Source organism: Cannabis sativa, chromosome X, assembly GCF_029168945.1.
Source record: "Cannabis sativa cultivar Pink pepper isolate KNU-18-1 chromosome X, ASM2916894v1, whole genome shotgun sequence".
NCBI lineage: Eukaryota > Viridiplantae > Streptophyta > Magnoliopsida > Rosales > Cannabaceae > Cannabis > Cannabis sativa.
In genome coordinates this window covers 18649253-18719408 of record NC_083610.1, presented here as the reverse complement: position 1 = coordinate 18719408, position 70156 = coordinate 18649253, and the positions used below count along the sequence as shown (strand labels likewise).

Genomic DNA, 70156 nt, shown 5'->3' with positions numbered 1-70156 from the left:
ATTTTTTTTAATAAAGTCATTAATAAACCTATGGAAGAGAATTGGAAAATGAGGTAAAGAACCATGCTAAACAAAAAGTAAGGTAAAACAAAGAGTAAAACAACTATAAAACAACTATGTCCCTGTAAGATTCTACATAATATTTTTTTTTTTGAATAAGATACATAATATTAAAAAAAAAGAAGAAGAAGTAGGCGCATGTATATACAAAATACGATGACTAACATACAAAAAATAAATAAAATATTGGTCCTCTACCAATTATTCTCAGGAAATATAGACATAAATAAAATCCAAAGAGCTTACAATTTATAAAGGCATACAAATTTCAGTTCTCATTCATATTCCTATCAACAATCCACTTGAAAATCTTAGTGTAGATTAGCATTTAACTGGTACTCATCAATAAATGTTCTTAATCAAATTCCAAATTGCAGAGAAAATTGCTTATAATCAAGTTCTTCACTTTACAATTATATACACTCAAAGATCTAAATTTCAATATTTACTATTGAATTAAGTTATTCACTTTAAAATTATTGATACTCAAAGATCTAAATTTTAATAAGTTCTACATTCCTTATGAACACCAAGTCTCCAATCTTCAAAATTTTAAACTATACTAAAACACACTCAAATCATATTCTATCTGGTAAATCTCTAATAAGACCAATTTATAATCTAAACATTACTCTCTGAAGAAACAGATGAAAACCCACTTGGCAATTGAATTAAAAGTGACAAATTTTACATCAAAGTGATCTTTTAAAGACGTTCATCTTAGAAGATGACATGGATAATGTTGGAATGACTTATTGACTAAAGACTATTATGATTGGCTTTGCTATCTCCAGATGACTATTATGTTGGTCGACACTGTGCTTAAGATTGTTGGAAAAGATAATGAGAAATTTTTAAGGAGACTTAGAGATAGAACTGAAAGGTCCCTATTTAGTATTTACATTTTTTTTAAAATTTTTTGAAAGACCAATACATTTTGTTTATTTCACTTTCAATTTTTTATTTATTATTATTCAAAAAAATTATTAATTTATTTTTGTAGAGCTGGAATTGATATTCTCAAAATCGAAATTCGGTATGAGAATTTGAATATTGAAAGAGATGTGTATATTGGAAGCAAAGCACTTCCTACTCTGCTTTATTCTATCTTAAACACTCTGGAGGTATATAATTATTTCATTTTTGTATTAATTTTATGAAAATAGTTCTTTTTCGTTTGGATGTTTTTTATTTTTATTATTATTTTTAATTAGATTTACTAATTTCTGTGATTTGTTTGATTATGTGTGTGTTTTTCTCTTTCCTTTTTTTGTTTGAGAGTGCAGAGTATTCTTGGATCTATTGGGTTATTTCCATCAAAAAAGACAAAAATTCAGATACTTAAAAAATAAAAATGTCAGTGAAAGAGTCAAACCTTCCAAGTAAGGGTGTAAGCGTATATTACTTAAATAATAATAACAAACATTACAATATGAAAAAAAAAAAACCTCATGGCTCCAATAAAACTCAAATCTCCAGAGAACGTAGCAGTACACTGCCAACGCCATGAGCATACACAAGATTGTTTGCTCAAATCTCCTCTCTGTATCAAATCTACGGTTGTTTTCTTTTTTAAATGGGTTGTGATTCTCGAATATTTAATATCAGTTCAAATATCAATTCAAATATTAATGGGATTTGTTTTATTATTATTTTATTATATATAAATAATATTTTATTATTTTATTAAATAAAAATAAAAAGTCACCCATGAATTTCTCATAAACTAAGAATTTCAGTTATATAGGCACACTTTATATAGAATAGATATATTTTTTTTTGCAGCAGATTGAAATAGAATATTGAAAGAAAAATAAACAATATAAATGAATTAAGAAAGCATGCATTAGGGGTGTGCAGAAAGTCATCTGATCCAATCCCAACCGATCGATCCAATCCTAACCGATCCAATAGAATCGGATATCCAATCATAATTGGATCGGATCGGATGCAAATTTTAAAAATCCAATTGGATCGGATCGGATGTTGGATGAGACATCTGATCCAATGGATAACCGAAACGATCCAATCCAATATCATCCAATGTCCATCCAATCATATTTAATATTTATAATTTTATATATTTAATTATTTTTTTAAAAAAAATATATATATTAATTATTAATAGGTTTATTAAGACTTTTGTTTATTAAGTTAGATTTGTGTTATATTTTTATTATGGGATCATGAGAATTAGGTTGGATTTGGATTAAACTATTGTTTATTATTGGATTATTAGGTTTTAAATTATATTTTTTCATATATTTTTTCTTTTTAATGAAATCAGCCTAAATAGTGGCTAAAATGGATTGGATTCATCCATTGGATCCATCCAATCCAATCCAATAAAAAACCAGTTAAAGCATCCAATGGATGGAACCGATCCAATCCAATACATCCATTGGATCGGATCGGATCGGATGACTCAATTCAATTGGATTGGATCGGATGGCAAAATCCAATATCCAATAAATAATTGGATTGGATCGGATGGGTCCAAATCCATTGGATGTGATCCAATAAACACCCCTAGCATGCATGCAATTTCTTAGTGTTAATTATTACTACAAAATTAAAACAAAAACAAAATATACGTAGACAAACTTATTCTTTTGGTCATATTAGAATTATTCAAGAAAAGATATAACAGGAATGATAATAAAGTGAGTATAATTTGGAAAGGAAAGATATTAAATACATATAATAAAGGAAATGTATATATAATTTATAAATTATATGTATTTTTATTTATAAATACATGATCCAATATTATTAACCATTATAGAACCAGCACCAAGGAAAATATTCTCGATAGGGACTACGACATAGATTTATGGCAGTATGAGAACCTCCATCATCACTCTCCATTAAAACACCCTCTGATCTCCCATCAACGCTGCAAATCATCATCCACACTGCTAAAATTACAATAATAAACACCCAATTATTGTTCTTCATCATTATGTGGTTTAATTTGTATGTGTATGTGTATGTGTAAATACACACAGTTGCCTTTTTATTAGTTATATGATTTTGTTGAGGTTTCTATAAATATATATGTGCACAGATCAGAATGTGAGATGTGCATGTATGGATGAATTTTGTTGAATACCAACCTGGGTTATGTAATGTTTTAGGTAGGTGGTTAATTAATTACTAGCTATTGTTGTTGTATTCTTGTTATTAAATCGTTTATTACACTCTGTATTCCTTTGACATCTAATTTTGGTTTTCATAAGACTAAGACATAATAAAGTGCTTAATAATAGATATAAATTATGTAATTGCACTAATTAATATGTTCTTTTTTTTTATCTGAAATGATTAATATATTCTTGTGCGTTCGATTAATTGTTGATATTAGGTGTCGAGACGTATAGTTGGTTTTATTTGAGATTTTATTTTTTTTTATAAATTTTTCTATGTTTGTTGTTTAAGTAATATTTTTTTTTTTAAGGAAAAATATCTTTGCTCAAATTTTTATTTAAATGTTTTCAAAGTAAAAAATTGTAATAATCAAGCATAATATTAAATTGTTAGTTTTTTCTTTGTAGATTTTATTAGCTTAGTATTGTAATGTAATTATAAATGAAAAAAAAAATTGTAGATAGTGGTATGATCATAATTATAAAGGCAAATTGTAGGTCAATATATTTAGTAAATAAAATATAGTTGTGTCTATAGATGAATGTTATGTATATTGTTATTAATAATGAAGGGTATGTTTATTTCAATATATGCAAACTCATATAATAGTTATCTTTAATATGAAAAAATAATATAAGATAAGTTATAACAATATATGACTTTAATATTTGGGAACATTTATTTTTTTTAATTCTAGATAATTCGAAGGAACAATATATGCATTTTGTAAATTTGAAAAGGAACATTATGTGGCGAAAAATAAATGAGAAGTGTCATCTATTTAATGGACTTAACAAAACTTCCGATCCTAGTATCATAAATTTGAGATTATGTAAACATATGGCTTATGGTATGTTTGATATTTTACTTATTCTAGTGCAAGCAACTTACTTTAGTAAGATGCTAAAACATTTTTTTAATGGCTAATTATAAAAGAAGTCTTTTGGCTCTTAGATATAGAGTTTATTTATCTAAGAAACAATTATAATCATTCAAGAAAAGATAAAGGCCAAAGAAAGAATTTTTTAAGCATCAACAATGAGAGGTCTCATGTATGCTCTGGTATGCATTAGACTAGACATATTTGAGTGAAAGTTATTAGTAGGTATCAGTTTAATCCATGAAACAATAAAATAAATCTTAAGATTAAGGGGACCTATATGTTAGTCTATAAGGGTGATGTTTTCGAAACCCTTTAGGCTACAATGACTCAGATTTCTAGATATGCATTAAAGCTAAAAAGTCTAAATCTAAGATGGTAATTACTCTAGGAGTAGAGCAGTAATCTAAACCAGACAAAATTATTCATTTAGACCCTATAGATGGTCTCGAAATTCCCAACAAATTTATGCGATGTTAAAAAGGTAATAATTTAATTATTTTATATAATAAATGTTAATATAATTTTCAAAACAATGCATATGAGATTTTAAGGGCATCAAATACGTTTATTGGGACGTATCCAGAAATATTGATAGAAAATTGTCCAAAACAATCTAAAAACTAAAAATGTAGTTTTTATGTGTTGAAATACATCAGTGATATCGTCACATGTGCAAATCATAACAGTTTAACAAAACAGATGGTCTAATTAGTAAGAAAAATTTTTGACAACTTTTTTTTAATATAACCAACTTGAAGACAATTCCTAATATGAACGGATACTATAAATGTAAACAGTTTTGTCATAGCACTTTTAGATCGGATTATAATTAAATTTTATTTTGACAAACAATTAATTCATGGTCCTATTTGTACCATTTTAGAAAATACAAGATCTATTTTGTCATTTAACATCAAAATAGAGGGTCCAATTAGTAACTTTTACAAAAGACAGGGTCCAAAATAATATTTACCCTTTTTAAAAGTATAGAATTATTTTTTAGAACAACTAGTCAACATTTGACCATGTTTTTTAGAATAGTTTTCAAAAAACAAAGTTATAAAAAACAAGAATTTTTATTTTAAAAAATAATTAATTTCTCATCAATATTCTTTTTTACTTTATCTTACATTATTTTTTTCTCTCCTCACTTTCTCTTTTTACTCTCCTCACTCAGTATCTTTCATATCATTTTTTCAGGTCAAGGTCGGGGTCCAGGATCTGGGGTCAGGTTTGGATTTATGTCTGGGTTTGGAGTCCATGTCCAAGTCCAGTTTTGTGTCTGGGTTTAGAGTCTGGATCGGGGTCCGAGTCTGAATTAAAACCTTGATCTTGGTTGAGGTCTAAGGTCTGAGGCCAGTTTTAGGGTTCAAGTCTAGAGTTAGGGTTGGGTTCCGGGTAGGGGTAGAGGTCAGGGTCAGCCTTGAGGTCGTGGCCAGATTAAAGTCACTGGTTGGGGTCAGGTCGAGTTTTAGTTTCTATCGAGCTCTCACAGTATTGAAGTATTTTTTTAAAAAAATAAATAAATAAATAAAATCTAAAAATTAATTTTAAGAAACATCAACCAAATACGTTTTGTGTTTTGAAAACTTAAAAAAAAAAAATAGATTAATTTTTTAAAATATAATTTTGAAAACAAAACACAATACCAGTCATACTTTGAGTTATTCATATTTGAATTCTAACATCATCATTTTATTTTTATTTCATATTTAGATGTTTATATATGTTATGTTTGGTAATATATTAAAAAATGTTCAAAGTTATTGAAAAAGTGAGACATTAAAATTCTAACAAATTAGTAAGTGTGGAAATACATAATTAAAAAAAAAAAACACCATTTCATGATTTATAATTTTATATTATGCACTCATTTATTAATAAACTTATTAAAACTATTTATTTTATGATTTTCTTACAGTATTAATATTAAGAACTTAAATAATTAAATATTAATCTATTTTATCTTTTACTATATAATGCCCCTCGGTTGCATTATACCTAGTGTAAAATAAAGAATAAATAATTTTAACCATTTATTTTGAATAATATAAATGAGAAATTGTTAAAGTGGTTTATAAGTATATTATTTTGTTTTTCATTTTTGGAAAGAGGAATTCATAACTTATATTAATCAATAATCTTCTGAGCCTCAAAAGCAATTATGAGACAGGTCGATCATCATAATTAAAACTAAACTATTCCTCTCACTAATAAGAATAAAATAATGAGATAAATTTATTTGACAAAATTACAATACTATGGCATTATAAGGCAGTCACTCTCAAAAGGAGTAAATATATGTATATACGTAATTAAAACACAATGCCATTCTTTTAGAGTACATAAAAATATGGAATAATTACATAAGACACTATTTTTGTAAAATATTTACATTTTTACGTTCAAAGAATATTTTTTTACATTTTTACAGTTTTCCAAAAAATAACACGAAAACAATATAAAATCAACAAGAAAACAACATAAAAGTAACATGAAAATAACATCAAAATAACAACAAAAAATAACATACATATAACAAAAAATTAACAACAAATAAACAAAATTTCAACATAAAAAGACCGTATTTTATGTAAATAAAATCAAAAAAATCGTAAAAATGTTTAAAATTCCGTAAAACCGTATTTTTATTATTTTTTTATTGTTTTTGTGCATTTGTAAAATTAACCCTAAAAACATTTATGTACATGTACCAAAACTTATACACCATTATTGCATATATACCCAAAATCACTACTAAACTTCACTCATACATACTATACTTTATTTTTGCTCATTGACGTACAAGCTTTGCTACATCTATAAATGCTTCATCGATAATCAATTAAAGCCTCAACGCTATAAATATCTTTATACTAGTTTTTATTTGTGATACTCATACATTAATATAGGTAACTCTATAGTATAATATTTCGGTAAATTTTTTATTTGTTTTGGTATTTAGAAAAATATTTTAATTTTTTTTAATGTTCATGTATATTATGATTATTAAAAATTATGTTGTAAATCTTTAATTTTGAATAAATTACAATATTAAAAGTAAAGATCAAAACGTTTATACCCCACATACGTATAAAAAAACAAACACATATAATAAAATATTTTAATTTTATTTTTAACACTGTAAATAAAAAAAATAAATTAAAAAACTTTCTTAAATATTAGAGACAGGAACACTCATAAAGTTACATAATAGGGTATGCAGAAAATCATCCAATTCAATTACAACTGACCGATCTAATAGAATCGAATATTTAATCATATAATTGGATCGAATCGGATGTAAATTTTAAAAATCTAATCGAATCGGATCAATTGTTGAATGGAAATTCTGATCTAATAGATAACCGAACCGAACCAATCCAATGATCATCTAATGGCCGTCCAATTATATTTATATAATTTTAAAATACAATTATAATTTTATATATTTAATATATTTTATTTAAAAAAAAATATATTAATTGATCTAATATATATTTAACACATGAGATTAAAGAAAAAAAAATAAATTTAAAATATTAATTATTATCTTCTTAAACACTAATAAAATTAGTAGAATTACCCCATATACTATTTTTTTAGCTTTTTTTTTTTCAAATTTACGGTTTGAGTTTCTAAAGTGGTTGCAGCGCTAGTTACAATAAGATTTTTTATACGATTTTTTGTTGCAATTTAAGTTGCAGTGCTAGTTGCAATATGGATTTCTATGTAGAATTTCGTAAAATTACAAAAAAAAAATGGTTTGAAGTGTAAAAATGAAAAAACCCTATAAAATTATCAATGCGTATTGAATAAGTTTTATTTTTTGACAGTTTGTTATGGAATCATGAAAATTAGGTTGGATTAAACTAATATTTATTATGTATGTTACATTATTAGGTTTTAAATTATCTTATATATATTTAATAAAATCAACTTAAATTGTAGTTAAAATGGATTGGATGGATCCAATCTAATTTAATAAAAAACTAGTAAATTGCATTCAATGGTTGGAACCGATCAAATTCAATACATCTATTGAATTGGATCAGATCGGATCGAATCGGATGACCTAATTCAATTGAATTGGATCGGATGCCAAAATTTAATATCCAATAAATAATTATATTGAATCGGTTGAATCCAAATTCATTAGATTTGATATGCATATAACGTAATAAAAATGATAGAATTCAAGACAAATTATATAATTATTATATCTATATATATTACATACATGCAGCAGTGGGAAAAAAATTCAATGGACACTCAAGGACCCATTTTTTTTAATTTTTATTTTTGTAGTGTTGCTGTTCTTTAGTTTAGGGGGAAAGTCAAAGAAATGAATCGAGTAGTGGTAGAATTTAACTTGGTAGGACTAAAGACCATGATTGAGTCTCAAAAAGCTCTTTTAAAAAAACAGATACACACAATTTGCTTAAAAAAATAAAACAAATACACAAGAGTGTATGACCAAATAAAACATTTACTACTGCGTGTACAGACCCAAGTGCAGGGTGCACACGCCACTATTTATATCCCCTTAGATTTCATTATGACCTCATCCAGAATCTATGTTCTTATCCCACAAGCCAATTTTCCTCATTTATTATTAGCCACTTTCCATACTTTATTATAATTATTCATATCTCTCTTCTTCTTCATACTCCTTTTAATGTTTTCATCTACATATCCTCCTCTACCATTAGCCTAATTATATAGTAAAAAAACAACTAAAAATTTTAACTAGCTCATTTTAATCACAACAGAGTCATGTTAAAGCATTGCACAGATATCTAAATTGCTCTACCGCACTGAAATCCATACACAAGAAATAACATTAGGCCAAGGCTGAAAAAGCCATATACATAGGTAATAGGTTATAGGTGATGTACATACTTAAAAATAACATATATATATTGGCTCTGTATTCTTTGACAAGCCAATAGAATCTTTCCTATGAAACTTTTTACGCCAACTTGCACGCCTACTCTGCTAGCAAAAAACATATATCTCAATATACATAAATTGTTGTGTGTAGGAGTGTTGAAAATGAGCTAATGCTGATCTTTAGATCTATTGATATAGTTCAACTCTGCTTTACTTTTTTACTTTAGCCGTTGAGGCTTGAAGACACTTTGCTATTAAGAGGGTTTGAAATTCTTGAGTCCTTATATGTGAAACCTCTATTAATTATGTCGAAGAAAAAGGAAAAAAGCAGATTCTTTGCTACACATAGGGAATCATATCTAACTAGGGAGAGAGAGAGAGAGAGCCCTTAATTCACTCACACACACTCTCTCTCTCGAAAATACATGCCACTACTCAAAAGCTTATGGCTCAACACGCAAAGCCTACGTGCACTCTTGCATTATTCTCTTCACCCTTGTTGGACTAATGTTCCCCTTAAAAAATAAATATAAATGTATACTTACCAAAGAACAAAAGGACAACCCCATATGATCATCGATTGATGGGGTCCCACCACAGTACATGATCTAAGACTCTACTCTTGTGTGATTACATCAGAGAGAGAGAGAGAGTTTAGATCCTTGATCCAACGGTCATTATTACACTGACCTCATTTGTGAATTACACAAGGCAATGAGGCATAGACAAGACCCTATTAAATTGAGGAGGTTTGAAAATATTTATATTAGCGTACAAAACATATGATGGCATGGAATGGCTTGGCAGACATTTTTTTCTTCTTTCTCTCAACTAATGTCTTGAATTTACTTCACCACCTTACTCTTTACTACGATCATTAAAGAAAAAGTAACCTTATTTCAAATTTTACTTTATAGCCTTTACTTGGATTGGGCTATAAATAGATGAAGCTAGCTTTACTGGCTCTTCCATCTCAACAAAGCAAAAACAACAGAGTAGTAGTAGTGAAGAAAAAAGAGTGTTAAGCTTATATATAATAATATATCATAAAAGCATTTTAAGCTGGTGAGTTGCTCCTTGTTGGAGAAGCAGGGCACGTGCAATAGTAATTAATTTAGTAATTACCATTGAATTGATTGTGTTGCACGCGCTCCACTTCTCCACCATGGGCCTCTCACCATTCCATTTCCTCTCTAATTCTAAAGACATTCATCTCTGTAAGTATCATGAATTTTATGTTGATTTTTTCTTTTTGGGTATTGCTAATTTATGTTCTTCTATGACATTTATACGTACATTATTATAATAAGAGTTAAAATTGTAGTATTGTGTATTATGAAAAAGTGAAGGAGTTGTTTCAAGAAGGGGAACATAGTCAGGGCTCAGAAGAATATGTATGGAGAGATCATACAATTGAGATTTGAGAGAAGCTTCTCCTTCACCTGGTTTCGTGTACCTTTTTCTTATGCCTTGTTTATTTTATGATGTAATCACACACCAAAAGTGAAAATATGTACTGCCCATCCCCTGCCTTTATTTTATATTACATATAAATATATATATATATATATAAATAAAAATGTACTTTTCTTTATCTTCATTCAACTAAGTTTGTCCAAAAGTAATAATAACAATTGTGGGTTAGGTCCTTTCTTCTAATATCTCAAACACAGTTTTCTTCTTTATTATTATTATTTTTTTTTAATAAATTTCAAAACACAAATTAAGTTGGCTACAAAGTTCTTTCGATGGCATTTCTAGATTAATCTTTGGTTTTTTTTTTTTGGCTTTGTTGCAGAGACCAAATTAAATTGTGTAAGAAAAAAAAAATGCTTAATTATTTACTTAAAACTTAAAAGTACTGTTTGGGACAAAATTAAGACAATTATAAAATGTTGCACTAAATTTTAAAGCTAAAAAATGTATACGTAGTTCCAATAATTGAGAAAGAAAAAAAAAAGCAAGCATTCAAATCCTTATTAAAATATGAAAAATGATTGGCACATACTTAAATTACATAATTTTTACACATATTCATGTGTAATTAATCAAACTGCACAATTAAAAGTGAAGTGATTCCACTTAAAAATTAAATGATTAATTTGTTTTAAAAAAATGGTTAATATTTACAATTTGAGTATATTAAATTATGTGGCTCACATTTTAGCCAATCAAGTTTTGTTATCCAAAGTTAGCGCTATGTGGATTGGAGTTTCACCCCTTGTGTTCGTCATGCTCTTCGAGCTGAGGAGCCATTTCCTTTGTAATCGTTTGAGTTTATAAATGAATTCCTTTTAAAAAAAAAAAAAATGTGGGAACCAACTCAACATATCTTCTTCTTCTTTTTTTTTTTTTTTTTTTTGAAACGGACCAACTCAACATATCTAAAAATAATATCTTTTTATTGTTTTTTTTATTTAAATCTCTTTTGTATTAAATGTAATTATATACAGAAAAGTATTGTTTCTCCTTAATAAAAAAAAATTGCAATTTAAATTTAAATTTATTGTGCATATCTAAGAAAATATATTTTTAATATTTTTTTAAAAAATAAAATAAATATCTACAATTATAATAACCCAAATATCTTTCTATTATTATTTTTCTTTTATATTAAATGTGACTATATAATAAAAAGTGTTATTTTTTAAAAAAATACTGCAATTCAAATTTAAACTCACTACACATATCTAAAAAAAAATTCTATTATTGTTTTAAAAAAAAAACAATAAAACTTTTTGTTATATTATCCACGAGTCCATGAAGATTTGAAAAGAAGACTGCAAGCCTCCACCACTATTGAGTACCGAAAGCTTGAGGAGTAAATAATATATGTGTTTTCAGAAGGGTGGCACGTGGCATTTCTAAAGTATGATTGATTCGGGATGACCTGGATAAAAGCCCTTCCACGAAGATAGGCCCAGTCCAGAAGGTTGATGGGCCCGAGCCCATCTAAAGCCTAGAAGGCTCACTTCCGAAGGGGAGGCTCATCCAGATAACTTCCCAAAATGAAGTAAACCAAGCCCTCCGAATGAACACTAGGATGCATCCGAAAAGGGTATTTCAAGAGGCGCCACTAGAAGCCCTTTGTAGGGTGAAGTGACTACCCTTTGACACTTGGTCCCACTATATCAAATCTTGTGTTTTATGTCAGAACATTGTAGTGCGGGCACCACCAAAGGAAAAACCTCCTTTTTGTCCAATGACACGTATCTAACACCACAATACACAGGTGCGACACCTATAGGACATTTGTCCTAAACCGCGTGGTCCCCAGCTGTACAGATACCTTCGCCCCACGAACCAGAGTCAGCAGGCTTAAGAGTCGTGCATTTCATGTATTTACCCCAATAATAGGTCCAGTTTGCACAAAACCCTAGTGGGTCATGTGTATTCCCGGATCCGAATACTAGCCTATAAATATCCCTTTATACCTTCATGCAAGGGGGACAAATAATTCACTTCACATCTTCTTAAGTTTTCTTGTTCTCTAAGCAACAAAAAAACCTAAGTGAGAAAATATAACAAGAAGTTAGGGTTCTTGAACTTATAAGATCTCATTGTAATACATCAAAGCCATTCAGCCTAATACATTAACTCGTGGACTAAGGTTAATTAACACCCGAACCACGTAAAAAAAATCTCATCTCCATTCTATATTTACTTATTAACTTCTTAAGCTCTTATTTAAATTAGTTTTCGAAAATTTCAGTATCCACTAATATATACTAAAGGAAGCTTCTATGGTGTACTTCCAATGCACCCTTATATATTTTGGCGTACAAGAGAATTCTTTAGTCTATTTTTTTTCATGGTTTTGTATGTTTTAGTTATTTAAGACATCTTGTAAATTTTGAGAAATTTAGAAAAATTGAACGAACCGGAAATAAGTTTTAGACGGTTTGTTGTACTCATACCTCTTTTATTTTATACGAGTGTGAAATAGACATTTTGAACAATGCTTTCTATATTGTAAATTAAGAATTTATTAAAATTTTACAAGATGTCTTAAATAATTACAACATATATGATCATGAGAAAAATGAATTAAAAAATTATATTGAATGCCAAAATAGATTGGGGTGCATTAGTGCACCATTTCTTTAATATATATTAGTATGCAAAATATATTAATTTTGGGAAGCTTCTACAGAAAAGGGTGCACTAATATACCTATACTGTTTTAGTATTCAAGATAAAAATTAAGTATAATTTTTTTTTATAGTGTTGTATGTTGTAGTTAACACACTCTACAAAATTTTGAAAAATTCAAAATAATTTACAATATAAAAGTAAAAGAATAGTCAAATAATCTATTTTACTAACGTATAAAATAAATGAGACATGCTTGCAATTAGGGATGCACATTTCCCCTATCGGGATGAGGTCCCGCAAGGACCCGCCCCGTCTAAATGGGAAACAGTATGCGAACGAGAATTACTTTTTGTCCCCGAATGTTAAACGGGGCGGGAACGGGGATCATACTCTTTGCCCGAAAGGGACCCGTTTAGTATTTTATATTATATTTCTAGTATATTTTATATTGTTATATTTTGATATAATATTTTTGATTGATTAAATAAATGTTACAAAAGTTACAAGTTTGTTACTAAAGAGATAATATTTAATCTAGTGGGGGATTGTTATATTATTTATCAATAATATAATGTGTAGATTAAATACATGTAACAAACTAATATGTAACATATGACATTATATATTATGTGTCATCATTTTGTAATATTTGGAGGAGTTGTTACTATGAGTAACTTCCACCATTATCACCAACTTTAAGAGTGTAAAAGGTGTTTCACATCTTTATTTGAAATTCTTAATGGTATAGGAGTTATGGTGTGCATGAGTTACATCTCTATAGGAGTTATGGTGTGCATGAGTTACATCTCTTTATTGAGTCCATAACATCCATGGAGGTTATGACTTATGAATTTTGAATTTCAAATGGTGATATCCTAAACACTATATAAAAGAGGTCTATGGTGCTCATTTGGGAGTAAGAGATGTCAAGTTTTCTATCAAGAAAGCACATTGCTAGAAAACCCTAAAAGACTTGATAATTCCCAAAGTTATTTCTTAGAGAGTTCCCTTAGTGCTTAGAGATAGGGGAAATAAGCTTTTGGACAAAGGTATAATACCTTGTTCAAGTCGTGATCCCCACTAATTTATTGTGAGTGAGTGTTTATAAATATATTATTCTCTTGTTATATATATACATATATTATATTACATGTGTTGTAATCTTCTCTTCTACTTTTCATATATATAATATATAGTGTATATATATATGTATTGTAACATATATTTAATCAATCTCTTATTTTAGTCCCTTATATTATTTTACAATAGAGTTGTAATAAATCTTGATTTTTTTTCATTGTTATAAAATCTCTAATATATATTTTATAATTTAAGTTTATATTTTTTAGTATATTAATATATAAATTTTAAATTGTGTTTTAGATAATAATTAATTTATTGAATATTAATTAATGTGTAATATTTTAATTTTTATGTAATTTAATATTTTTATATATTTAAAGTTTTATTATAAATTTTATTTTTTTATTAAGGGATTTTTCGTTTCGTCTCCACCCCAATTAGGGGGAGCACTTCCTGCTCCGCTCCGTCCGTTCCGTGTGTATTTTTACTTACAATCTATTTATAATACACTATTTAATTTTATTTTTAACGTGTTAAATTTTTAAAAAAAATTAAATTTTTTAAATTTTACTACGATTCTTAAATAACTCTAAAATAAATGACAAAAGTTAAACTGAAAAATTGTAAAAAAAAATAAAAAATAAACCCTGGTAAACCACTAAAACCTTGGCCTTGGCTTTCTTCCCTTTCGGCTTCTGCTCCTCATAACATAGGGTGTTTGTGCCGCCAAACCCCACCATTGCCCCTATTCCACAGCTACTCCTCTCTGAGACATCTGAATACGCTCATGGCGGAAACCAAGCGCAAAACCAGAGATGGGGGAACCCGGAAGAATAACAAGAAGCCAAAGAAGGCCACCGAAAAGGACAAGACCAAAAGGCGAGGCCCTCGAATACCATCTTCGTTTCGGAAGGAGCTTGACCGAATAAACCCTAGGACTGGCAGTCCTATTAACAGTGACGGTGACGAAAGGATCGATTCTGACGAGGGTGAAGTTTTTGGGAACGACGTCTACGAGTACGAGGAGAAAGTTCCTGAAGAAGAGTCCATGAAGAATCGCCGCTTCGACCGGGTCGAGAACTTCGATTATGAACTACCACACGACTTTGAGGTTTGCTCTTTACTGTTTATGTTTCAGAAGCGAATAAATTAGACTTGATTGGATGCAGTAAGCATATAGACTATAGTCATGTCTGTAAATATTTTTGTTATGTGATTTAGTATGAATCCCTATACACCCGACCCTTTTACTATTGTTTCAAAAGGGATTTTCCAAAATGTTTCATTGTTGCTCGAAGCAACCATATTTGCATTAAGGATTTCAGAACGACCCTAATGGTTGGTTCATATCATATGGGGTGTAGCAATAAGAAGTTATGTTATGCAAATTTCCCCTTTTAACGTTGTAGTATTAGCAAAATCTTATTATCTTTGACTTGGTGCATTTATGCATTGATTGGTTTCAAATTTTATAATGTAGGACGAGAATGTGTCGTCTGATGATGACAAGGAGATTGACGATAATAAAGACGTATCCAGTAGTGACGAGGATGATGACAATGGAGATGAAAAACATGTGAGGATGTTGCAGGGAATTACTGGAATTACATCCGAGGCTTTTGATGGTACTGTGCTTAACTTCCTCTAATAATGTGATGCTTTTTGTGTTTGATTAATTTTAAGGATGCTATATTGTTGTCATATAGATTTTACTTTATAAACTGGATCCCAGTGCAGCCTTTTTGTATTGGACATTCTATACTAGATGCAGAAAAAGAGAGCCAAATTTAGATAATTGAAGAATACTTTTAACACTGTTTATTCATAGGATTTTTCTTTTGGATGATCACTTATGGCCGTGATTATAACTTTATTTCTATGTGATTCTTAAAACCTTGTAATGAATTTTATGCTGGTGGTTGAACCTGTCAGTTGCTTACATATACAAATTTTAATAACAGAATAGGGTTAGCTCTAATGGTTGCTCTCCACAAAGTCGGAGGTTTGAGTCCCTACTGAGCACTTACTTGGAAGTTGCTATTTTCTATAGTTTCACATCCCTCAAATATGTTAGGATTAGGATAGTAGCCCTGTTTAAAAAAATATGCAAAATTTTTGAAAACTTCTAATTAACTTTTTGACTGTGAACGGTTAATTGTTATTGGTGGCAGTTTGTACTTATCGTGTAAAGTTATTTCTATGTGGGAATTTATTATGTGAGAGTAAGTAGGGCTACAAGTATGACTGCTCAAAAGTTATTTTTGATATCAGGGAAGAAGAAGAATAAGAAGTATACTGTCATTACAGAGGCATATCCTGAATCTGAATATAATCCTAGCCGTGATGTTTTGGATGGTCATGGTCAAATTAGTGTTGAAGACCTTCTAAACCCTCTACAGGGGAAATCTGGTTATAACCAACTTAGGAAGAGAGTGCATCAAATGGAGAGAAAATCAACAACGACACAAGCACCACTTCCTAAAGCAGAACGAGAAAAATTAGAGAGGAAGGCGGCGTATGAACACTCAAAGAAAGACTTGCTTAAATGGGAGCCACTTGTTAAGAGGAATAGGGAAGCTCCTACCTTATTTTTTGGTAATGATGTAGACTTAGGATATTCTACCGTAGGAGCAATAGCATCAGAATTTGAACCTAGAACTGAATTTGAGAAGAAAATTGCTTCACTAGTACACGATGACAAGGTTATGGATGCTCACTCAAATGATGGTTCCAAGCTTCTTGAATTTAACAAGGTATGGATTTTTTGACAATATTTGTTCATTGAGCTTATGAACCTCTTTATTTTTTTGTTCATTGATATTGTAGCCTCTTTATTTGTTGTTCTTGATTAATAATTGATCTCTTTCTTTGTTTCTTGTCAATCCTTTCGGGGACTATCACATGAATTTTTTTTTAAGTTTATTGAGCTCTAGGGAAATATTCAATCCTGGTTATATGGGTACATCACTAAATCCAATTATGACCAAATGCCAAAAGAGCTGCCTTCTTTTTAATTAGTGTACATTATGGCCAGTGGCCCAGTGAGCTGGATTAGATTGGTTCCATGGGATAGAAATTAAGAGAAGTTTCTTTCCTGTTAATTGGCTTACTGGTTTCTTCTGATGTTTGCAGGTGTCTGTTGAAGATGAAAAGGAACGCCAAAATCGTATTGCCAAAATGCGCAGCCTTCTTTTCCGTCACGAGTTAAAGGCAAAACACATAAAAAAGATCAAATCAAAAACATTTCATCGTTTGTTGAAGAAAGATAAACTGAAGGCAGCGTCTTCTGAGAATCAGATGGACCCAGAAGCCTCTAAAGACATGGCAAGGAGACAGGAATATGATCGTGCGAAGGTAGTTGATTTTCCATTCAACTAGCTGTTAGATAACTTGATTCAGTGGTGGCTATGCATTTTAAAATCCAATTATGTTATTAATTACTTATGCTTATCTTCATTGATCTAGGAACGTATGACGCTGAGGCACAAAAGCAGCTCAAAGTGGGCGAAGCGCATTAAAGAACGAGGTTTAGATGCCCAGGATGAAGGCACTCGAGCTGCTGTAGCTGAACAGCAGCACTTGCATGCTCTTTTAACAAGAAAAATGAACACCATGAAAGAGGGCAGCAGCAGCAGCAGTGACGAAAGTAGCTATGAGTCTGAGTCTGATGAAGAACCTGGTTTAGAGCAGGGTAAGACGTCCAAGTTATTAAAAGAAGCAAAAGAGAAAACACTTAATGTTTTAAATCAAGAAGATGAAGTGCCAAACTCAGGAGTGCTCTCTTTACCTTTCATGGTAAGTATCTATATTCTCTACCTGGGACTTTCTTTAAAAACTCTATATTATTCTATGCTACCTTTGGACCTTGTTTTGTAATTTTTTTTTATACATTGTGTTTATTTTGTATAGGTGCGTGGCATGAATAAAAGAAATGAGGCAGCTGCTGAGGAAGCTAAACTTGCCCTTGAAGATTTTGATTCGCTGTCAAAGCAGTTGGAGGGTTCAGCTGGAGCTGAAGATGTGAAAACTGCCCCTTCTAGTGGTAGAATGGTCTTTAGTGCAGCTGGGAAGCAGGGTTCAAAATCAAATAAAACCAAATTAGATAAGAAGAGTAATTCAGATAGATTTTATGATGATAGTGATGGTGAAAATAACTTGGAAGCTGAAGATGACGAGTCTAATGGGAACAATGAAAGTACTGATATGCATAAAGAAGTCAGTCTTGATCCTAGTGTACTTCTTGAAGTTTCTGGTGCTGATCAGAATGCTCTCTTCAAGGTTATACAATCATTTCTTTTTAATTCTACATTTTGAAGTTTCTTATATTTAGTTTCACAAGCATGAAACGTCTATCTCTTGCTGTTCACAGAGCTTTGGTGATGTTGGAGGCCCAGGTCCTAAGACAACACATGAAGTTGCTATTTTTGCATCAGGCACATGGAAAAAGGTTTTTTTTTTTTCCTCTCTCTTTATTTTTATCTAATGATTGATTGAAGGGTTCTGTTATCCAATAGAAACTAGCCAGGCTAGGTTCAGGCTTAATGTTAGCAAGTCCAAGTAGTTTATTTGCAATGTATGAAACCTCTGTTTGTATGAACAAATAGATCTAAACGGTGGGGCTAAATCAAAATGGGAACTAGAAAAAACAGAAATTTGAATGTGATTTTGGCTGGCCTTGTCATGGTAATCGAGCATGTTGCAGAATTTCAAATACTGCCATATAAAAAGACAGTTGTCTTAGTAAAACAAAATCTTCGAAAAATGATCTGTTCTGATCTGCACAAAAACCTGCTGGAACTTATAAATGCTTTCTTTTTCACCTGTGGCTGTATTTTCTTAGTGGATTTCAATGCTGACTGCTTTATATGTATCAGGTGAAAGGCAAAAACAATGATGCTAGCAGCAAAAAGTCTCTTGTTTCAGTGGAGCCGGTTTCGCAGAAACAAGAAGTACAGGTGTGAGATCTTCATATTTATTTAATTATATGTGAGTTATGTAGTTGGGTGCTTCTCTTACAAGTTCTTCCATTTCTGTTCTAGGAAACTGAGAAGGAGTTGGGTGAGGATAGTGATTCAGAAAGTGATGGCCAGATGGTAGATGGGATTCTTTCTTCAGGTCCAAAATCTTATGAACTTCCTTCTCAAGCTGAACTTATTCACCAAGCCTTTGCGGGAGATGACGTGGAGGATGATTTTGAGAAACATAAACAGATGATTTTGAATGAGGAGAACCCTGAACCAGAAAAACCCGTTTTACTCCCTGGTTGGGGCCAATGGACCGATGTACAGAATAAAAAAGGTTTGCCTTCTTGGATGCTGAAAGAACATGAAACTGCTAAGAGGAAGAGAGAAGAAGCTGTAAAAAAGAGGAAGGATGCGCAACTTAAACACGTTATTATCTCTGAGAAGCTGGATAAAAAGGTAATTTAAATGGAAAGGAAAAAAAAAGAGAGAATATTATGTATCTGGTTAATTTGTTTGTTCGAATGTTTTATGGTTTACTTTATAGATATATTATGAGCAGCTATGGCTTAGTAATCACAACTATTAACTGAGTTTTTTTTTCTTTTTCTGCAACGTTGAAAATATGGAAGTGAGACACTTGCAAAAGTTTAACACCTCCGAAATAGCACTAGGATTCTTTAATTTTTCATTGTCACTTTCACTTCCAATTTTCAACTTTGAGGCACTAATCTTAGAAAATATATTCTAATCTTTCTGGTTATGCCTTTTCTCAAATAATTTTTTTTGTTTGTTTTTATTTGGAATTTTGCAGGCTGAGAAGCTCTACACAATAAGTTTACCTTTCCCTTACACATCAAAAGACGTTTATGAACAGAGCATTCGCATGCCCATCGGTCCTGAATTCAACCCAGCAACTACAGTTGGAGCTCTCAATCGGCCTGGAGTAAGTGCCTCGCTAACAGATCGGAGAATCATTGAATTCTCGTTATTTCTAGTTATTTCTAGTTTAAGTATACACGATTTCTTACATGGGTTGCGTTGCTTTCTTTACAGGTTATGAAGAAGCCAGGTCAAATTATCAATCCGATTGAATATGAAGACGTGGATCCTTATGAAAAGGGTGGTGAGCAGCAGAAACGTAGCGGACAGAAGCAAAAACAGACCAAAAATAAAAAACAAAAACAGAGGAATAGTAAGAATACTAGAAGTTGTTAAAAGAGGTACTTTCGTTGCTTCGGAAGTAGGAGAATTTTGGCCCCTTTAATTAATTTATTTGTTATATGATTTATGTTATTTTGAAATGATCTGTACCATCATATTATTGAGTTATAGCAGATTTTGATTTGCTATTGATGTATTTTTCTTTACGATTTTTCAAGGAAGAGAAAACACTGAAGATGAATATTTGTGATATATATCACAATAGTGAATACTTGTGATTCTATTTTAAGGCAAATAGCGTCTAAACCTTCTAAATTTTACTTTATATAATAACCTTCAATTTTTTTTTTTTGGCTAGACTACCTACACTTTACTTTTTTTTTTCCTTTTCTTTTTTTTTTTTAAAAAAAAATACTATGTTATCATTGGTAAGCCCTGAGTCAACCGTATTGGCAATACACTTGACATGAACAAATGTAACTATAGGAAAAAAAGGATAAAAGATAAAATATCAACAATTAAATCTTAATAAAAGAAATTGTAAACAAAGGAGCATTCAGATCAGAGCATTCGAAATTATCAAAGCATCTGTTTCGAGATGAGCCATTGATAGTTGCATTTGTATAAGCCAATTTAAGCTATGGAAGATTGCTTTTGCTTACACCTTGTGAGAAGCAAAATTGCCAATGATTGGCTTTGAAAGTGCACCAACCACACAACCATGAGAATCATGCAACACAGCTCCAACACTAATAATGTTCTTGCTTTCATTTACAACCACATTCCACATCCACGTTGAGTTTATGGGCACCTGGAGATGGCGGTTTCCATGGCGCAAGTGCTTGGATTGGTGGGGAGAGTCTTGGAGTAGCATAAACAACCGAATTGTACTTGACATTTGGAGTTCTAAAATTTTGCATATGTAGCAGCAAAACTAGCAATTTGGTGTGCTAATTTAGCGGCACCCCTATGAACAACATGATAATAGGCCAGATGATGCAAAAAATATTTTCCATTCTAGCTTTGGTGAAGACAGATGAGATATGAACCAAATAGTCTCCTTGATGCCTTAAAAATGCTTGTTTGTAGTCTAAAACCAGATTTGAATTTTTCTTGATCGAGCATACTTACAACCAAAAAGAGCATGTCCAATCGACTCCCAACACCTGTTTGTAGATCGGACATGTAGCATCGTTAATGATCTTCTTGCGGATCAAAGATGTGGTGACGGGAAGAGCATCATAGATGGCCCGCCAAGCAAAATTTTTAATTTTCAGCGGCAACTTTAATGACCAGCATATTTCCACAATGATGTCGAAGATTTGGAAGAGGAAGAGATGCAAGTTTCTTTGAGGGAAGCAGCCAGGTGACAACCAGACTTAACCGTATACTGTCCCATGTCATTATGATGCTAGATAAGAGTATTAGCATTTGGAAAAAAAATTGAGTGGCAAGGTCAATATCCGCTTTACATCCAAAGGGGAAAAACTGATTCAAAAGTTGCACATTCCACTTCCGTTCATCAGTTATTAAGTTGGCCACTACTCCGCTTAAAAGGATCAATATAACAAAGAGGAAGGAAAGATTTATGGCCTGGAATCCACGAGTCAAAACCACTTCACACTGATCTGCCTTCTCTAATTTTCCATCGCAAACCAAGCTCCAACAATTCTTGGCCCCATCTAATCCCTTGCCAAGTCAGAGATGGGGAATGGCCAGGGTGTGCATCTATAAAGGAGTTGTGTGGGAAATAACGACTCTTGAGGAGCTTGCTAAGCAAAGAGTCTGGATTTTGAAAGATCCGCCAAGCTTGTTCGCTAGTAACACTTGATTGAAATGTACAAAAGAGTGAAAACCTATACCAACAATACCCAATTTCTCTAATGTATCTTCGTTCCATTTTCATTCGAGTCCTGCCAAAAATTGGCCATCATTGATTCGAGTTGATTATAGAAAATAACTGGCAGACGAAAACAACTCATGGCATATGTAGGTATAATTTGTACATATGCTTTTAAAAATACCTTTTTCCCTCTAGTTGAGAATAGCTTTTCATTCCATGTGTGCATGAGACGCCAATTCTTCTCTTTGACACCACTAAACAGCTGCATTTTATCTTTTCCCAAATGTGCAGGCAAACCAAGATATTTTCATGATACTCACAAATGGGCATAGGGAATTGCCTATGGAAAAAGACTTAAGCTGCCAAAGTTGTATTTAGAGAGAAAGACATGACTGACTTGTCTGGATTGAGTACTTGACCTAAAGCACTATGATAAATATCCAAAATTCTATTAATGACAAGACATGAGCTCTCATTTGCATGATAGAACAACAGACTATCATCTGCAAAAAAAAAAGAGACTAGAGATTGGTATGGCTCTGTGAGTTAGTGAAAAACCATTAAGAGAACTAAGATGCTCCTGATGTTGAAGCAGGCGCGAGAAACCTTCTAAAAATATCAAATATTGGACATCCTTGACGGAGCCCTCTCGTGGGCACTAGTAAGAATGTATTCGTTGTTAAGCATTCCATAATTAGAGAGATCCATTTTTCAGCAAACCCCATTTTATGCATAATTTCCTCAATAAATCGCCACTCCACACGATCAAAAGTCTTACTCATATCTAGCTTGAGGGCCACAATACCATTTCGACCATTTGTCCTGTGCTTGATGGCATGAACTAATTCAAAAGACACCAAGATGTTATCTTCAATGAGTCTATTTGGCAGGAAGGCACTTTGTGTTTCAGAAATAACAATCAGGAGAACATGTTTAAAATGAGCTATTAAGACCTTGAAGACGAGTTTAGAGTTGAGATTACAAAGGCCTGTAATCCGCCATTCATTTAGGATTTTTCATTTTTGGAATAACTGTGATGATGGTTCGGTTCATTGGTGATGGATCAGAACCATCATTTAAAACACCCAACATTGCTCTTATGACCTCCGTGCCCACAATATACAATTGTGTTGGTAAAATATAGCGACATATCATAAATTCCCAAGCTTTTATCAGATCCCATTGAAAATAAGGCTGCCTTAACTTTAGAAGCAATAAAAGATTGTAAGAGCACATGATTCATATAATTTGAGACAGTGTAAGGAACGATTGCTAAAGTATCATGTAGGGTAAATTCATCAAGTGTACAACCTGAAAAATATCAACAAAATAACCTTGGATAACACCAACCATCTCATGTTTAGAAAAAACTTTTGCATCTGAATCAGAAATTAAAAATTTAATTTTGTTGTCTACCTTCCTTACAGAAGCTTTAGCGTGGAAAAATTTTATATTTCGATCACCCAGACCCAACTAATCAACTCTTGATCGATGTTGCCAATATATTTCTTCTTATTCCAAAAGGTCATCAATAATCACTTCAAAGTGTTGAAGAGCAACCACTTGCTCAGTTGAGCGTGAATAAACATTGTTAAGGTCCGCCACCCACTTGATTAGTTGAGCGTGAAGAAACATTGTTAATGTATTCCACTCTTATCTGAGCTTCTAAAATGTTCTTCTTCATTCTACCATATTATCCAATTTTCCACTGTTAGAGATTTGCAGCAAAAAAGTCAAGGTTTGTCAGCATTAAAGAGATAGGGTCAGCGGTAAGGCGAAGATACCCAACACCTAGAGATGATATCTTGACTTTTAGGGTCAGATAACCAGAGTTTTTCAAACCAATAACTTGTCGTTCTTCATTCTTGCTGAATCTGGACATTTTTTGGATTGAAGGAAGCTGCTAACACAAGAAGGTTTTAACTAAAAAATATCCATGTGGTAAGTCAAACAAAGTCTCCCAATGTTGATTAACTAAACACCAGTCCAATCATTCTTTAACAGTATTCAAACTTGATCTATTTTTAACTTAGGTCAAAGCATCACCCTCATAAAGTTGTTCCTATAAGAGACAATGGTCAAAAAATAACCTGACGACATCCATTTGTGACTCATTTTGGAGAGAGCCACTATACTTGTTATCATTGAACAAGATTTCCTTAAAATCTCCAATGGCTAGCCACGAAAAGAGAGGCACAACATCTTTAAAATGTTTCAAAAGAATCCAAGAAATCGCCACGATTAGTGTTAACCCAAAAACTTACCCTAGTGACATAGACATCAATATTTGATACATGGCAAGAAAGAAAACAGTTTGGAGTTGAGTAGTCCTGAGTCATAGCAGTCGACCTAGGAGGGGTCCTTAGCCCTGCGTTCAAATGGGAACTCCAGAATGGGTGTTTGGATCCCGCCAAGTTGTTTTCAACTCACTATCTTTCAGTATTTCGTACTATGAAGACATGAAGCATCTAAGTCCAAGGTTCAGGAGCTGAAAATACATGAAACAACACCATGTAAATCAACTTGGGCTAGAGTTTCACCTAGCGCCCAGGTTGACAACCCAACTAGGGTTTCATTTTTCGGGACCGTCTTAGTGAAAATAGGTCAAAATTTTTATTGGGACATGAATTAGACATGTCACAAACATATTTGAGGCATTAGAATTAGTTCAAAGCTTTTTCGTTTTTTAGCACTCTGAGCACCAAGTGCCTGAGGCACCCAATGCCCAGGTTGACATATTGTCAACTTGGGCCACTTCCAAACATCAAACTGAAGATCTATCACATGAATTTTCTTCATCTTCATCAAAAACAAGGAAACAAGTACTTACAGGGAAGAAACAAACTAACTTGGGAGCCAAAAAGAGGGCTCAGCGCCCAGGTGATGTTTTGTCAAATTGGGTCGATTCCAAGGAGTCTTTTCGAGAAGTCTTCTGGGCATGTTCTCTGTTTTCATCAAAGATAAGATACAAGTATTTTTGGGAATCAGAGGGAACCATCTAGCAGCTTGAAACTGGACCCAGCGCCCAAGTTGACACTTGGTGCTGGGCCTAGCACCTAGGTTGACATTTTGTCAACTTGGGCTGTTTCCAATCATGTTTTTGAAAAGTGTTTTGGGAATTTTTTTTTTCATCAGAAATAAAGATACAAGTAAACTCGAGGAGAAAATAAGAATTCCAGGGGCATGAAAATTGAGCCCAGGTTGACAATCAACCTGGTGTGCTAGTTTCGATCACTCAAATGCGAATTATGCTCCGAGCATTCTCTCCATCATGGTTTAAAACAGGGTATAAGAGACCTCTCCCCCAATTTCAAGAACCTTGGAAGTATCAAAACAACTTCCTAGAAGCTCCAGAAAGATCACCCAACGCCCAGGCTAACAGGTGACCTAATGCGCTGGGTTTTCCTTATCTGATTCTGATTCTGGATTGAGCTTTCATCTAGTTTTTCATAGTAACTGAGATCTATGAAGTCAGACAAGTCAAATTTATAACTTCATATTTTCACTTTTTCGAAAAAGTAACTTACTCGCAAATCGATCAGTTTCGAGTCTCCTAATTCCGCAGAACAACAATATCTTCAAGAACTGGTGAACGACTTCACGAGAACACAAGAAATAACTAAGTGATGTCTGAATATCACTTAGGCATCAAAAAAATACATCCTAGAACGTTTTCCCACTCACCCAGCGTCCAGGTTGACGTCATATGTCAACTTGGGCATTGGTCCCAAAACAGCTTTCAATAAAACAACCATAATTCACTCAATATTGATCTGATTGACATGATTCAATTTGCATTTCGAAGCTATTTTAATGCTCTATCAAGTCATGTCTCACACCCCAATCGCAATTTTAAAGTTATCAACTCCAAATTTTGTCTTTAAGAAAGTTACAAATTTAAGGTACAACTTACACGAAGTGGGTCTCGCAGACGTGAGTCAAGCTCCAAAAATTGACGACCGACCTTTGGAGTCAATTCACCATTGGATCATCATCAACAGTCAAAAATAGCCTAAATATATTTTTCCATATTTTTTTAGAATATCTTATTTATTTTAATAGAGCCTCCTTCCCTATGAAAGGATAGCTCCTCTAACTCATTTTTCACTTTCAAAAATGTACCCATAAGGTCATAGCATCTCTCTCTAGTTTTTCTCTTTAAAAATTAGAGTTTACAGACTTAGCTATTTTTCTTGTAATCAATCTTATGAGTATAAAAACTCAAAGTAGACATTGCTCTATTACTGTTGCAACACAAAGAGTGAACTACTATAGATTCTTGTGTGCTCTCTTTACTTTACATATTTACTTACAACTTTCATATTGTCTATACATACGAGCAAGTTGGCTAAATTTCTGCGTCAATATTTTGGTACTTTTATTGAGAGTCACAACTCAAGAAATCACTTACAAGATGTTTGCAACTCGATCCACAAGTGCGGAAAGAACCACTACTGGCCATCAGACTAGGGGCACGCCAGCCACTAGAACTGGTGATGAAACCACACCTACATCGCGGATGCCCAAAAGAGGTCTCGGAACCAGCTCCACAGCTCATCCCCCAAGGCCATCAACTGCTACTAATACTGAGATCAGTGAACAAATTCCACTTGGGGAACCATGTGTGGAACTAGAAGACCCTAAAGAGGCCGATCATCATAGAAAATATATGATCATAGATAATATACGGTGATATTTTAAAAGTGATAACAATAATCTTATGAGATATATTATCACCAAATCATTATGGATCATATGTGCATGAGGGGAAGACATATTCATGTTGCACTCTTTTTCCCTTAGCCCAGGTTTTGTCCCACTGGATTTTGCTGGCAAGATTTTTAACGAGGCAACTTGCAAATAGTTATGAATATGAAATATATATTGCACTATTTTTTCCTTAGGGTTTTGTCCCACTAAGTTTTTCTGATAAGGTTTTTAACGAGACAAATTTAAATTATGTTAACATACTTGCACTTTATGAAGCAAGTATAAAATGTGTGGGAGTGAGATCATGGACATAACATATTCAGAAAACATATGGATTGCACTTTGTAACAAAGTATCAACACAAGCAATACTCTATGATGATAATATTACTTGCATCGCGCAACTAAAAGGAAGGTCCATTGAAGGGGATCGAATTAAAATCCATTTCACTAAATTCTTCTTTATACATTTCAAGAGAATGTATATTGGTGTTCAAAAAATTCAATCAAGTGTCTATCTTGCAGACTTATTCACAAAGTCATTACCAACATCAACATTTGAGAAGACGATATACAAGATTGAAATTTGTCATTTAGAAGATCTTCACGAATGACTAAATAATAGAGAGTTAATTTATATTGGACTCTTTTTCTTTTGACCAAATTTTTTTAGCAAGTTTTTGATGAGATAGTTTTTATAGACATCATTTAGTTTCCTATTCTTTTAGTCATGGTATAAATACGGTTCACCTCATTAGAATAAACAAAAAAAATTCTAATTCAATTTTTTTTCTCTCTTCATCTTCCTCTTTTATTCTTATATATTTTATAACACTTCTTAACTTTTTTTTTTTGATTAAAATGTATTCTTTCTTAATTACATCTGTTTACTTTTGTCAAAAAAATAAAGAAAAAAACTGAAGGCTAACCACAATGGCACATTGGTAATTATAAACCAAAACCCAAAAAGAGAAGAAAGCCAAAAATACTTGAAAGCAGAAGAGTTCGATTAGTATTTAGTACCGCGCATTTCCAAAAAAAAAAAAAAAAAAAAGTTGCAGAGAGAAAGAGAGACTGAGTATGGTCATCATCATCTTCATTTCAAACCCATAATCTATAACAAACAATGCTGCACGAGATTCTGCTTGCACTTTGTGGCTACACCGGTGATCTCATCATCGACCAGAGAGAACACTGCAATTCTCTCGGCATCTCTCTACCTTCCGATGCTCCCGTCGCCGATGAGCCTACTTTTAAGCTCGCGCCCGATATTTCATTCCTCGAACCCAGCGAAAGGTACCTAACCGAAAATTCAAAATAATATGTTGTATTCAATTGTTGAATGTTGAAGAGATAATCGTTTAATGCTTAGTTGTTGATAGTTTTTTATTGCGTAGAGTTTTTATTCTAAGGCACACGATTGTACTTGTTAATAGTCAAGTTCTGAAATTGGAGGTGCATTTGTGTCTTTGTTTGCTTTTGTTGATAAAATGTACGTCTTTTATATTTTGGAGTGTTGGTTGATGTGAATGCAGGGATCAGATTGAGAGGATCGTCACTTTAGGGTTTTATTATAGGGAGCTAGACCGATTTTCTGTCAAGTCTCGGAATTTGAGTTGGATAAGATCGGGAAATGTGAATCCTTTGGTAACTTCTGAGTTGTCCAAAGGGAAAACTGGGAGGCAGAGTGTGTATCGTAGAGCCATTGCTAATGGTATAGTTGAGATTTTGTCAGTGTATAGGTCTGCTGTTCTCCACATTGAGCAGAAATTGCTGTCTGAAACTGTTCCCATTTTGGCAACAGTTACCCAGGGACTCAATAAGGTCGGCCTGTAATTTTTTTATACCATTTTTATCTTTAGAGAATTTTGATATAAATAATTTATCTGTATTCTTATTGGGAGTGTAGTTTTTTGTTCTTTTGCCACCTCTCCATGAGCTTGTTCTAGAGATTGAGCGAGATGATATTCGGGGTGGCCAACTTCTTAATCTGTTGCACAAACGATGCCATTGCGGAGTTCCAGAATTGCAGACATGCATTCAAAGGTATGATCTTATTTCTTGATATTTCCTGATCATTTAATATGTAAACTTTTTTGTCAGCCAGCACCTAATTCTTCATTGCCTTGAGATGATTAGTATAAACTAAACCAGAATGTATGCATGCTTGGTGTTCTTAAATTAGTATTGAGCTACTGCATTGGTTATTGCTCAACACTTACTTGTTTATTTATTTTAGTATCTGGTTTTTATGTAGACACAATTATACTCTGTATATCTTTCTTTTCGCTTACTCATGATTGTGGTGTTTGAATTGTAGGCTTCTTTGGCACGGACATCAGGTTATGTATAACCAGCTCGCAGCTTGGGTGGTTTATGGGACTCTTCAAGATCACTATGGGGAATTTTTTATCAGGAGGTAATGTTTGAAGGAAACAACTTCTTAGGGGTGAAAATAATTTCATTGTCAAACTTTTTTGTTTGAAGGTAGTTTGCAAGGCTCTTCTTGTTTAAGGGATTTATTTGGTGCTATTTGGAAATTCTATAACAAGATTACATATTTATTATTTGAACCAAAGATCTGATTAATTTGTACTTTTTGTATGCTTCTACGAGATTATTAGTGGATAGCTTTGTGTTGTGAATGGTGTATTTAAAATGTTTCCTTTGAAAATAATATAAGTACTACAATTGCATTTTGAAAAGAGAATTAATAGGTTTTGCAATTGCAAGCATTGGATAAATATTTCTATCTATTCTCATAAGCTCCTAGAAGTCATGTATTGTAGAAATTTTGTGTTCATGGTATTGTTGTATTTTCATTTTCCTGCTTGGTTTTGTTTTATCCATTGCAAGGAAAATGAAAAGATTTTATGGGCTTATAACCTTTCAGGCAGGAAGACACAGACGTAGATCATAGCTCATCTCATTCAGACATATCAGAAAAGTTGTCACGATTATCAACTGAGGATACATCTCTAACAGATTGGCACCTGGGTTTTCATATTTTTTTGGTAGCCTGATTGGCCTTTCCTGTGCATGTCTTGTTTCATACTCATAATTTTCACCCTTGGTGTATAAATTTATATATATATATATATATATATATATATATATATATATATATATATAGATGTTGACTTATTTTTGCAATTTTCACTGAAGTCAGAGTATAGGATGATACTGGTACTGCTGCTAAATTTTCTATTGTCACTTTTTTTTTTCTTTCATTCCATTCAACAAAATTTCACACCTTTTAAGGATACTTACCTTGTTAGGGTTAGTGCCGTCTTTTTGTAATATTACAGTCTTGAAATAAAGATGGAATAGGTTAGTTAACAAGTGTAATTTCATAAGAAATTGAATACTCTCTAACAAGGAAAGGGTGCTGTAATTTATGTGACATTAGAGTATAGTAGTTTCTCATGAAAGATTTGAAGGATCTGGAGTTCACTCTTTAGGCCAAAATAGTTCATTTTAGCTTCTTCAATGTGGACTTGAAGTTTCTTTATTATTCCCTAAAGAAAAACTTATGAATGGAATCTCACCTAATATTTCATGTATCATACTGGATTTTTTCTTTCTTTTCTGTAGGATATGCTACCAGAATACATTCACATGCGTGTTGCAGAATCAATTTTGTTTGCGGGTAAAGCTATCAGGGTTCTTCGCAACCCAAGTCATGCCTTTCGGTTTCAGGATGTTGTACATCATCAGCAAATGCCAAGGGGCACTCAGAAATTTCAAGGCTTTACTGGACGGTTTCCTTTTCATAAGGAGCCTTTTGTTGATCAAGAAAAGATTGGAGAAGAACTGCTTCCACAGTCTGAAGCGGATAAGATTGAAGCGATGCTTTCCGATTTAAAGGTTTTCCAGCCAACTTTATACAATGAGAGTTCAATTTTTATGCCTTGACTTCTTGAACATGTAGATGTACAAGATGACAGCTTGCAATTGATCGTTGATACTGAAATGAATAGTTTTATACTGTCTTTACAGTTATTTCAGTAGGCAGGAGATTAATTTATTTCTGGATTATTGTGCAGGAATCTTCAGAGTTTCACAAAAGATCATTCGAATATGCCGTTGATTCCATCCGGGCTATTGCAGCCAGTCATCTTTGGCAGGTCTGGAGTGTGACATATTTGAGTCTGTAATGCTAGTGGCCAGTGGGCTTGAAATCTAATGTAAACTTTTCACTGCTGCAGCTTGTAGTTGTACGAGCTGACCTGAATGGCCATCTGAAGGCCTTAAAGGATTATTTCCTTTTGGCGAAAGGAGATTTCTTTCAGGTATATGGTGCACATTTCTTGAAAGTGATGTTCTTTATTTTAGCAATTATAAGGTTTGCTAGGCACATTTTTCCTCTCCGATGAAGGAAGTGAATTTAAGTCTTAGTAGCTCTTATAGATTTTATATTCTGTGTGAAATACTCTATCTTGCGCCATATTAATATTTCTTGAATTGTGCAGACATTACTGACACTAATAATATGTTTATGATTTAAGAAAAATACTTTTAACTTGAACTAAATTACTATGCCAGTTATTTCTCGAGGAGAGTCGCCAGTTGATGCGTTTACCTCCTCGCCAGTCAACTGCTGAAGCTGATCTCATGATTCCTTTTCAGCTGGTAAGATAAATATTACATGACTCATCTTGTTTTGTAATTGAAATTGAATATTAGTAGTTAGGAAATAAATCCATTGGCTCTAATCTATTTGCAATATAGGCAGCAATAAAAACTATTGGTGAGGAAGACAAATACTTCACCCGAGTATCTTTGAGGTTAGAGCACTTTTTCAATTCCTCCAACTCACTTTCTTTTGCTTTGGTTGTGTGGAAAAATTGACTCATTTGATTAAAGACTGCTTAGGGAATTTTCGGTGCTTCCTTTTGATGGTTTCACTCACAACAAGCTTAGTGTATGATAAACTATTCTCTACCTTCTAGGATGCCTTTGTTTGGAATGACTGTTAAATCCTCCCAAGGAGCTTTACCGAAGGATGGGAACATAGGTGGTACTTCAGAAGCAACACTAGATGGCTGGGATGGGATCGCTCTTGAGTACAAGGTTGATTGGCCGCTACAGTTGTTCTTCACCCAAGAAGTGCTATCTAAGTAAGATTACAACACTACTTGTGGATGCTTTGCTCTTGATGTTTAGTATTTAATGTCCTATTTAATTTTTAATCAATTTTTATTTAGGAAGAGGTAAAAAAGCTGTTTTTCTCAAACATTTGATTGTTGGAAATTGATGTTTCTTTTTTGCTTCACACATTTACATGTTTACAATGGTTTTGCTTCAGATACAGCAGGGTCTTTCAATATTTGCTACGTCTTAAGCGCACACAAATGGAATTGGAGAAATCATGGGCTTCTGCAATGCACCAAGATCACACAGATTTTGCCAAACACCGCAATGACCGCATAAATTGCTCAGTATCTCAACAACGACGACAACGATTTAGACCAATGTGGCGTATTAGAGAACATATGGCATTCTTGATTAGAAATCTTCAATTTTATATACAGGTCTTTACAAGTTTCTTATTCCCTTCTCAATATTTTTCCTTAATATTAGTTCTCTTAGAAAAAAAAACTGTACTGAATTGTGTTTATGCTGATCTTATTTGTCAACAGAAAAAAAGTTTTTAGACTGCTTCTATGCTAAGATGATTGGCTTCTGCAATCACTGCTTACTTTGGTTCATGTGATTGCATGAATGTATTATTACAATCACTATTTGTAATATGTATAAAACCATAAAAGTGCACATCTTTACAATAGTCGATAAATGTTGACCATCTGATATTCCATCCTCATTCAAAATGTTTCTGTATTTGCTATAGGTGGATGTGATAGAATCTCAATGGAATGTTCTTCAAGCTCACATTCAAGATTCTCATGATTTTACTGAACTAGTGGGATTTCATCAAGAGTAAGTCAATATATAGCTCTCATTCCATCTTATTCTATTATTTGCTTTGCTGTTTTGGAATTGTTAGTGTCTTACTATTAGAATAGGCTGCTATTTTCACCTAACTTACAAATTGGATATGAGTAACGATGTCACTTTGTATCAATTTCGTAGCCACAGTACATTAAATATAACAAGGGAACGTCCCTTTCGTTTCATTGCAAATTATCTTCTGGGAATGGGATATCCTTGTTCAAACTTCTTGTGTTGGAGACTTTCTGCAAAGCAGTAGTATCTAGTATGTCTCAAGGGCGCATTATATGCAAGGACAATAAATTTATGTGATAAATTGCTCAATATGAGAATAATATATATAGCTTGCTTTTAGAAGGCATTGAAATTAGTTTTTTAATACTTGATATTCAATTACAAGACTTATGGACTCATGTTGCTATCTTAGTTCTCTACAAAGCAAGTAAATGTCCCCAAGTTTTGCAGAGAACTTTTCTGGTTTTGCTTGAATAATTTGGTTAAGTGGCTTTATTTATTCAGTTGCCATATTACTTATTTTCTATATGGTTGCTGCGGCTCTTTATATTGATGATATTTCCAAAAAAATAAAATCTGTCAGGTATTTGTCAGCTTTAATTTCACAATCTTTCCTGGATATCGGTTCTTTATCAAGAATACTGGACAGTATAATGAAACTTTGTCTTCGGTTCTGCTGGAGCATTGACAATCAAGAAAGCATTGCAAATACATCTGAACTAGAACATATAACGGAGGTACATCTGGCTAACAGGATTACTTAACATAAAATCTATGCTGAATCCTCGAATTTTTTACGTCACATTTAAATGGAGTTGTTTTTTTGCTTACTCTGATTTCAGGAATTTAACAAGAAATCAAACTCGTTGTACACAATATTGCGGAGTAGCAGGCTTGTTGGGAGTCAGAGAGCCCCATTTCTGCGACGTTTTCTTATGCGTTTGAACTTCAATTCATTCTTTGAGGTAATGCGAGGAAAGAGGGGCATTACTGTAATACTCAAAACCTTTCTTCCATGTACTTTTTTAACAGAGCTCATCTTCATATCTACTCTTACCAGGCAACTGCCAGAGGTGTACTGAATGTTGTCAGACCTCGTCCTGTTTCGGTTTTGAATCAGCAGTAGCATCATTTCATGCCTTAATATATTGCAACACCGTGCCATGTAAATAGAGTAGAGTTACTGAAGAAGTTAGGAAAGACTACTTGATTTGTTTCTGCTCAATGAAATCGATTTCGTACTTGTCCATACGAAAGTTGGGTGGTGCGAGGTTGATGGAGCATTTTTCATAGCTAACTTGATAAGGGTGAGGTTGTCATTCTATGTTCTCGTTGTTAGTATTCCCATGCATATTTCGGTTGGTGGCGTAGGTTGGTTTGTGACCGGATCCCACGCGAGTCTTCAAGCCATTTTTCTTTTTTCTTCTGAGAGAGAGAGAGGAGTTTTCAAGGCATCTTGTACTTGGAAGATTACCGGTAAAAAATTTCTTACCACTGCTTTGAAGAAAATGTATCTTAGAAGTTTTTTCGTCATTATGTTTTGTAGGCAATTTGTGTTATATATTTATACAAGGTACTGTTTTGCTCTTTGATGTGTGAAATGCTAAGAAGAAAAACGACAGTATATTCCTACCATATTCATGAATGCAATTAGTTTTTTTTTTTTTGGTTAAGAAATCATGCAATTTTATTAATTGCAATCAGTTAAAATAATATCTTACAATTCAATCGGACGTCTCCTTTGATAGAAACACAACAACTAATTGAGTGTCTAATTTTTAGATCGCTTGACAAAAAAAACTTAAATAACATCAAATGAAAAAGATTGCATAAATAACATCAAATGAAAAAGATTGCAGTATTACAATTATCTTTTGTTATATTATGTTTATTCAATTTCTTAATTTGAACACTCAATTATTGTGCAAGGTACGTAATTGCACCACTAATAACCCCTTCAACAGTAGAAAATTTATTATTTCAAACTACTAACAACGACTAGATGAGCTACCGAAGAACAGAGAAAGTGAACTAACAATAAAACAAAACAAAATAAAAAATACTCAAATATATATCATAGAGATAAGACTCATATATAGGTAGATTAAGTTCGCATCTCCTAATCCTACTTGTACATGGAGATAGTAACATCGAAACCAAATATTTTATTGGAAACGGTAACATCGAAACCTAATCGCACTAAGCAAAACCTAATCGCTAGTTTCGAATTGGAACCACCGACCCCTCATCACAACACCAAGGATTGAAACCCAAATTGAGTCCTTGCCCAATATGAAAGCAAGGTCCTCCTTAGACCACCATGCCACCATCAACAATCCTACTTAGATCCCGATCAAACAAACCTCCCAAATACATCGAACGAAGCCCAAAATTTGGAAGAAATTATCGACAACACAGAACAACTCATAGAGAAAAAGTAATATGACACATAGAGAGGCATCATGCTACACCTGCTGCACCGGTCAAACCTCAGCTAAGTAATGCCTAAGCCCGAAGAGGGCTGACGGGCCTGACCAAAGAAAAAAGACAACTTCTCGTGGCTAAAGATTTAGGAACGAGAAATCCTAACAGATGATAGAGAACCTTAAAATGCGAAATATATTGAAAAATAAAACTTCCTTAATTGAAAGAATACTTTTTAAGAAAAAATGAAGGGCAAAACATAGGTCCAAAAATTCTAATTATAAGATTTTAAAAATAACTCTTTAAAAAATAAAATAATTGATGACAACATTGTAGTTCAAAAATGAGTGTTATAACTTACATTAATAATTAATGAAAACTATAACTAAAAAAAGTATTAGGTGCTTTTAGGGTGCACTCCACTAATGCACCTCTTTCTGTTTTCAACATTTAGATAGTTTTCATTTTATTTTTTTTTTATATGACACTGTATATCGTAATTATTTAAGATATCACCAAAATTTTTGAGAAATTAAAAATTAACTTAGGATATAAAAAATAGAGTTCAATCTATCTATTTTACAAGGATACAAAATAAAAAAGATACACATACAACAAACTATTTGAACTTTATTATTTTGGCACATTAAATTATTCTGAATTTCTCAAAACTTGTAAGATGTTTTAAATAACTAACATGTACATATCTTATAAAAAAATTGAAATTAAAACTATTTGGATGTCGAAAATACAAAGAGGTGTATCGATGCACCAATTTTTAAGGATCCATTATAGAATTTTTCAAAAGTATTTATTGTATTAAAATTTAAACTAAATTTTATTTTATGATGAATTTGGCACAAGATTTAACATACTACTTTCTTTTTTATTAAAATGTTAATATATAGCATTATATCAATAAAACTTTATCATACATGCTCTGACTAAAAATATTTTAATGATATTTGAAACTATTTTGACATCTATTTTAGATTCTAATTACAATCTTTTAGAATACATGAGGTTAGTGTTGTAAATATGAGCTAGACTTTTTGACACAATAAAAAACCAGTATAAGCTCGAAAGGCATGAGCATGATTCAACACGAAAAAATATGGACTCCAAGGTCAAGAGTTTTGAAGTGTTTGCCTTTATCTTTTCATATCTAGAAAACATTAACCAAACGTCTAGTGTATTAAAAAAAACTAAGTTTATATTTTGCAGTCACAATTTTAACAACCAAAAACAATGTATAACAAAGTTTTTTCCTTAACTCAATTAGGACTTGATAAGGTCTCAGTCTACTTCCTGCCCATAGTACGAGTAAAGGAGAAAACATGAAGACTACCATTATAGTAGTTTAAGCTAGAATTACTATTATACCTTCATCTTTTTTTTGACAAAAGATCAAATGTCCTCAATTTTAATTAAGGAATAGAATAATAATGAAGAAAATCATACAACTAATAATATATTTAAATTATACTACTTTCAGTAGTAATATATCATTTTTTTTAATTGACTTTTACTTACAGTTACAGGGTGCTAGGCTTCTTTTTTTTGCTGAATACAAGGTAGTAGGTACTAAAGTGAGGACAGCATAAATCTTAGGTAATGTTTGATTAGGAAGAATGAAACTAAATTTAAAATGCATAAAAGCAATTGATACAAAAATTATTAAATTTTTTCTATTAGAATGACTTTTCTTTCTAGTCATTCCATCAAAATGATGGAAACGTCATTCAATTAGAATGACATTCTAATACTTTAAAATACAATAAAACAAAAAAATTATATAAAAATTATTTTTTTATCATTGCATTCCATTTTATTATTTCCAACCAAACAACGCCTTAGTTTTCGTTGAAACCTTTGAATATTATCACAATTTGCCTAAAAGACATCCATCATGGCCACGCCCATTACAAAAATCAAACTAGCCATCAAATTAGTTCACCTGGATGTTTTCTTAGTCTTGTTGTTGACTAATAAAAATTACTTGTTACATCTAAAGCTCCTCGAAACCTTCTTCATCCCCTTCTTCATCGAGTCTCTGGAACTCACTTCTCCATGTTTCCATCTGCCCAACATGCTAGCATGTTAGAAACTACAAACAACAAACAAAGAAAAATGTTGACAAAACAAAAAACTGTTTAACAAAAGAAAAGACAAAGAGAGGTACTCTTACTTGATCATCAGAAAACCGCAACTGTTCAGCAACAAACAGTACAGTCTTGTAGTTTCCCGGCGCTACTAACTTTCCAAAACTTCTAGCAACATCCTCATGCTTAATCATCTCCACCCGAAAGCCATTACTCAAGAACACTTTTTCCATCCTTTCTCTTATACTAGACTGCACAAAAGAAAAGTACTCAAATGCTGTCTTTGTTGTTGCTGACAAAGAAAAGGAATTACATTTGAGAATCTAGACATGTAACCTCATCTCCAATATTGGTTTCTACAACCCGAGCAGGCAATACGCCCAAGAACGAACATCCCTTTGTAGCCAAACCACTTACAGTGATCAAAATCTCCTCAAAACTGGACAAAGTCATCACAGGCAGTCCCTACAGTAAATAAACCAAAATGATCTCATCAAGAAATCCTTATGATAAACAAAATGAAATATGGATTTTGAAAAAGTGAAAATCTAAAGAACCTGTATGGCCCAGATACTAGACCGGTTTCCATTAAAACCATCAGCACACAGACTCTGCTGAATGTTCGAGGACTCCAATGGAATATGACGTAACAAACAACCTTTTGGAAGTTTAGCTCCATTCCCTGATTCATTTTGAAAAACAACTGTATCAGCACATTGTACACAGCTTAGTGCAAGACCTTATAAGTGAAAAACAACACTCTTAATTGTCAAATTTCAATAATGACAAGACTACATTCAAGAAAAATAGAGAATTTTGGTGTAAATTTTTCAAATAAGTTCAAAAAGACAAGCTAAAAACAAGTGGGAGATAATTTGCTAACTATGATTATGTAATCAACATCAGCAATGTTCAAATGCCAGCAATAGTATGTGTTAGAATTGTTAGATATATGGGATTCATTTCAAAACTAATTGAGAATGAGAGGAATAGCTCATTCATCTTATATCATCACGTTAGAAACGTGAGACTCTAACTCTAATAGTATATGAACAAAAAATTGTTAAAGAAAGCATACCTTGAAGCTTTTCAGTAGCTGCTTTGAATATTCTATCTGGGGATATATCGAATATTCTAGTTAAGGTTGGCCACCTAAGTCGATAAGGCCGAGTGTCCATTCCATCAGTTAACAGAACAACCTACAAGCTCAAGAACACAACACTTGAGTTGAGCTTCAAAGAGATATGAAAACAAGTAATCATTTTTTGTCTATTTACTACTAGTCATGGCTAATCACCTGCTTTAGTCCATCAGCTTGGTTCACAAAGCCAACCAATTTATCATCAATGAATTTAGTAGTGAGTAAATAATGAAGAGAAGAAGAACACTGCTTCTTATCATCAAGACGAAACTGGGGAGAAATAAAGCAACCCGCGTATGGATCATGAAAAAGAGGCTCTGCATTTGCAAGGAAAAAGTAAACCCATTTTTAGCCATAAAAGAGATACGGAAGAATAAAACTTAGCTGACTAACTATTCGAGGAATTGTCTGAATGAAACATGGAGCGATTTGAAGCAATACATAGGGAAATGGATTTGCCTGGTTGAAGGGTCTCTTGTAAGCGAAGAGAAGCTGCGTTAATGGCGGCTTGGAGTAATGGGTCATTTTCATCGTTGGATTTTGCTCTGAAGCTGCCATTTTTACTGGTACATATCTTTGAAGCGTAGGGTATTGATTTGTTGAAGAAAACAGTGGCTGGATTGTGAGAAAATCCCACAATACTGCTGCAATACATTCCATACATACACTACTAAACACTGCACTTTCAATTAATCTTCCATTGATGATAAATGATAGTAAAGATATTTGCATAAGAACGGCCGAGCATGATCATGATAATGATAATGATATTTGATATTTCACCCAATATTAAAAAATAATTAAATTAAATTAATTTTTAAAAAATACTTTTAATATTTTTTAAAATTTCTCTTTTACACAATATTTTTTTAATATCATTAGTTATATTTTATTTGCAATTTTTCTTTTAAAATTATGTATGAGTTTTTATTTTATTTATTTTTTAATTAAACTTTGTATAATTTTTTATTTTAATTTTTTTGTCTTAATATTTAAAATATATTTTATTTTTTATTTTATAAATATATTTTTACGAAGAAAAAAATTTAAAAAATAATATAAATAAAAAATATATTCTATATAAAATAAAAATTATTTAAATAAGATGTACTAATAATTTTATGAGGTGCAAATAAAACTCTTCATTGTAACATAAATACATTAATTTTTTAATTTCACATATTTATATAATACATTTTTTTTACCAATTAAATATTATGTGTTACGTTTTTGTTGCTGCTTTTAAATCCACTTTCATTAAATTTTACTAAATCTACCTATACTAACATATATCAATTGATTAATTGTTCACTTTTAATAATTTTTTTTATCAAAACTGAAAGAAAAAAACTAAATAATTATTATTTAATTATAAAAACTAAATTAATAAAACATATTTCTATTGTTCTTTTCTGGATATTTTAATTTCAATTGTTATTTATTTTAATATTATAAAAATAATTTAGACTCTTAATATATATTGGCATATAGCATTTTACTTAACCAAATCAACACTAAAGAATTTGTTGTAACGACTATATATTTACTAAGGAGAAAAAAATCAATTACATGAGATTGAGATTGATTCTCATTCATTTGTTTATTAAATTTAGAAAGGAAAAAAACTAGTTTGATCCACACAAATTAATAATAAAATAAAAGAAAAAATTTTCCTCTTATTTTCATAAAGAATAAATTTTCTTTCCTTAATTTGCTTCATATTAATTCTATGTTTATTAATTTAAAATTAAAATGATAAATATGTCCTTTAAAGATTTATAAATTATATGTTCTAAGAATAACAATTTAATCAAATTCAAACATTTCGATCTATAATAAAATATTGTTTCTAATTATTTTATATTTTATACCAATTTATTATTCTAATTTCAATTATAATTTATATATCTTGTATCGGTATAAATATGCTTTAATTTATGAAAAGAAAAACTTAAAAAAGAATTCATAAGGTATATTTTTCCAAAAATGTTTTTTAAAAGAAGTTTATCTCCACCTAACTACTTATTAAACTCTCACCAACTACTCTCTTGTTTTTATTTACTTATATTATATCAACACAACAAAATTCACTAGTCTTACTTGCCGTCTTGTCCTCAGCTCAGCACACCTCCTTTCCAATTAATTTTTATTTGACCAAACATTAATAATACAAAAAATAAAATAATAATACAATAAACTAATATATTAAAATCTGTATCAACTGCTTTTTAACACTTTGTTTATTAACCAATAAGAATGTGCATGTTCTTCCCATTAATTATGTTATTTTGTTTAGTCCTACCAAAATAATATTATGGCCAAATGTTTTTTTCTTCAAATTATTGATTTCTTTACTTAGTCTGTTTCTTCAATATTTTTGCCTTGTAAATATACTCTGGAAAGAGTTCTAACTATTAGAAATATTTTTATGTTTTCTGTTCAAAAAATAAATAAGATTGTAACCTGATATATTATGAGTTATTACCTTTTTTTTCCCTAAATTTATATTGAATTTTATGCCGTGGCATAATTTCTTCTTTATTTTTGTTTTTCTTAAATGAAAAGTAACAAAATTTGAACAGTTAAAAAAATTCTTATTTTTCAAAAAAACAATGAAAAAAAGAAGAAGAAATTCTAAAAGGAAAATAATGCAAAATTGAAAAGGCAAGAAAAACATGATAGAAAAGAAAGTATATTTACAGATTTTATTTTTCCTTTTTATTGACAGAATCTGAATGTATATATATTTTTTTCTGTTGTCTTTATTTAGAATATATTAGTGTGGTTTCAAATTTCAATGTTCTAAATAAACATTAATAATGTTTTTAGCATGAAACAAATACAAATAACATTGACATTTTACCAAAACTCATGGCCATGTATAGAAATTTTTTACTATAGTAACATTGCTAGCGAGAAATTATAATTGTTTTTTTTTATATATAGAACTGTACAATTTTTTTTATAAAAAAAATTTATAGTGTTATTTTTTTTTAAAAAAAAAAAAAACATTTAGCTTTACTTCTCATGTAAAAAGAAAGAAGCAAAACTGACTCTGTTTTCAACTTCACAAATTCTTCTAAACGTTTTAAAAAACACATAAAATATAGGGTGATTCTACAATGCACCCCCTTAAAATGGATGTATTGATGCACCCTCTACTTGTTTCGGTATTTAGAAAAAAATTTAGTCTAATTTTTTTCATATTCATGTACGTTATAGCTATTTAAGATATCTTACAAAATTTTAAGAAATTTGGAACAATTTACAATATAGAAAACAATGTTCAAACAGTCTATTTTACACGCGTATAAAATAAAATAGTCACGCGTGCAACACACTATTTGAACGCAATTTTTGGCGTGTTAAACTTTTCCGAATTTTCATAAAATTTTCGTTATACGACTTAAATAAGTATAATTTACATGACCATGAGAAAAAATTTGACTAAAAAATTATTTCGGATACTAAAACAGATAAAGATGTATCGGTGTACCCCTTTTAAGGGGGTGCATTATAGAATTTTCCTAAAATATATACCCTCGTATAACAAAAATTAATTATAATTACTTTAAATACCAAAGCATAAATGTGTCTAATTGTATGAACAAAATAAAATTCCTACTATAATCTTATCCTATGAAAGATATCAAAATGCTCTCATAAATCCACCAAAAGATTTATAAGAAATACGGTTGATTAAAAATAAAATTTACAAGTACTCAACCTATAAATTATAATTTTGTAAGAAAGAAAAACTATAAATTATAATTAATCTCATAAATATATAAAACAAAAAGAAAAATAACTTTCAGCTTAAACTACAATTTTCTTTAGTTTTTAATTAAAACCATTTTTAATCTTTTTAATATTTCTACCAACCCCAAAATAATGGTGTACTGTATTTTTAAAAAAAAAAGAAAAAATATTGAAACTTGAAAGTTAGTGGGAAATGTTAGGTATGAGATATGGAAGGGCTGATGATTTTTTTTAGATCAAAAATTTGAAAAATTAAAAATATAAAAGGCATTTAATAGAAACCCCAGAAATTTTTTACTAACCAAAATCAATAGATTTATTTATTTGAGTAGAGGTGGTGAGAGAAGAACAGACCAGAGGTAGAGAAACCAACAAGAGCTTATCTTCTTTCATTGCATTCTTAGTATCAAGTTTCGTCGCTAATCTTTAGAACCAATCTCCCAAAGTGAAAAGAAAAATGGACCCAGATTCAAAAATGGAGAACCCAGAAACCCAATCTTCAGAGGAGCAAAATTCAATGGCTGTTGTTGTGCCGTCGTCTTCTGGAGAAACCAGGCTACCCCCTTTTGCCACTGCTTCACTTTCTCTTTCTCTTTCTCTCTCAACAATTCTCCCAACTCATTTCTTCCAACAATCCAAAATTTCCACCTTGTTTTCTCAACCCAACAAGGCTAAAGTCCCCACACAAGCTTCTTCTCTTACCCATCTTTCTCTCTCTGCCGCTTCTGTGTCTCAGCAGCCGAAGCTTTCATTCAAGTCCACCATTTCAGCTAACCCTCTTCAGAACCCTCTCTCTTTGGGTCCCCGCCGTCCCATGGATCCCTCCAATGGGGCCGCAGTTCGCCGAGCTTCTATCGTTTGGTTTCGCAACGATTTGAGGGTCCACGACAACGAGTGCCTCAACTCGGCTCACAACGAGTCCATGTCAGTTTTGCCTGTCTACTGCTTCGATCCTAGAGATTACGGCAAATCTTCATCTGGGTTCGACAAAACTGGTCCGTACAGAGCCACGTTTCTTGTTGAATCCGTTAAGGATCTCAGGAAGAACCTCCAAGCTCGAGGGTCCGATCTTGTGGTCAGAATCGGAAAGCCTGAGACTGTTCTGGTGGAGTTGGCTAAGGCTATTGGTGCGGACGCAATTTATGCGCACAGAGAGGTTTCTCATGATGAGGTCAAGACCGAAGAGCGGATTGAAGCAGCCATGAAAGATGAAAATTTTGAGGTGAAGTACTTTTGGGGAAGTACATTGTATCATGCTGATGATTTGCCGTTTAAGTTGGAAGATATGCCTTCCAATTATGGTGGATTTAGAGAGAAAGTTCAAGGCTTGGAGGTGAGGCAAACCATTGAGGCTCTTGAACAAATGAAGGGCTTGCCTTCTCGTGGTGATGTTGAGCCTGGAGATATTCCTTCATTGATGGATTTGGGTGTTAACCAATCTGCAACATTGACTCAGGTAATTACATTGTTAAGTATTCAAAATGAACAAGTATAGTTTGCTTCAAGATAATGACTATACTTGTATGGTTTCGAATGTGTTATAATATAAGCCTTTTATGTATCATAAGAAAACGAGGATCCAGTGGTTTATTGGTAAAGAAAAATCTGTTCATAGCTGAGAAATCAAAACAAACAGAAGAAGGGTATTAAATTTTCTGAGGCATGAGTACTTGGATAGTTGGTCATGAAACTCACTAAGTTTAATGACTTGCAAACTAAATACTTTTGATTTGATTGAGGACATTAATTAGCATATTAGCATTGTTGTGTGACTGTTGTGCAAGAACTCTAGTGGGAGTGATAAGAGTATCTACTAATTTCATCTGAATCAGGTAGACAATAGTAGAATTTTATGTGGACATGTTACTACTGCCATCTATCTATGCATTTCTTTTCCACTGAAATTTCTCTTCTCTAAGGTACCATAGACATTAGCTGAACTAGTGTTCTTCCTTTTTAGGACTGATATAGCTAGTCAGTTTTACTGAATCTAAGAATCTCTACTATTTCCACGAGCTTTTGGAATGTTTAACTGAAGACACTGAATTAACATTGGTTGATATATCTGAATGTTATATTTATTTACAGATCAATTTATAAACAAACTTTTCTTCATCTCTCTTTCTCTCATGTTGTATTTACTTACTAATCTGTTGTATTGTAGGATGGAAAGCCAGCTGCCAATGCTTCCTTGGTTGGAGGAGAAACAGAAGCACTAGAAAGGCTTAAAAAGTTTGCAGCTGAGTGCCAAGCACAGCCTCCCAAAGGGGGCAAGGATGGCAGTCATGACAGCATATATGGAGCAAACTTTTCCTGCAAAATCTCTCCATGGCTGGCTATGGGATGCCTTTCTCCGCGTTCGATGTTTGATGAGCTAAAGAAAACAACTTCCAGGTCTAATTTAAACTTCTACTTCGTCGTATAATATTTGGAAACTTTTCAACATAGGTTCTGACATTAAAATTGAAACTCTATGGTTAGCAGGACAATTTCTGCTTCCTCCAATAAGAATGATGATGGCAGTGGAATGAACTGGTTACTGTTCGAGTTATTGTGGAGGGATTTCTTCAGGTAAACTTACATTTTTGGAGGCTTTCTTTAGCTAATGCTAGAAAAATCAATATCTTCTTTTTGGTGAATGAAAACATCATCACTGGGTCAATTGGGCTGGCATTGATGACAATTATTGACATAATTCTTTATTCTCCAAAAAGAAACTGATTAATAATGTTTTGTTGTTGAAAATGCAGATTCATTACCAAGAAATACAGTTCAGCAAAGAAACAGCTAGACAATGCTCCAGCAACAGCATGTACCGGCGCCTTTGCTTAAGTTAGAATGCATATTCTATGTGAAGAGAAAATTTACTTTGGATTGCTGATTTCGTTTCTTCATTATGCGCCCCACAATGTAGCTATTAGAGATGGAGTAGGCGTGCGAAACTTTTTCCTGTTCCGGGTTCTCTAAATAAAATGGTCAAATTTTGTTTAAGGACTTCTGTTTATGTATGATATATTTTTTTTCTGGGTCAATAACATTATTAACATTCCATTGGTAGTTGGCACAAAAAGAATCATCAGTATTCAACATTTCATACAACTTAAATTATTTTCAAACAGTTACAAAAATGAATGAGTATTTTTAACATAAAAGGAAAAGAACTTTGAACCTAATCATACACTCAATTACATAATTCTGATATATTACTATAACAGGGAAAGGAAACAAAAAAACTATATCCAATAGAAAAGAAATGAGCAGAAAAATTGCTCGTATCATATGATTCCAGAAACCCTGAGAGAAGATAGCACAACAAAAATAAGCCAAAGTAACATGAAGTAGGCAGAGGTAAGCCAAGCCCAGAGCTTTGGTCCTCCGAGCTCAGCACCCAACGTTAGACGCCTAAATACTAGAACAGCAATACATCCCACAGAAGTAGAGAAAAATACAAGTAGTGAGAAGCTCAGTCCAGCAGCATTCTCAATGTGCAAAGGTTCTCCATATGCTATGAAGTTGTATGCAGTGTCAATCAGCCATGGAACACCAATGCCAACATATATATTCACTGAATTGCTGCAATATTGCAAAACTAAAATAGTTTACACACTAAGTATTATTAGTAAAGGGCTTATCAAACCTACTTTGCTAAATGGTTTACACAAGAGACAATAGTTTTGCTAAAATTATCAACCAAAAGTCAAGCTCAAATATGAGGCACTATGACATGTTAGTGTAGAGATTTTTTTTCTAGTTTCCTTCTCAGGCAGTTTGAATTTGCTGAGAGAATTCTACTTATATATCACTGCGATTTGCATAGGTTCCATTTAAAACTCAGAAACAAAATATATCTTGACCATTTGCATTAAACAAGAAGTTGTTAATTGAAATGGACGTTAAATGACTAAACCTGCAAGTGATGTTTGCAATAGCAGAGTCAGCCGTTGTCTGACGTTCAGCAGCAATCTTACTCGCAACTAAGTCTGGCCACGAAGTGCCACTTGCTAATGCAGTAAATGCTATGACATATGGATTTATTCCTGCAAAGAATTAAACATGTTTGAATCTAAAATATAGAGGGGAGATAATATTGGGTGGACCAACTTGGTTTATAGAATCATATTATTCAAGAACAATATTGAAAGGAGCCAGAAAATTCAACTTAAATGACTCAAACTACCTGTGACACAGCTTATCAGATCTGTAAATTCTGTCACTATGTAAGCAATACCGCTGATGAAAATGAGAGAAGATATGAAGGCAACCCAACCATGGGCAATATTATATGGAGGCACAAAAGCAAACATAAGTTTCCATGGAGCCAAAACTAACTGCCAGGAAATTCTTGCAAGTCGCAGGTATACATTATTCAATTTTCTTGATTCTCTGCTTTCCAACTGTGCAGGGAGAATGAAATTATTCATCAGGAATGAAATATGAATACTGATAAAAAAAACATAATAGAAGCTAGCTGAGTTTGAAAAGAAAAAAAATCAATAAAGACATCCTTGTGTAAGCACACTCAACTACATAATAGAAAAATATTGAATTAATTAAAAAGAAACACTTCCAACATTCATCTAATATATATCTGTGTTAAACTTGTTAGATTTAGAAATTAAAAAGGATGATGTTATTGCATAACAATCAAAGTTGACACCTGAAATTGTGTTGATTAGAATTTTGGACGAGATTAAATAAAATAGATGTCGCTAGGTAATTACTTATACACAGCAGAAGTGCAATACCATGAGTGCATCCGCAAACTGCTGTCTCCAAAGTACAAGAATATCAGAATCTTCTGAAGCTGTCTCCTCCTCCAAATTTTTATTTGACGATTCTGCTGAATCATCGAATCCAGGCACCTTTTGATACCCTGGGCCAGGAAACTCTGACATTCAATGTGAAATTAAATGTTAGTTTAAACAAATGATGTTATAAGACATAACAGAATGCAACGAAAAAACTAATTATAATTCTCTGTTCTTTTTCTATGCAATATTTAGCTACTCAAATCTGCAGACACATGCTCAAGCTATTATCTTCTGGTATCACTTCATGGTTCCAAGAGCAATACACACATTCCTTACAAATTCTAGTCCCCTTGACTTTAAAAAAGAGGCCATTTTGCCCAGGCCCCCTTCTTATAATTCCAGAGGGTCACACTGTATTATTTTGTGCTGACTCTTGACATTTCTGGATGATTTAAAATATAAATCATAGTTTTATGCCTCTAATAGAATGCTTATCGGGAATGTTTTGGTGCCAATTCTGTCAATTTGGATGGCTTAGTTACTTGGCTGGAAATTGTTGCATAGTTCTCTTTGATAATAATAATTACAACATAATCTATTTCATCTGAACTTACAGTTTAAATAAGACTAATTGACACCATAATTGGCATTTCAAAGTACCTATTTCATCTCTTGAATGAATGGAGAAAATATCAACAACATTTCTGTCTGCATTTTCACTGACTGGAAGTATTTCAGAGTAGCCTTTGCCAACAGTTGTATCATGCTTGCCTGAAGCTGCCTCAGCTGGCACCCACTCCTCTGGCCTTTCACCTTTTTTTCTTGAGAATGAAAGATCCACCAAAATGTATAAAGTAAATATATAAAAACAAAATGTGCTTGCAATAAGGTTTTACAATTCCAGCTATTATAAAACGAAAACTCAGAAACATATAAGAGAAATAGTGACGAAATTTGTGTTTTTGTGTCTAACATAAATAAAAGTCACTTACAGAGGAAGAGATATGTAAGGCCAGCGCTTGTCTTGAGCATAAGCATGTGTTAGTAATAAACCATACTGAAGTACTGTTAATAAGGCTTCCCACAACGTTATCACATTTGGGGTCCAAACCTGTAAGCATAGAGCAAAACTATCTCATTTCTAGATTCATAATTGAATATTTTCCTTTGATGAATTGACCATTAAGAAGAACATAAGCAGAAAGGTGAACGACTTAGCAAATTAATCATCTCTAATGACTTATATGTGTGAAATACCGAATACGGTGAAGACAAGAAACAGTAATATTGCAAATAATCAAGCAGTAAACAAGATACAACATTTTTTGTTGATCAGGTGGTAAACAGGAAACAAAAATAACATCCTGTAACATAAGAAATTGAAGATTTACACAAATTACTAATTACCTCTAGAATTATATACAACCAAATATAAGCCCAAAAAGACCAAAAAAGCTCCACTAGCCAAACTCCTATGTCAGATATCTTTTTCAACTCTCCAGCTCTCGGTACTACAACACAAACAGCATGAATAGGAAAGAGATCGAATGCAGCAGAACCAACAAGGGTTCCAGGGCCCAAACCTAAGAAACTCAAAAAATAGACACACAAAAAAACCCATATTAAATTCTAAAATTTGTTTAATGCAAAAAGGAAAGAAAAAATTGAAGATTCCACTAAACAAACAAACCTCCTGCATAGAGGTTCCCCAAATTCCTTATGGCATCAATAGTAGCTAGGGATATTTGAGGAAAACTAGTCCCAAAGGCCAGCAGGGTAATGTCTGCAATAGTGAAATTCCAAACTTTTTCATGCCTAATGGTTTCTTCCCCAGTAGAAGGGTCAGTCACTACAACCTGACGTGTGTGTTTCACAACAGTTTCCATAGACCGAAAAAAACGAGCAGTTATTGCTGATAGTCCCAGGAAACAATAAGCAAGACCAAGAAAATACAAAAATGTCCTAAACCCATTTCCCAATTTAGTTTCAGCATGAAAAATAAAGTAGCTTTCACACGTTTCTTGTCGAAGAAAACTCGCAAGTGCAACCATTCTTACTGCAGTTGGCTTATGCAATTAAGCTACTTTTATGTAACACTAGTAGTCACCAGTCATTGACAGAGCTGAAACAGAAACTGTTAATCAGAAGTTTATTGATATATCTTAAATCAAGTACTACTTCCCAATTGAATGTATCATCGAAGTAAGTTCAATACGGATATAGATAAAAGGAAATTATCATAAATAGGCAGCACCCACAAATTATTTATAATACTAACAATAATCCCAAAAGTCCAAAGACGTACAGACTCTGTTACAGGTTGGATTCATATAAGTCCAATCAATCGATCAAAATATACTGTTCAGATCCAAATTGCAACCACCGACAAGAAAACAAACCCGAAATTTCCCATAATTATAGCAAAACTCTATGTTCATTAATAGTTCACGATGCCAATGAATGAGAAAAACAGAAATGGTAATGGAAGAGAAAGAGTGGGTACAAATTGAAATAAGAAGAGAAGGTTATCTGGAAAATTACCAGCGCGGGAACCCACCGGCGGCGGCGCTCCGGCGAACCCCGCGGCTTGTCTAACCAATTATGGAGAAAGAATGTGTCGGCGGTTTGGGGGGTTTGTGAACCCACGTTTTTCTCACTCTGAGCGATCGAAAAACACGTGCATGGTTTGTGTGTGCTGTTCTGTATCTATCTAGAAAGACTCATTGGGCACCGACTAAAATATTAAGGTGTCATAGCTTCTAATATGATGTAACTAACATTCAAAAGTACCATCTAATTCGATCCGATCATAATTGAATATCTAATATTTAGTCGTTGATTGTAATTGAATCAATTAATTGTCATTAGATTAGTCAGATCGATTTATACACACCCTAATTGTAGTAATTGTAGGGGTCGATTGTAACTTCTAGTAACATATTTATTTGTGATATAGAGAATTGTACCAATGTTGTAATTGAAGGAAAAGAGGAGCATGAGTTGATATGTGATTTTCCTAAAAATGAGGAGTGAACGATTGATGAGCGTTGGTGTATTGTTGGTAGTTTTTTTTACAAATAGACCTAAAGAAAGCGACATGATGAGGCACATGATAGTCTCGTTATAGCAGTTTGGCAAGAGAATGTATGTGAAAGAGCTGAATGTTAATCGATATTTATTTCAGTTTTATCATGATTTGGATCTCAAAAGAGTTGTAGATGGATCTCCGTGGACGTTCAATAAAACACAATTTGTGTTTACAAAATTAAAGCGAAGGGAGGATCCGCGGTCTGTTGTGATTAATAATTTGGATTTGTGGGTTCAAGTTTATGACTTGCAGTATGAATTTAAATCTCACTATGTATTTGTTAACTCAAGATATGTTTCCAAGAGGAGGGTGAATTGGAAATTTAAACTAATTTCGGTAACTTAAGACTTTTAACACAAAACTATGCAATTAATCTCTTAATGAAATAAATGCAAGTAATATGGCAAGTAATAATGTATATAGCAAATAATCAAACTTGTAAAGTAAAGAGTTTACGGGTAAGAAATTGCACTCTCAAATTTTACAAGATTCGGTAGAACTATACTACCTACGTCCTTGGTCTTCAAAGTTATGGATCTAGCTTTGAGTTCCACTATCGAGCTAAGTTAACAGGCTTGACTAACCCTTACAACCGAGAATTTTTCACTAAGGTATTTCCAAACCTTTTACAATAGTTTTGTACCGCCAAGAACTATCAATCTCTTTCTCGGATTGTTGTAGCGACAATCTCTCTCTAATCGAGTTTGTTGACGCAGTTTATCGTCAACTGATCTAAGAGGATCATAAAATAAAAGAGGACCACGGTGAATTAATTTGACTAATAAATTAAATGGACACTATGGATTTATAGTAGTTCACTCCCATGTCGCGATGGTAATGGGGCTACGTCTACTTGTAATTTTATTGATTAGATTTGAAACACCAGAGTTATCTTCTCAAGAGTGTGTGGATAAAAATACAGTCAAGGATTTCTAGGTGAAATCTTGATTGAGATTTATGAATATAAGACTCATGGGAGACTTGATATTCATGAATCTGATCTAAATTAATGGTTGTAAAGTTCTTGAGAACAATAAACTAATAATTTGTAAAGAAAGGTGTGTATCAATAATGTTTTGAGGTCTGGCGTCGCCTGAGTATGATGGACTCAATGAACAAGATGAAGGAATCAATCTGGTGTTCTTGGTTGTTGTCAAGTGAACTTTAAGGGAAAGGTCACGAAGAGAAAGATCCAAAAAAGAGAGAAAAGGGGTCCAAAAAGAAGATCAAGAAGAAGATTACTTTCTCAACCTCCTACTTGATGTATATATAGGCTAGAGGGTTTGTTAGTGATCCCCACACATCGGGGGCATCTCATTAACAAATCCCATATACCACTATTTTTCATGAATAAAATATTACAAGTAAATAAATATCTTTAACAATTCCCTTTTTTCCAGGCAAATATCCCACAAATATTAGACAATTAGTTATTTTCGGTTGAGGATGCACCAATTTGAAATGGAGTGATGGGATGTCACCTCTCTCCTAGAAATGTACGATGTTGGTGATGAGTGTTGAACACATACATTTTGGAAAAGTCGATGCTCGCACACAATGCCACATAGGCTGTGGCACTGTGCTCCACCAACCCTCGCTTAGCCGCATTTCCTAATTCTTTAGTAAAATGTACTAGCTTGCTTGTAAGCCGATTTTGGGCCTAATAAACTCAGAATTGATTCATGGCTGTGAGACAAACTTTGATCCGTATCAAAATTATCTTTCCAACGCAAGTCAAACCAAGTCATTTGGATAAAAATTGAGAGAGTTATGCCTATTTTACTGAATGTAATTTATGCTGACTTGTACCAGTTGCGAGCACTGACATGACCAAACGGTAGTGGTCGGCCATGCATGCTCTTGGACCCCTCGGGGTGTGTTTTGACTTATTTTTTATGTTGAATTATATTTTGGGAGTCTCGGGACCCAAAAACCTTATTTCGATGTCTGAAACCCTAACGCGTGACCACTGCCAACAGTTGGAGCCGGACAATAGCAGTGGTCACGCATGGCTTGTAGGAAGCCATGGGTGGTGTTTCTCACTTGTATTTGGTACATGAATGTTGAAAATACAATTTAGCCAGTGAATTCATTTTCCTTGTGTAGTAACCAACCACTGTCACTCCACTATGGCAGTGGTCTCCAATTTTAGAGAGCACTACTATTTCCTTATGGCAGTAGTGGTCACCTATGGACCTTGTAAAGCCTTGGGGGAGGAATGTTACAACAAAGTTTGGGGAAAGGATAAAAGCGTGTAAAGTCAAACTTAAGAATCTTCGCAATAAGAATGATTTAATTTCAAACTAGCGATTCCAGTTAATTTAGAAGAAATAATTTACTATTCTTAATTAAAAGAAGATTTATTGGCGCCAGCGATCAAAATAGTTATCGTTAAGGTTTGTGTCCTCAAAGTAAGTATTTAATGGATAATATATTATAGAATATATGAATATAATTATAAGATAAATAAATACATTAATTATAGAAGTATAATTAATAATATTTAAAAATTCCTTATTCATATAGAGATGGTATAATCTTGTAAGGTCATACAAAAGAATTAAGATTATACAATACGAATAAACCAAGTCGATAGTGTATTAAAGTAAGAAATCTTTAATATGAAATTACCAAGTATGGTTTACTATGCACTATACTCTAATGCGTGCGATTTTGATTCAAATTACATATATGGATAGACATGTAGTAAATGTACTGTGTGTATAATTTGACTATACATGACTGGATCGATATGTAATAACATCTTTCATCAACATGTCGTTTACCATTAAAGAGTTATTCATATCACAATGATGATCATTAGTAGATCAACTTGAATCGTGAGTGTACATGAACTCTTATTTGCATTCATTGAGTTCTTTGATTCACTCGTTAAAGTTTTTTTGAGAAGATGATTCTTACAACTTTTCTTTTGGGAGCTTAATAACATAATTGGCTATGAACATGCTATACAATAATGGAATTACAACTTTCTGAAAGGATCGAATATTAGTTTTCTTATAGTGTTTATTCTACGAGTGCTAACAGTTGGATCCAAATCTATGATTAGATTATAGTTTTAACTGTTCACATTGAATTAATAGTGTACATAAGGAATCAAGAGATAATTAGAAGGGTAAAACGATAATTTTGACCAACTCTTATTATGAACTAATAATTAGAGGACGAACTACTTATATTGATTATATCAATGAATTACAAGTAAGAATTCTGTAAATATAATTCTATATTGTTAAATAGTGCAATTCCATATCCATAGTATAGTAATAATAGAATTAATAAATCGGATAATTCTATTGAAGAGTTCAAAAATAACCAAGTGTTTATTGGAGTATCGAAATATAGGTCCATGGTCCCTAAATCACTTCTATACAACATTGTACAAAGAAAAGTTTGACTTGATGAATAAACTGAGAAATAATTCTTAACGGCAAAATAGTATTTTTGTATAAATTATTATTTTGAATAATTGTATCAATTATGAATTGAATAATTAAAGTGATATATATTTAACTATTTAGTTTTATTTGATGAAACTATACTAATTAGTTAAATATAGGATTATTCTTAAAAAATATCAAAGAGAGAATATTATTTTAGTGTAAAATAATATTTATTTTAATCTTAATAAAATAAGAGATGAATGAGAATTAATCAATTATTATCTATTGGTAAAATAAACAATAAATTTTATTTGTGGTAAAATTTAGAAATCAATTTTAAACTTTAAAACATAACCCATTTGGCTTTTGTTTGATTATTTTATGTATAAAATAAATTAAATTAAAAATTAATAATTATTTTTTATTATTTAAATTAAATATATTATAAGATAATGTATTTAAATTAAAAGATAATAATAGTTGAATAGCAATATTCTTTAAACTCTTATGCGAAGTAACCTGTTTATTTTATTATTTTTTAGTGAGAGATGTTCATTATTTCGAGAGATAGATAAAAAGATCACGAAATGCTTATCCCGAAATAAATGTGCGATATTATACGATTTCACTTTATTTAATCAATCTCGTTGTCGATTTAAAATTTTAAATAAAGATATTTATTACGTCCGCTTCCAATAAAAATAGTGTATAGTAAATCACACGAAAAAGGTGTGGCAACTCAATTCCTCAATTTTAAATGGTCCACGTGGCACCATACAATGCTGATGTGTCACCAACTATTGGTGAAGGTTTACGCAGAACTGTGGTTTAGGAAGTTACAGCGTTCGATTGGCATACACTTTCCACGTGCTCCCACGTGCCTTCTCGTGTCAACGAAAACCAGCCAATCAAAGCCTTCGTCAACCATAAATTATCAAAACATTTATATAAACCAAACTTCTAAGTTATATATTGCTTTGAAGTAGAATTCTGAAATCAACACGAAAACGTTCAATTACGACGTCGTTTTGACCTGACCCATTCCAATTTCTTGCTCCGCCATCTCACCATCGGCACACATGGCGTTGGCGGCAACTCGTTGCGGAGGCAATCGCAATCTTCTACACCGAAACTTCGGTTTGTTTAAGTTTGATTCGAATGGCAACGATCGACCAGTTTCTTTGACGATTCGGAACGACGCCAAGAGAAAATCCGGGAAGAAATCGACGATGACAATCGAGAAAAGCCGTTCGATTCATCCACTGGATTTAGAGAACGGGTGGAATCGTTCCGGTTCGGATATGGGATCAGTGGCTTGCGAGAAATTAGACGAGTGGATGAGAGATTCGGTGGTTGAGATAGTTAAGTATCTTCGAGAAGCGCCGTTGATAGTCCACGTGTATAATAAGGGTCGAAACGACGGCGTTGAGACGGAGATGGTGATGGAGAAGACGGCGTCGGCTGGGGATTGGGCGGTGGCGAAGGGTAAATGGGAGACTGGAGATGCGCCATCGCCGGAAGGGTTGATATTCGTGGAGGAGCTTGGGCATGGGAGTAACGAGTCGGAAAAGGAGGTGACGAGGGAATGGGGGGTTGTGTTACAAGGGAAAGGACCAAAGTGTCCTCCCGCGTGTTATTTGCTCAAAACCAGTAGTGTTGGATCCGGGTCGGGTTGCGGACTTGGGTTGGGTTGCACCCATTTTTGCTTGGTTCGGGTGAATAGCTTCAGGGAAACGGCGGAGACTCAGCTTAGAAATTGTTGGTTGTGAGTGAATTATTTGGTTTGGTCGTTAACTTTAGACTCAACAACTGTATATATCAGTTTCAATTTGATGATTTTTAAAGTCAAATATAATACACGATTTTTCTTTTTTCTTTCTTGATGTTTACTTGAAAGCCCATTCCTTCAATTTTTGAATAATTTTCGCTTTACCAAGTTTGATTCTACTGTACAGAAAAGAAAAAAAAAGAAAGCTAGCATCTATTACCACGCCAAATCCAATAAAGTTTTGATTTTGTATCAAGAAAAGTGATACTTACAATTTTTTATACAATTTTTATGTTTGAAATTACGTGCGGAAATATTTATTTTTATAGCGATATTTGTTATAGTTAAACAGAGTTTTTAATATTTAGTTTAAAAAAATTAAAATGTATTTTAGGCATAGTACTACTGTGAAAAGGTTAAGGAGAGCAGTCCAATAGTAAATTTATTCAATTACCTAAAGAGAAAATACCAACATCACAATTATTTTTGTTTAGAAGATCTAATTGTTATGTTGATATTCTTTTATCCTTTTTCTTTAGGAGTGGCTGATTATATTATTACAATTTAGAGATGTTAACAAATCTTTTCGTGACTTGCTAAGAGTTACTTTAGAGCTGGTGAATATTAGGATGTCCCCTCTCCGGCCTTTCCCATGTATTCATGAAGAAGAAGAGAAAACAATGAAATGCTTGCCCAACATCACTTGATTCACTTCTCATTTAATGAGCAATATTTTTTAAAAAAAAAATTAATGTTTTATTTTTTATTGTTTTTTTATAGTATTGCTATTAGAGAGTTAGCACATTTTATATATGTTATTTTGCGATTGGCTAGTAATATAGTAATATTTTCTATAAGTTAATATATTAAACTACATAGTGTCCAATACTTAGTTTAAAGGTGCTAGCTCCTGCTTATGCCTTTAACATTCTTTATTTTTTTTTTATTCCCATTGTAAGGTTATTATTATTTTGATTTAATTATTTCAATCTATGAAAGGTGTATTTGAAATTTTTTTAAGAGGTGTTTTTATTTTTATACTTTAAAATAATTTTTTTTTTTGTATTTTTATGGAATTCTACTTAAAAATTTCTATTGCAAAAAAGTATAGAAACCTAAACTGTAAATTAAAAAAATTAAAAAATATATATATATGAGATAATTTTTATTTTTTATCACAAACAATATCAAATATATATATTCTCTCAAAAAAAATATATATTTTTCAAAGAGAATAAAAAAAATAGTTATATTCATAATTAATATTTGGGAAAGAATTAAGTTTTCCTTTTTAAATATTAATAAGGGATACTAGAAGTCTACAATATATAGCCGAAATAAATGTTATATTTATGATTTTTATCAATAAATATGTGATATTATGTTTCCTTATTATAAATACAATACCGTAAGAAAAATAAATTAATAAATCACGTCAAAAATGGTGATAAAAAAAAGTGCTTTGCTTGCTTATGATAATACAATATCAAAATAATCAAATCACCTCACCGAATAGCCAAGTCTCTCAAAAAAAAATTAAAAAAAAAATAATTTTTCTTTTTTTTTTCTTTATAAAGTACAAACCAAAGATAGCAATAAAATCTATTCAACTTTTGTTATTAAATTTTCAAATGCCGACGTGGCGCCGTGTGTTCCATTCGGAGACAGAGCTGATGTACGCTCTCCACGTTTTCCCACGCGCTTTCTCGTTTCAAACCAAACCAGCCTCGTGCCTTGTTCGTAGATCATAAATAATAATATTTTCAAAACAGTAAGGTGATTGGTGAGGAGAAATAAAAATATAAGAATAAGAATGGAAATAAAAATAGGAATAAAATAGAATAAAATTTAAAATGTATAAAAAAAAATTTATAAAAAAATAGAATAGCCATTGTACTAAAATGGTAAAAAGAGCATTCATTGAAATGTCATTTCAATACTTTAAAATACAACCAAATAAAGAAATAGAATAAAAATTGTTTCTTTTTTATTCCATTCTATTTCATTACCTCCAACCAAACGCCACCTAAGCACAATCTATATTCCATTGATTCAACAAAAAAAAAGAAAGAAAATATTGCATTGCATTATATTTGCTATGGAGTAGAAACCAAAACGATTTTCTTATACGGATTTTTTTCTCATATGTACGGTTGAAACTTAGTTAAAATTTTGTAAAGAAATGAGAAATGAAGTGAGTAATAATATTTGGGAAATTTGATTTTCTATACTTAAAAATGTTATTTTTTTTTTTAAACCAATACATTTTACACTACAAAAAATATGACACTTTTTTCAAAACCCAAAAATACCCCCCTCTATCTACTCTCTCTCTCTCTCTCTCTCTCTCTCTCTCTCTCTCTCTCTCTCTCTCTCTCTCTCTCTCTCTCTCTCTCTCTCTCTCTCTCTCTCTCTCTCTCTCTCTCTCTCTCTCCGACCATCGGACCAATGTGCCTCTCTCTCTTCGTTTTCCTCAAACTAAAAAAAAAAAAAAAAACATATGGTCGATGGTCGGACCACATGGTCCGATGGGTCCGATTGGTCGGACCCCATCGGACCATGTGGTCCGACCATCGGACCATATGTTTTTTTTTTCTGTTCGGTCCGAGAGAGAGACGAAGAGAGTGAGAGGGGGCGGTCAACAGTGGGTGGTGTTGGAGGTGAGCCGTGGTGGTGCGTTTGGGGGTGGGGGCGGTCACGGTGAGAGAGAGGAAGAGAGAGGGGGTGGGGCGGTCAAGTGGGGAGGTGGTGGAGGTGAGCCGTGGTGGTGCGTTTGGGTCGAAGGTGGTCGGAGATGGTGGTGCGGTCAAATGTTGGGTTGGAGGTGGTGGTCGAAGGGGGTGGGGGCGGTCGAATGGTGGTGAGAGAGATAGATGCAGAGAGTTTGAGGGAGGAGAGAGAAAGTGTTTGAGTTATGAGGGGATATTTTTGGGGTTTCGAAAAAAGTGGTATATTTTTTGTAGTTTAAAATGTATTGGTTTAAAAAAAAATTAAAATTTTTAAGTATAGAAAATCAAATTTCCCTAATATTTTGAGTTCAACATGGAACACGTGATAGAAATATTTATTTAGAGGGGTATATATCAAGTGTAATCTTGAGATTTAGCTTTGGGCTCTAAGCATCACTGAATTTTGTGCGCATAGATAAAGACTCATACACTAAATCACCACGCGAATGTATGGGTGAGGTGTTATTTTTTAACTAAGAATAAAAATTATTTAATAAAATAAATATTATTTATTAATTAATTAATTATTTATTTTTTATAACGTTGAAGGAGTAAAAATAATCAATCAATAATTCATCTTTTTTCTACCATGAAATAATATTTCCCGTGATGACATTACAATTTTATTTTAAATCGATTTATCTATATAAGTCGTATCAGAATAACAGAAGAATACATTTCTTCAACACTAAAAAAAAAAATTCTCTTTAAAAACTTTTATCGAATTTCTCGAAGCAATTTTATTAGATAGTAATAGATCAGCAATAGCATTTAGTGCTAAACGATTCGTACATACGTGTTTTTTTATCCTGGGGACGTCGCGGTTGCTAGACTGCTGTGCACACTTCAAGTAAAGCTGCGAAACGTCTTAAAGAAAACGACATAGTCTACGACTCAAGCAGAATTTTCATCCGGTAATTCATTCCAGGTTTATTTTTTTTTAATTCGAAATAATAATTTTAAGAAGTTGTGTTCTGTTATGGCCACTACCGATGGTTTTTCTAATTCTGCTACTAACGATATTAACAAGTCTTCCGTTTTGAAGGATTGCATCTCTTCAACATTGAAAAATTTCGCCTCTTCAAAAACTAGTGTCGAATTTCTCAGAGCAATTTTATTAGGGTATAATAGAGCGATATAGTTCGGTGCAGAACGATTTGTACAGAGAATGTTTTATCTTGGGGACGTCGTGGTTGCTGAATTATCGTGCACACTTCAGGTAAAGCTGCGAAACATCTTAAAGAAAACAACATAGTCCGCGACTCAGATAAAATCTTCATTCAGTAATTCGTTAAAAATTCTTATAATTTGATGATGATGATGATGATGATGATGATGATGATGATGATAATAATAATAATAATAATAATAGAAAACTTACAAAAAATATTGACTTTTGGCCCAAATCTTTACAAAAATACTGCCACACAGCAGAAATTATTTTTATACTGTCTTGGCCAATTTTTTTTTTCTTTTATACTGTAAACACAAAAAAAAAAAATGAGGCCTCCATCTTCCACACCCACGGACAGAACCACCACAGGAACACCAGAACAATCAAATTACAACCATTAATTCCGGTGAGATTGAGAAAAAAAAATGAAATCGACGTCAAATAAATAATCATGATAAAACAACTATAAAACAACTGTAAAATAATACTAAAACAAATCAAACAAAAGAAAGGAAAACATGATTAAAAAAAATTAAAAAATATTTTGCTCAGCCTCAATATCCAATACAATAGTAGTTATATTTGCAAGCTTAATCTTACAAAATCAGAACAAAAAAACTACTAAAACAACACAAAAACAAATGTAAAACAATAAGCAGATATAACCACTTAAAAAAACATAAAAGAACCACACACCTCAAATTTTTTTTTCTAGTGAGCTCGTCAAATGTATTTTTATGAGAACCAAAATAAAAAGTAAACACAAAATAACCATAGAGAAGGAAGAAGAAATGTATCTTATAGCCTCCATCTTCCACACTCACGGATATAACCACGTAAACACAAATGTAAAACAATAAGCAGATATAACCACTTATAAAAACATAAAAGAACCACACCCTCAAATTTTTTTTTCTAGTGAACTCATCAAATGTATTTTTATGAGAACCAAAATAAAAAGTAAACACAAAATAACCATAGAGAAGGAAGAAGAAATGTATCTTATAGCCTCCATCTTCCACACTCACGGATAGAACCACCACAACACCACGAGAACATCCAGAAAATAATCATTAATTCCAGCAAGATGGAGCAAGAACAGTGAAATCGACGTTAAAAAAATAAATTATGGAAAACAACACTAAAACAAACAAAAAGAAAACTAAAAAATAAACACAGTATACTGCGGTATGAAACTTATAAAAATACACAGTAAAAGTAAAAAATATCGCCTGGCAGTATTTTTATAAAAAAATGGCAAAAGTTAGTATACCATGTAAATTTTCTTAATATGTATTTACTAATAAATTTTAAATTCTAATCATTCTAATTAATTTTTTTATATGTTTATGTGTAAAGTATTAGTGAAAAGTTATATAAAAATAAAGGAACTATAAAAAATATATATATAGTTTAGTAATTAACTTATTAATTGTAAAAAAATAGTGGAAACGTGGAGCCCGTAATCGAACCCGTATAAGACAACAGTCTGACTCATTTATGAAAAATGGGTCATCCCGAATAAAACACAATAGAGTCCGAGCATGGCACAAAGTTATAGTCTTGCAGGCCGTGTCGAGCTTACCAATTAGTAATTTTTCCCCCCGAACTTTGACATGTACTAAATCGTGCCCCCTGAACTTTTTTGGCCGTTAAAAATTCTCCCCGAACTATTGAGATTGTTAAATTTAAGGACTTTTGTCCAATTTTAGTAAAAAATTCTAACATGGATGAAAGTTCAAGGGGCATGATTTAGTACATATCAAAGTTTGAAGAGCATGATTTGGTAGATATCAAAGTTTGGGGAGCATGGTTTAGTACATAAACAATCACTGAAACAGTAAAATTGAATGAAATTAGACAAAAGTCCTTAAATTTAACAATCTCAATAGTTCAGGGGGAATTTGTAATGGCCAAAAAAGTTCAGGAGGCACAATTTAGTACATGTCAAAATTCGGGGGGAAAAATTACTATTACTACGAGACATACGACTCATATTGTTGTCGGCTTTTAAAAATATGGAGTTGGCTGGGCCAACACAAATGTATTTACAACTATAATCTTAGTACACATGTCAAAATTAATATAAAAGTAGCGGTATTTAAAATAATAAAATAGTTAAAAATAATTTCATAAATAATTTACAATTGACGTTGGTATGAGAAATTAATTTAATTTTTTTTTTTATAGAAATTATTTCTTACTTTTTTTTTTGGTGAATAAATTTATTCTTACTTATTTGAGTGAAAATTGCCCTAAAATTTAGAGGGCATCGACTTTCACATTGTCGTGCTTATACCATACCGTTTAGACTCGATTAGAATGTGAATGTGATTGTATTTAATTGTTTTTTTTAATAAACAATGGATTTTTTTTAAAATGTCAATTAACTAAAATAATAGTCTGCAATCTAATTGGTTAATCTTCCCGTTAGAGACACGACTAAGATTAAAACTAGAAAAACGAGTCAAATAATTAACCGCTTAATTCCCACATCATTTAACAAAAAAATTAAAATAAAATCAGATGAAAAAGATTGCAGCATCACAATTAACTTTAAAAATACATATATTTAGTTTCATCCACTACCCAGAATACACAACAGTTAAAACTGTTGCAGCAAGTTCATTGTGTAAGGTACATAACTGCACGACTAAGAACCCTTTCAGTCGCAGAGAACTTGTTATTTCCAACCACTAACAACAATTTGATGGCATCAAAAAAACAAAGAAGAACCAACAACAAAATAAAACTACATTACACAAACAAGACTAAGATGAAAATGCTCAAACATATATCACAAAGACAATACCTAAATACTCAAAACTATGTCACAGAAATAAAACTAATTGGAAAAGCAAAAATCAAATTGTAATTACAATTCGGACCAAATTACATATAAACTCAAGAAAGATCGACAGACCTGACCCAAAAAAAAGACAGCCTCTACTAGTTATAAAATTAGGAAGGGGTGGCAAAACGTGTCATCGTGTCGTGTTCGTGTCATAATTTATGTGACCCGCTTTTATATTTCGTGTCAAGCATGTCAACCCGTTTTTTTAACTCGTGGCTAATTATCTCAACCCTAACCCGACCCGTAAAAAATCGTGTCGATCCACTGTGACCCGTTTTGCTATTATTGAAGTTGGAATTGTAGAGAAAAATAATAAATTTGAGCTTCAGTAGAAAATTTATATACATTTATCTATGTATAATGTTAAAGAAAATTAAATTTAAAATTTTTTAACTTAACATTGAATCATTAAATATATATTTTTATATAATTATATTATTATTATTATTATTAATTTTTATTTTATTATATTTTAAAAAAATCGTGTCAAACTTGTCACATTCGTGTTAAGCTTGTCGTGTCGTGTTTGACCTATTTTTATTTTGTATCAAATTGCGTCCACCCATTTTCAATGCGCTTCTAATTTTTTCTACCCTAACTAGTAAAATTGGTATGGTGTTCGTGTTCGTGGGCCGTGTCGAAACCCGTTTTGCCACCTCTCCAGGACCCCCCAATATTAACCCTTCTATTCAGCCGATTTTAACCTAATAAAAATAGGTACTTTTCTGGGCTCGATTCGACTTCTACATCAGCTTGTATGCTCAAATCAAATGAACAGAGTAGGAAATTCGAAGACAAAGTCGTAAATGCCAATGGAGGGAGAACTGGGTCGACTCGCTCCTTGCTCTTCTCTTGCTGTTGATTCTGTCCTCCGCGTCGGAACAGTAAACATATATATTTTTAATATCTCTTTCGAAGTTCCAATGTATGAATTGTTTCTATATTTCCTTTATTTTTTATTGTTTAAAATCTGATCAAACCCCAAACAAATCGAAAACCATTTCAGGCTGGTGCAATATGGGGCTTGTGTGCTGCTCCTTATGACGCTCGTAAGCAAGGTAATTATATCAATTACAATTGTATAATACATATATGTACATGAATATCAGTGCTTTGTAAACGAAGGTATGCCAGTGATTTTTCTTTTTTTCTTTTTTGGGAAATGCAGGCTTGACTGGATTTTCCCATGCTGCTTTTGTGGTACTGAATTAGACTTTTAAATTCAAAGATTATGTATTCATTGTATCATTTTATTGAATTTATGCAGTGAAATTATTTTTTTGGTTCATTGTATTTGTCTGATGGACACAGGCAAGGTCGATAGGCGGCTATGGCTTTCAGTGTGGTATTATTCTATTTTCCCCCTTTCAACTCTAGAACAAAAAAAATCAAAGACATAAATGATTTTTTATGGTGGAATTGATTGTCAAAGTTGGTTTTTAGGCCTTGTTGCTGCAATTTTTACTTCTACTCGTTGTGGGCTTCAAAGATACAGAAGAAAAGATGATTTGGTTAGTTATCTATCATATCATATCATGTCATAGTATCTCATCTGTTGTTGCAAATTCGCAATTAGTTTTCTTAATGTTATGGCTTAGTTAAGTTTGGTCTGATAATACTTGTTAAAAAGATTCATTTTCTTCTCCATTTGTTACTGTAATTTATTTCAATTTTCATCCCAATCCTTGACACTGGGGTGTAGCGAAGAGATTTCTCCAAATATTTGCTAATTGAGTGTTCTGGAAGATTGCATGGATACATTAATTTTTAAACCATACATGTTATGAGCTAGGGAAGCGAGTGATGCTATGCTAGTATTGTGACATTGCCAAATATTTTTGAACGATCTTCGCTGTATCGGAAAAACCATGAAATGGCTGCTCAATCTGGAGTATTGTCAATATAAATGATGCAATAACTATCTCATAGTGTGCTCCTAATGTTCACACTTACACTTGTACCTTTTGATCATTGCAATGGCACTGCCGAAGCAAGAGCCATAGTGTGTTTTGTTGTGGTAGAATGGGGGGAGAATGTAACCTGCTAAATTTTTGTCTATGCCTTCCCGACCTATATTCATTGATAAATTAAGTTATAAATTAAACTTTTCCTTGTACAATAGAACATTATCTGATCTTGGATGTTCTTTTGTTGTATGATGTGAATATCATATGTTTGTTTCTGTGTATTTGCAATCCCTATTTTTTCAGTACTCACATACATTAAGCAGATTTCTTTTGGTCCGCTCACGATTGTGGAATGTTTTTAGGTAAATGCTCTTGTTGCGGGAGCTGTAGCAGGGGCCACTGTTGCTGCCGGGACACGAAACCTGAAGCAAGTAGTGGGAACAACTTGTCTAGTTTCTGCCTTCAGTACTGCTGCTGACTACTTCAGAACAATGTGAAATGCTTGTTGGTGTAGAACCCAAAGCCAAAGGTAGCTAAGGGAAGGGTTGTCCCCTTTCCATTCCATATACTTCAAGTTCAAACACCAGTCTAGATAACAATTATTAGTCATTATTTTTTCCTCATGAATAAGATAAATTTTCATTACCAAGAAAATTTCATAGAATACACATCATCATTATTATTATTTGATTATTTCAAATGAGATATCAGTTGCCAAATTTGACCTGAACTGATGTGTTTTTGTAATGAATTTATTAGTAGCCTTTCACTTCTAAACAATCTAACTCTTTCTTTTTTTTTTAATAAAATATTATATTTGTTGGGATATAGTGTATTTTTACCAATCTAATATAAATATTGGGTTGCACATATTTAATTGTAAGAAAAAATAATCCTTGCAGTAGAAGGACTAATCCGTTATTTCTTTCATCATTCCAAACATGTCAATATTAGTACTGATGGTACGTAAATGTAACTCGTTGTTGTTCAAACAACTATTCAGAGTTCTTAGAGCTTCTAGTAAGGTTTGTTGGAAAACCTGTTGTCGAACTTGGTTAACCTGTCTAAAAAATAAAAAATAAAATTTATGAGATTTAAAAGAACACTTTTGCGAAGATTAATAAATGCTGGAACGGCTTATATAATTCCCTTCATATAATTAGCTCTAATGGTGGATGCATGTAAATCAACTTGCTCAACATAAAACTCTAATAATGTCATCTATTACTAGATTTGATGATGATTCGGTGTATTTAGAGCACTCTCAATTCATATTTTACTCTATTTTTTTTTATATAATATCTCACTAAATTATTATTGTGAGTGCTCTAAATTCGTGAGGAACAACATGGATTGTATAAAAAAAACATATAAATCGTAATAAGCCAACAAATTTCATTAAGGGCATGTTGGAAAAGCTATATAATTGAATGTAATTATACAATTTAGTATATGTCTAACTATATAATAACATAATAACAATGTAGTAGTGTAATTATACAATTTAGTATATGTGTAATCATATCTAATAAAATAGACTGAAAACTAAAATTAATTTGGAGCTTATTAATTTAAAAAATTGTCATAGTAGAATCACTATTAATAATGGAGATACTAAAACCAAATTGATGCGCAAGAGTCAAACCTAGACGAATGGTGCTGCAAGAACTACTACTAACAACAGCTAATAAAGAAAAGATATCTAATAAAATAGATTGAAAACTAAAATTAATGCAGAGCTTATTAATCCAACCAATTGTAACAGTAGAATCACTATTAATAATGGATACTGAAACCAAATTGATGTGCAAGAGTCAAACCTAGACGAATGACAAGCAGCTCTGCCACATTAGCAGAGAAATCCCCTAACACATTTGATGACCACGCCAACCAAACCACACTCTGTGCATTCCGTATTACTCCCCTAATTCGACAAAACCCTCCCCAGAACCACCGAAGCATCCGTCGCAAGAGCAAAAAATTCAGGAGGAGTTAGCATCCATCGATCGTAGCTCGATTTACAACTGGGTTTGCAGTATATTAACCTAAATGAAGACCTCGCCGACCATACTCCTTAAACTCTGCCAGATAGTTATTGACTAAGTTTGGAATGACATCCAATCTTGACTGCTTGTTACCAAATAATACTGAGTATCATCATACCACAGCCAGCAAAGGGTTATCATCATCAATTCAAAAGCCTCGCGGGGTAGCCTCTCAAAGAGAAATGGAAGAATTTCCTGCATTGGTCCACTTACACATCAACGGAGCACCGACCCCACCCCCAACCATTGCCACACTAGAATCAAGCCAGAACAGGAAAATAGAGCATGCTCAGGAGTTTCAGATTCTTTCCCGCATCGAGAACAACAAAAAGGTACTTGAACTTTTTAGGAGAGAAGTTGTGTTGCTACGGGTAAAGCCAAATGGAACATACGCCAAACAAACCCTTTCACCTTTGGTGGTATATTAAGATTCCATACTCCATTCCACCAACAAGATAACTTGTATGAATCTGCGACTCCCTCCTCAACCTGGAGCGACCACACCAATGAGTAGTCACTCTTGACATTATAAACCCAATCTCTATCGTAGTGCTAACACCAACCATCTTATGCCTCACACCTCGCTAATGGAATAGATAAAATTATGTCCACGTCCATTGGCGAAAAAATCTATTGAAGCTTCCCCACATTCCAATTACTAGATGGAATAATAAATTCACTCACCCGACAGTCATCATGAATACTCCTCGTGATTGGCTAAAAAGACCTCGGACGCGGGAGCCATGGGTCCTTGAAAGTCCTAACTTGTGTTCCATCTCCAATGGACCTCCGAAGACCACATTTAAGCAACTCCAATCCCTGGATCAAACTCTACCAAAGATGAGAGGAACCAACTTTTTTAGTGGCCTCAAAAATAGAGCAAATAGGAAAATATTTATGTTTCAAAATTCAAGCAGGCAATGAATCTGGATATAAAAATAACCTCCATGCATGCTTGGCCAAAAGAACTTGATTAAAAAGTTAAAAATCCCAAAATCCAAGCCCACTCATTGCCTTAGGCTGACAAACTATTTCCAATTTCACTCAAGGAATCTTCCATTGATCACCACAAAAACTCCATTAGAATTTTCTTACAATAGACTTTAATTCTTCACAAGTTTTCGCTGAGAATTTAAAGACACTCATCATATAAGTTAAAATAGCTTGAAAAATAAATTTGATAAGAACTCTCTCTAATTTTTATGCTCCCATAATAATTTAATATAATTATTAAAAAAAAATATTTTTAATATTAACTATTAAAAAATATAATTTTTTTTGTATAACTATTAATTATTATATTAAAAATTTATATATAATTACTATTTTATGTCTAAACACAATTTATATTTTACAATACAATATATTTATACCAAATTAATTAATAATTAGACAGTTACCTATCCAAATGCTCCCTAAGTGGGCGTTGGTTTATAGTGGGTGATGACTAATAAATTGCTATAATTATACTAGAGAGATAGAAAGAAAAGCCGCCAAAAGCTAAATAAGAAAGAAAGAGCAAAATATTCACAACGCTCTATCATTAAATATATGTTTTTCCCCAACTTTATTTTAATGTACAAACAGACCCTAAATGTTTATTTTCAGTTATTAATGAAAAACAAATAAAAAGAGTTTTTTTATTTTTTTTTATTTTTATACTTTAAAATATATTTTTTTTATATATATATATATTTTATAGAATTTTACATAAAAATCTCTACAATAATTAATAGAGTAATTTAAATTGTAACTAAAATTTACATAATAATTCACATTAAAATTATTAGAAAAACAACAAGAGCAACTAAAACCGTAAATTTAAAAATAAAAAATAATATATAGAGTAATTTTTAAAATTCCATAATTCTATAATAATATTGGGTGATTTTACAATGCACCCCTTAAAAGGAGTGTACTGATACACCCTTGACTTGTTTCGACATCCTCAAGAATTTTTTAGTCTATTTTTTTTTTCCATATTCATGTACGTTATAGTTATTTAAGATAACCTACAAAATTTTGAGAAATTCTGAATAATTTACAATATAGAAAACAATGTTCAAACAGTCTATTTTACACGCGTATAAAATTAAATAGTCACGCGTGTAACACACTGTTTGAACGTAGTTTTCGGCGTGTTAAACTTTTCTAAATTTCTTAAAATTTTGCAAGATGTCTTAAATAACTATAACGTACATGATCGCGAGAAAAAATTTAACTAAAAAATTATTTAAGTACTAAAACAGACAATGGTGCATTAATGTATCTATTTTAAAGAGGTGCATTGTAAAATTTCCTAATAATATTTTAGTAAAAAAAATAAAATAAATTATTATATTAAGATAATAGATAGATATTTAATCCCAAAAACAAGTGTCATTGGATGCTGTTGTAGAAAAGATAACAATAAATGTTAATAATATTGATCAAAAGTAAAGTAAAAGTAATGATAGTAATAATTTTTGCATCTAAAGTTTGGGTTTTTATATATAACATAGGTTCCCCAGTCCCCACCCACATATATCTACATAAAAGCTTAACACTGAATATTACAGTGAATTGAAGTGTGTGTGATTCAATTACGTCTGTTATTTAGTGTGACACATCACATCTATCTCCGGGTACAACCGTACTACTGTACAATACATTATTTATGTTTTATTTCATTGCAAAATATATACATAATTTAAGCATTATATTTACTAGCCGCGCAGAGCTGGTAGATCTGCTGAGTCAAACTAGTAATGATAATTATTGACTCATATTTAATGTTTTTTTTTGAAGTTTATTCAGATTTAATTATATATTTGAGCTTAAATTTTATCATTCAATTCAATTAATTTTAATCATTTAATTGATCTAATATTTATTAGATATTGATTGGATCAGTTTTATCAATTAGATATATTTTATATATATTTATTGATTTAATTTGAGTTTATTTAATATTTTAAACTTAGTATTTTTTTAAATCGAATCTATCCATCTAATATTTTAAGTCCAGTATGTATTGATTAGATCTAATCTTAAAATTTAAATGTTAATTTTTATATATACATATATATTTTACGTATAATAATATAAAATATAATTACTCATTTAAACTAAATGAAAATACTAATTAATTCGATTGAATGTTACATATATTAAATTTTTAGATACCCCATCTAACATCTAATTTGATCCAATTGAATATTCAAAAGTAACATCTACACAATTAAATATTTAATATTTAATGCTCAATTATAAATAAATCCATCGATTAGATTTAGATCAATTTATACACAACCCCGTACATGCGGGTAAAGTTATATAATATGGGGATTTTCATTTTGGTATGTGAACTGAAAAGAAAAAGGAATAATTAATAGAGAGAAAACAAAGAAGACACAGAAACCATATATATCGGGAATTGTGAGGTGGAGCGAGAGGAATGGAGGGGTGAGGTGAGGACAGAGAACTCAGAAGATTAGAAACCAGAATCCAAAAGTAATATTACTACAACTAACCCTTTTCTCTGCTATATCACACATATATATATATATATATATATCATACATGGCCATTATGGGCACTTTTTGATTTGAGCATCTTCACCACCTCCTTACTTTTGTTTTCTTCTACCTTTTCAATCCCAAGTTCCCAACACATTAATTAAACAAATACAACTCCTCTCTCTCTCTCTTTATTCTCTTTCAAAATCCTTTCTTTCCTTCTTTCTCTTCTAAAACAGGGATCTCTGTCTGTCTCTCTGGCTCTGCTCTCATATTTTCTGCAACAAAAGGGTGAAGGGTCCATAATCATATTATCTAGTTTTGTTGAAGCCATGCCAAGGAGGCAAGGCTAGGCAGAGATACATATATATATATATATCCACTCACTACTTCCTTTCCTTGTTTTGTTTCTCTGTTTTGGCTCTTTTTTCTTATTTTCCTATTATATTGCAAAGATGAACATAGAGGTTGAATACCAAGAAGTAAGTTATTCTATTAAATCTTTCTCTTCTCTAAATTATATAAGCTCTCCTACACAATATATATGACCATGTTGTTGTTTTTTTCTTTTATTTTTTTTTAATGGGGAGAAGGATTACATTAGGAACAGAAGAGGAGTACAACTCTTCACTTGCAGATGGTTACCTTTTTCTTCTCCAAAAGCTCTTGTTTTTCTCTGTCACGGTTCCATTCTCTCTCTCTCTCTCT

The 70156-nt window shown here is 32.1% G+C and overlaps 8 protein-coding genes and 1 long non-coding RNA gene across 15 annotated transcripts in view; 7 read left to right on the top strand and 2 right to left on the bottom strand.

The window, feature by feature from the left end:
* Positions 1 to 9482: 9482 nt before the first annotated feature.
* LOC115702448 (uncharacterized) lies at positions 9483 to 10648 on the top strand. 2 transcript variants are annotated; one of them, XR_004008878.2, is made up of 2 exons: positions 9483 to 10200; positions 10328 to 10648. It is a non-coding gene; the product is annotated as an uncharacterized LOC115702448 (long non-coding RNA). The 2 variants fall into 2 exon arrangements; XR_004008877.2 differs by having other exon boundaries at positions 10308 to 10648.
* Positions 10649 to 14776: 4128 nt separating this feature from the next.
* LOC115699881 (uncharacterized protein C57A7.06) lies at positions 14777 to 20581 on the top strand. The gene is made up of 11 exons (XM_030627444.2): positions 14777 to 15272; positions 15642 to 15786; positions 16433 to 16914; positions 17294 to 17515; positions 17627 to 17956; positions 18071 to 18439; positions 18531 to 18608; positions 19036 to 19116; positions 19201 to 19581; positions 19937 to 20068; positions 20179 to 20581. Exons 1-11 carry the CDS (start codon positions 14949 to 14951, stop codon positions 20338 to 20340), a joined length of 2706 nt encoding a protein of 901 aa, XP_030483304.2. The 5' UTR covers positions 14777 to 14948; the 3' UTR covers positions 20341 to 20581.
* Positions 20582 to 27760: 7179 nt separating this feature from the next.
* LOC115699804 (gamma-tubulin complex component 4) lies at positions 27761 to 34471 on the top strand. 2 transcript variants are annotated; one of them, XR_004008410.2, is made up of 17 exons: positions 27765 to 28134; positions 28374 to 28662; positions 28748 to 28884; positions 29159 to 29257; positions 29732 to 29852; positions 30433 to 30705; positions 30885 to 30965; positions 31047 to 31130; positions 31384 to 31470; positions 31570 to 31625; positions 31791 to 31958; positions 32147 to 32372; positions 32690 to 32778; positions 33389 to 33542; positions 33648 to 33770; positions 33866 to 34112; positions 34177 to 34471. XR_004008410.2 is itself a non-coding variant. In XM_030627365.2 (16 exons), exons 1-16 carry the CDS (start codon positions 27965 to 27967, stop codon positions 33929 to 33931), a joined length of 2223 nt encoding a protein of 740 aa, XP_030483225.1. In that variant the 5' UTR covers positions 27761 to 27964; the 3' UTR covers positions 33932 to 34471. The 2 variants fall into 2 exon arrangements, 1 of the variants encoding a protein (XP_030483225.1); XM_030627365.2 differs by having other exon boundaries at positions 27761 to 28134; positions 33866 to 34471.
* A 2420-nt stretch (positions 34472 to 36891) lies between these two features.
* Positions 36892 to 39234, bottom strand: LOC115699722 (O-methyltransferase 1, chloroplastic). Of its 2 annotated transcripts, none has more exons than XM_030627289.2 (7): positions 38932 to 39232; positions 38629 to 38789; positions 38410 to 38530; positions 37889 to 38013; positions 37668 to 37796; positions 37418 to 37582; positions 36892 to 37309 (listed from the first exon to the last, which is right to left on the bottom strand). In XM_030627289.2, exons 1-7 carry the CDS (start codon positions 39134 to 39136, stop codon positions 37238 to 37240), a joined length of 978 nt encoding a protein of 325 aa, XP_030483149.2. In that variant the 5' UTR covers positions 39137 to 39232; the 3' UTR covers positions 36892 to 37237. The 2 variants fall into 2 exon arrangements, with proteins under 2 accessions (XP_030483149.2, XP_060963029.1); XM_061107046.1 differs by having other exon boundaries at positions 37197 to 37336; positions 38932 to 39234.
* Positions 39235 to 42373: 3139 nt separating this feature from the next.
* Positions 42374 to 45301, top strand: LOC115699633 (blue-light photoreceptor PHR2). The gene is made up of 4 exons (XM_030627176.2): positions 42374 to 43687; positions 44396 to 44625; positions 44716 to 44802; positions 44982 to 45301. Exons 1-4 carry the CDS (start codon positions 42689 to 42691, stop codon positions 45061 to 45063), a joined length of 1398 nt encoding a protein of 465 aa, XP_030483036.2. The 5' UTR covers positions 42374 to 42688; the 3' UTR covers positions 45064 to 45301.
* LOC115699496 (magnesium/proton exchanger) lies at positions 45290 to 49736 on the bottom strand. 2 transcript variants are annotated; one of them, XM_030626980.2, is made up of 9 exons: positions 49524 to 49736; positions 48673 to 49104; positions 48390 to 48565; positions 47975 to 48093; positions 47643 to 47803; positions 46977 to 47119; positions 46409 to 46625; positions 46139 to 46268; positions 45290 to 45804 (listed from the first exon to the last, which is right to left on the bottom strand). In XM_030626980.2, the coding sequence occupies exons 2-9, from the start codon at positions 49031 to 49033 to the stop codon at positions 45507 to 45509; spliced, it is 1605 nt and encodes a 534-aa protein (XP_030482840.2). In that variant the 5' UTR covers positions 49034 to 49104; positions 49524 to 49736; the 3' UTR covers positions 45290 to 45506. The 2 variants fall into 2 exon arrangements, with proteins under 2 accessions (XP_030482840.2, XP_030482918.2); XM_030627058.2 differs by having other exon boundaries at positions 48673 to 49116; positions 49524 to 49716.
* A 4531-nt stretch (positions 49737 to 54267) lies between these two features.
* Positions 54268 to 55347, top strand: LOC115699425 (uncharacterized). Its single transcript, XM_030626862.2, has one exon. The coding sequence runs from the start codon at positions 54554 to 54556 to the stop codon at positions 55241 to 55243; it is 690 nt and encodes a 229-aa protein (XP_030482722.2). The 5' UTR covers positions 54268 to 54553; the 3' UTR covers positions 55244 to 55347.
* A 7354-nt stretch (positions 55348 to 62701) lies between these two features.
* On the top strand, positions 62702 to 64731 carry LOC115699346 (outer envelope pore protein 16-4, chloroplastic). The gene is made up of 6 exons (XM_030626741.2): positions 62702 to 62883; positions 63006 to 63057; positions 63168 to 63199; positions 63311 to 63344; positions 63443 to 63510; positions 64269 to 64731. Exons 1-6 carry the CDS (start codon positions 62806 to 62808, stop codon positions 64401 to 64403), a joined length of 399 nt encoding a protein of 132 aa, XP_030482601.2. The 5' UTR covers positions 62702 to 62805; the 3' UTR covers positions 64404 to 64731.
* Positions 64732 to 69227: 4496 nt separating this feature from the next.
* Positions 69228 to 70156, top strand: part of LOC115699266 (caffeoylshikimate esterase) — a 4164-nt gene continuing 3235 nt past the window's right edge. Inside the window, exons 1-3 of one of the 3 annotated variants that reach the window (XM_061107044.1) lie at positions 69240 to 69443; positions 69688 to 69930; positions 70042 to 70132. In XM_061107044.1, coding sequence (XP_060963027.1) covers positions 69904 to 69930; positions 70042 to 70132 — 118 coding nt within the window. In that variant the 5' untranslated portion in view covers positions 69240 to 69443; positions 69688 to 69903. Of the gene's footprint in view, positions 69931 to 70041; positions 70133 to 70156 lie in introns of all 3 variants that reach the window. The other 2 variants (XM_061107045.1, XM_030626626.2) reach the window with 2 other exon arrangements.

What these genes read in the sequence shown, in the direction of transcription:
- LOC115699496 (XM_030626980.2), bottom strand. Translation starts at nt 49,033, where the DNA reads ATGGTTGCACTTGCGAGTTTTCTTCGACAAGAAACGTGTGAAAGCTAC. An exon ending in AGTTTGCGGATGCACTCATG is followed by an intron (nt 46,626 to 46,976) that starts GTATTGCACTTC and finishes CTCCCTGCACAG; the next exon opens with TTGGAAAGCAGAGAATCAAG. An exon ending in ATTGCAAACATCACTTGCAG is followed by an intron (nt 45,805 to 46,138) that starts GTTTAGTCATTT and finishes GCAATATTGCAG; the next exon opens with CAATTCAGTGAATATATATG.
- LOC115699633 (XM_030627176.2), top strand. Translation starts at nt 42,689, where the DNA reads ATGGACCCAGATTCAAAAATGGAGAACCCAGAAACCCAATCTTCAGAG. An exon ending in AATCTGCAACATTGACTCAG is followed by an intron (nt 43,688 to 44,395) that starts GTAATTACATTG and finishes GTTGTATTGTAG; the next exon opens with GATGGAAAGCCAGCTGCCAA. An exon ending in CTAAAGAAAACAACTTCCAG is followed by an intron (nt 44,626 to 44,715) that starts GTCTAATTTAAA and finishes TATGGTTAGCAG; the next exon opens with GACAATTTCTGCTTCCTCCA.
- LOC115699346 (XM_030626741.2), top strand. Translation starts at nt 62,806, where the DNA reads ATGCCAATGGAGGGAGAACTGGGTCGACTCGCTCCTTGCTCTTCTCTT. An exon ending in TTATGACGCTCGTAAGCAAG is followed by an intron (nt 63,058 to 63,167) that starts GTAATTATATCA and finishes TGGGAAATGCAG; the next exon opens with GCTTGACTGGATTTTCCCAT. An exon ending in TTTCCCATGCTGCTTTTGTG is followed by an intron (nt 63,200 to 63,310) that starts GTACTGAATTAG and finishes TGATGGACACAG; the next exon opens with GCAAGGTCGATAGGCGGCTA.
- LOC115699722 (XM_030627289.2), bottom strand. Translation starts at nt 39,136, where the DNA reads ATGTATGGAATGTATTGCAGCAGTATTGTGGGATTTTCTCACAATCCA. An exon ending in AAACCAATATTGGAGATGAG is followed by an intron (nt 37,583 to 37,667) that starts GTTACATGTCTA and finishes TCTTTTGTGCAG; the next exon opens with TCTAGTATAAGAGAAAGGAT. An exon ending in TGCGGTTTTCTGATGATCAA is followed by an intron (nt 37,310 to 37,417) that starts GTAAGAGTACCT and finishes CATGTTGGGCAG; the next exon opens with ATGGAAACATGGAGAAGTGA.
- LOC115699881 (XM_030627444.2), top strand. Translation starts at nt 14,949, where the DNA reads ATGGCGGAAACCAAGCGCAAAACCAGAGATGGGGGAACCCGGAAGAAT. An exon ending in AGCTTCTTGAATTTAACAAG is followed by an intron (nt 16,915 to 17,293) that starts GTATGGATTTTT and finishes TGATGTTTGCAG; the next exon opens with GTGTCTGTTGAAGATGAAAA. An exon ending in AGGAATATGATCGTGCGAAG is followed by an intron (nt 17,516 to 17,626) that starts GTAGTTGATTTT and finishes TCATTGATCTAG; the next exon opens with GAACGTATGACGCTGAGGCA.
- LOC115699804 (XM_030627365.2), top strand. Translation starts at nt 27,965, where the DNA reads ATGCTGCACGAGATTCTGCTTGCACTTTGTGGCTACACCGGTGATCTC. An exon ending in TTCCTCGAACCCAGCGAAAG is followed by an intron (nt 28,135 to 28,373) that starts GTACCTAACCGA and finishes ATGTGAATGCAG; the next exon opens with GGATCAGATTGAGAGGATCG. An exon ending in CTAGTGGGATTTCATCAAGA is followed by an intron (nt 32,779 to 33,388) that starts GTAAGTCAATAT and finishes AAAATCTGTCAG; the next exon opens with GTATTTGTCAGCTTTAATTT.
- LOC115699425 (XM_030626862.2), top strand. Translation starts at nt 54,554, where the DNA reads ATGGCGTTGGCGGCAACTCGTTGCGGAGGCAATCGCAATCTTCTACAC.